This window comes from Triticum urartu, chromosome 7A (genome assembly GCF_056163025.1).
Source record: "Triticum urartu cultivar PI428250 chromosome 7A, HENAU_Tu73, whole genome shotgun sequence".
Taxonomy (NCBI): Eukaryota; Viridiplantae; Streptophyta; class Magnoliopsida; order Poales; family Poaceae; genus Triticum; species Triticum urartu.
In genome coordinates, this window is record NC_141879.1 from 226,999,028 (window position 1) to 227,071,116 (window position 72,089).

Below are 72,089 nucleotides of genomic sequence, written 5' to 3' on the forward strand. Positions count from 1 at the left end.
CGCTCATATATTGCGTGAAGATTGAAAAAGTTTGAGAACATCAAAAGTATGAAACAATTGCTTGGCTTGTCATCAGGGTTGTGCATGATTAAATACCTTGTGTGATGAAGATAGAGCATAGCCAGACTATATGATTTTGTAGGGATAACTTTCTTTGGCCATGTTATTTTGAAAGACATGATTGCTTTGTTAGTATGCTTGAAGTATTATTATTTTTATGTCAATAGTAAACTTTTGTCTTGAATCTTTCGGATCTGAACATTCATGCCACAATAAAGAAAATTGCATTGAGAATTATGCTAGGTAGCATTCCACATCAAAAATTCTACTTTTATCATTTACCTACTCGAGGATGAGCAGGAATTAAGCTTGGGGATGCTTGATACGTCTGCAACGTATCTATAATTTTTGATTGTTCCATGCTATTATATTATCTATTTTAGATGTTCAATGGGCTTTGTTATGCACTTTTATATTATTTTTGGAATTAACCTACTAACCAAAGGCCCAGTGCAAATTGCTGTTTTTTTGCCTATTTCAGTGTTTCCTGGAAAAGGAATACCAAATGGAATGAAACCTTCGGGAGAGTTATTTTGGAACAAACGCAATCCAGGAGACTTGGAGTGGACGTCAAGGAAGCAACAAGGCGGCCACGAGGTAGGAGGGCGCGCCCAGGGGGGTAGGCGCACCCCCACCCTCGTGGGCCCCTCGTGGCTCCACCGACCTACTTCTTTCACCTATATATACTCATATACCCCGAAAACATACGAGAGCACCACGAAACCCTATTTCCACCGCCACAACCTTTTGTACCCGTGAGATCCCATCTTGGGGCCTTTTCCAGTGCTCCGCCGGAGGGGGAATCAACCACGGAGGGCTTCTACATCAACACCATACCCTCTCCGATGATGTGTGAGTAGTTTACCACAGACCTTCAGGTCCATAGTTATTAGCTAGATGGCTTCTTCTCTCTCTTTGGATCTCAATACAAAGTTCTGCTCGATTCTCTTGGAGATCTATTCGATGTAATTCTTTTTGCAATGTGTTTGTCAAGATCCATGAATTGTGGGTTTATGATCAAGATTGTCTATGAACAATATTTGATTCTTCTCTGAATTCTTTTATGCATGATTTAATATCTTTGCAAGTCTCTTTGAATTATCAGTTTGGTTTGGCCTACTAGATTGATCTTTCTTGCAATGGGAGAAGTGCTTAGCTTTGGGTTCAATCTTGCTGTGTCCTTTCCCAGTGACAGCAGGGGCAGCAAGGCACGTATTGTATTGTTGCCATTGAGGATAAAAAGATGGGGTTTATATCATATTGCTTGAGTTTATCCCTCTACATCATGTCATCTTGTCTAATGTGTTACTCTGTTCTGATGAACTTCATACTCTAGATGCATGCTGGATAGCGGTTGATGTGTGGAGTAATAGTAGTAGATGCAGAATCATTTCGGTCTACTTGTCGCAGACGTGATGCCTATATACATGATCATGCCCAGATATTCTCATAACTATGCGCTTTTCTATCAATTGCTCGACAGTAATTTGTTCACCCACCGTAGAATTTGCTATCTTGAGAGAAGCCCCTAGTGAAACCTATGGCCCCCGGGTCTATCTTCCATCATATTATTCTCCTATCTACTTGCTATTTCTGCCGCCTTTTATTTTGCAATCTTTATTTTCCAATCTATAAAACAAAAATACCAAAAATATTTATCTTATTATCTTTATCAGATCTCACTTTTGCAAGTGGCCGTGAAGGGATTGACAACCCCTTTATCGCGTTGGTTGCAAGGTTCTTATTTGTTTGTGCAGGTACGAGGGACTTGCGTGTAGTCTCCTACTGGATTGATACCTTGGTTCTCAAAAACTTAGGGAAATACTTACGCTACTTTGTTGCATCACCCTTTCCTCTTCAAGGGAAAACCAATGCATGCTCAAGAGGTAGCACCAAACCAAACCGATAATTCGAAGAGAAATACAAAGATATCAAATCATGCATATAAGAATTCAGAGAAGATTCAAATAATATTCATAGATAAACTGATCATAAATCCAGAGTTCTTCATATCTCTACAAACACACCATAAAAGAATATTTCATCAGATATATCTCCAAGAACAACGAGGAGAACATGGTATTGAGGATCAAAGATAGAGAAGAAGCCATCTAGCTACTAGCCATGGACCCGTAGGTCTGTGGTAAACTACTCATGCTTCATCGGAAGGGCAATAGAGTTGATGTAGAAGCCCTCCGTGATCGAATACCCCTCCGGCAAGATGCCAAAAAAGGCCCCAAGATGGGATCTCACGGGAACAGTAGGTTCCGGCGGCGGAAAAGTATTTTGGTGGACACTTCTGGTGGTTTGGGAATATTTCTGAATTTATAGGCCAAAGATTAGGGTCGGAGGACTCCCGTGGGGCCCACGAGCCAGGCCCCCCCTAGGTCGCGCCTGAGGGCTTGTGGAGCCCTCAGGACTCTTTTGCCTTCCTCTCCAAGTCCTACATGTGTCTTCTGGTCCAAGAAAAATCATCGCAAAAGTTTTATTCTGTTTGGTATTCACTTTCTGTAAAACTCAAAAACAAGGAAAAAACAGAAACTGGCACTGGGCTCTAGGTTAATAAGTTAGTGCCAAAAATAATATAAAATAGCATATTAATGCATATAAAACATTCGAAATAGATAATATAATAGCATGGAACAATCAAAAATAATAGATACATTGGAGAAGTATTAGGCACCATGACGCGCCCAGGGTGTGGGCGCGCCCTGGTGGCTCGTGGGGCCCATAATCATCCGTTCGACCTAATTCCACCTTTAAAAATTCTCTAAAATCGGGAAACCAATAGAGTGTTGGGGAACGTAGTAATTTCAAAAAAAATCCTACGCACACGCAAGATCATGGTGATGCATAGCAACGAGAGGGGAGAGTGTCGTCCACGTACCCTCGTAGATCATAAGCGGAAGCGTTATGAGAACGCGGTTGATGTAGTCGTACGTCTTCACAATCTGACCGATCCAAGTACCGAACGTACGACACCTCCGAGTTCAGCACACGTTCAGCTCGGTGACATCCCACAAACTCCAATCCAGCAGAGCTTCGAGGGAGAGTTCCGTCAGCACGACGATGTGATGACGGTGATGCTGATGCTACCAACGCAGGGCTTCGCCTAAGCACCGCTACGATATGACCGAGGTGGATTACGGTGGAGGGGGCACCGCACACGGCTAACAAAGATCAATGATCAACTTGTGTGTTCTAGGGTGCCCCCTACCCCCGTATATAAAGGAGCAAGGGGGAAGGCTGGCCGGCCCTTGCAGGGCGCGCCAGGAGGAGGAGTCCTCTTCCTAGTAGGAGTAGGACTCCCCTTTCCTACTCCTACTAGGAGGGGGAAAGGAAGGAGGAGAGGGAGAAGGAAAGGCCCCCCTACCAAGTCCAATTCGGACCAGAGGGGGAGGGGCACGCGGCCTGCCCTGGCCGGCCCTCTCCCTCTCCACTAAGGCCCATGTGGCCCATTACTTCTCCCGGGGGGGTTCCGGTAACCCTCCGGCACTCCGATTTTCTCCGAAATCACCCGGAACACTTTCGGTATCTGAATATAGTCGTCCAATATATCAATCTTTATATCTCGACCATTTCGAGACCCCTCGTCATGTCCTTGATCATATCCGGGACTCCGAACTACTTTCGGTACATCAAATCACGTAAACTCATAATACCGATCGTCACAGAACTTTAAGCGTGCGGACCCTACGGGTTCGAGAACTATGTAGACATGACTGAGACATGTCTCCGGTCAATAACCAATAGCGGAACCTGGATGTTCATATTGGTTCCTACATATTCTAAGAAGATCTTTATCGGTCAAACCGCATAACAACATATGTTGTTCCCTTTGTCATCGTATGTTACTTGCCCGAGATTCGATCATCGGTATCTCAATACCTAGCTCAATCTCGTTACTGGCAAGTCTCTTTACTCGTTCCATAATGCATCATCCCGCAGCTAACTCATTAGTTGCATTGCTTGCAAGGCTTCTAGTGATGTGCATTACCGAGAGGGCCCAAAGATACCTCTCCGACAATCGGAGTGAAAAATCCTAATCTCGATCTATGCCAACTCAATGAGTACCATCGGAGACACCTGTAGAGCACATTTATAATCACCCAGTTACGTTGTGACGTTTGGTAGCACACAAAGTGTTCCTCCGGTAATCGGGAGTTGCATAATCTCATAGTCATAGGAACATGTATAAGTCATGAAGAAAGCAATAGCAATAAACTAAAACGATCAAGTGCTAAGCTAACGGAATGGGTCAAGTCAATCACATCATTCTCCTAATGATGTGATCCCGTTTATCAAATGACAACTCATGTCCATGGTTAGGAAACATAACCATCTTTGATCAACGAGCTAGTCAAGTAGAGGCATACTAGTGACACTCTGTTTGTCTATGTATTCACACATGTATTATGTTTCCGGTTAATACAATTCTAGCATGAATAATAAACATTTATCATGATGTAAGGAAATAAATAATAACTTTATTATTGCCTCTAGGGCATATTTCCTTCATAGAGAGCCACCCAAAATACTTTTTCCACCGCCACAAGTTCCTGTTCTCGAGAGATCCCATCTGGAGGCCTTTTCCGACACTCTGCCGGAGGCGGAATCAATGACAGAGGGGCTCTACATCAACCTTGCTGCCCTTCCGATGGTGTGTGAGCAGTTTACCACAGACCTACATGTCCATAGTTAGTAGCTAGATGGCTTCTTCTCTCTCTTTGATCTTCAATACAATGTTCTCCTTGATGTTCTTGGAGTTCTATTCGATGTAACCACTTTTTGCGGTGTGTTTGTTGGGATCCGATGAATTGTGAGTTTATGACCAGATTATCCATGAATATTGTTTGAGTCTTCTCTAAAACTAATATGCATGATTATTATAGTTTTGTATTTCTCTCCGATCTATTGATTTGGTTTGGCCAACTAGATTGATTTTTCTTGCAATGGGAGAGGTGCTTTGTGATAGGTTCGATCTTGCGGTGCTCAATCCCAGTGACAGAAAGGGACATGACACATATTTCTACCGTTGCCATTAAGGATAAATAGATGAGGTTTATTCATGTGTGAGTTTACTTTGTCTACATCATGTCATCTTGCTTAAGGCGTTACTCCGTTCTTTATGAACTTAATGCTCTAGATGCATGTTGGATAGCGGTCGATGTGTGGAGTAATAGTAGTAGATGCAGGCAGGAGTTAGTCTACTTGTCTCGGACATGATGCCTATATATGATCATTGCCTTGGATATCGTCTTGATTATTCGCTTTTCTATCAATTGCCGGCAGTAATTTGTTTACCCACCGTATCTGTTCTTTTAAGAGAGAAGCCTCTAGTGAAAACTATGGCCCCCCGGGTCTACTTTTATCCTATATTAAAATCCAAAAATACCTTCCTCCAATTTTTCTTTACTTTATTTATTTCGTGTTTTATCTATCTATCAATCACTACAAAATTTAATCTTTGCAAATAACCGCTAAGGGATTGACAACGCCTTGTTCGCGTTGGGTGCAAGTATTTCTTATTTTGTGTGCAAGTACTACTAATGAGGTGATGCGTGGTTCCCCTACTTAATTGATAACCTTGGTTCTTAACTGAGGGAAATAAATATCTCTACTATACTGCATTATCCCCTCCGGGAAATCCCAACGCAACTCACAAGTAGCAGGAAGAATTTCTGACGCCGTTGTCGGGAGACATCATCAACATCTATCAAGTACCTACCCATAAACTTTTATCTCCTTGCATTTACTTTATTTTCCATTTGCCTCTCGTTTTCATCTCCCCCACTTCTAAAACATTTTCACAAAAACACAAAAATATTTTTCCCTTTTTGCATGTTTGCTTGCTTTTTGCCTTCATGTCAACACTCAAAAACGAAAAAATAAATAAGAAAAATTAAGATGGATCCTCATCCTCTTGCTAATATTTTTAAAAGATCCAATTATGATTAACCAATTGCTAGTGAGATGTTTGCACTAGATTATCTCTATGAAGTTTTGCTTGAAATTCATGAATCTAAAAATTGTGATGTGATGTTTGCTTGAACTACGTCGGTATTTTCCCAAAGAGGAAGGGATGATGCAACACAATAATGGTAGGTATTTCCCTCAGTGATGAGACCAAGGTTATCGAACAAGTAGGAGAACCATGCAACACCACGTAAACAGCTCCTGCACACAAAGAACAAATACTTGCAACCCGATGTAAGAGAGGGGTTGTCAATCCCTCACGGGTAAAAGGATAGGTAAAATTGTAGTAGATTGGAGAAATAGATCTCGCGGGAACACGAGATAAAATAAATAAATAAAAGTTGCAGCAAGGTATTTTTGGATTTTTGGATTAATAGATCTGAAAATAAAAGCAAATAAAAATAGATCGCGAAGGAAAATATAATAAAGAAGAGACCCGGGGGCCGTAGATTTCATTAGTGGCTTCTCTCAAGAAAAATAGCAAACTGTGGGTAAACAAATTACTGTTGGGCAATTGATAGAACTTCAAATAATCATGACGATATCCAGGCAATGATCATTATATAGGCATCACATCCAAGATTAGTAGACCGGCTCCTGCCCGCATCTACTACTATTACTCCACACATAGACCGCTTTCCAACATGCATCTAATGTATTAAGTTCATGGAGAAACAGAGTAATGCAATAATAACGATGACATGATGTAGGCAAGATCTATTTATGTAGAAATACACCCCATCTTGTTATCCTTAATAGCAATGATACATACGTGTCGGTTCCCCTTCTGTCCCTGGGATCAAGCACCATAAGATTGAACCCATCACAAAGCACCTCTTCCCATTGCAAGATAAATAGATCAAGTTGGCCAAACAAAACCCAAATATCGGAGAATAAATATGAGGCTATAAGCAATAATGCATATAAGAGATCAAAGAAGACTCAAGTAACTTTCATGGATAAAAACATAGATCTGATCATAAACTCAAAGTTCATCGGATCCCAACAAACACACCACAAAAAGGGTTACATCATATGGATCTCCAAGAGACCATTGTATTGAGAATCAAAAGAGAGAGAGAGAGAGAGAGAGAGAGAGAGAGAGAGGAAGCCATCTAGCTACTAACTACGGACACGTAGGTCTACAAAAGACTACTCATGCATCATCAGAGAGGCACCAATGAGGATGACGAACCCCTCTGTGATTGTGTCTAGATTGGGTCTGTGGTTTCTGGGACTAGCGGCGACTAGAATTGATTTTTTTCGACTCTCCTATGGTATATGGAATATTGGGGGTATTTATAGAGCAAAGAGGCGGTGCGGGAGGCCACCGAGGTGGGCACAACCCACCTGGGCGTGCCTGGGGCCCCAGGCGCGCCCTAGTGGGTTGTGCCCCCCTCGGGGCACCCCCACCCCCCAGGTGCTTCTCCGGTCCATTGGGTGTCTTTTGGTCCATAAAAATTCCACGAAAAGTTTCGCTGCGTTTGGACTCCGTTTGGTATTGATTTCCTGCGATGTAAAAAAGCAAAAAAAAAATACAATTGGCACTGGGCACTATGTCAATAGGTTAGTATAAAAAATTATATAAAATGATTGTAACACATCCAAGAAAGATAATATAACCGCAGGGAACAATAAAAAATTATAGATAAGTTGGAGACGTATCATGATGAAGTGTTAAAAGAAGAAATTGTTAAGGTGATTGACGATAGCTCCTTGAATGAGAAGCATGATTACAGTGATATTATTATAAATTCTAGTAATGACAATTGTGCTAATGATATGCAAATCTTCAAGCTTGGGGATGATAATTTTGTTATGTCAACTACTTATTGCAATGATCATGATTGGGTGATAATTTTTTTATGATCTTGAAAATTTATTTAAGCCTCATGATGAATATGAAATTGATAATCATGTTTGCAATAATGTTGAAAGTGGGTTTGGAAGAATGTCAATTTTAGGTAAAAAGAATCCCACATGTTTGGAGAGTGTTCAATCTTATGAATTTTTTTATGAAACTGGGATTGGAGAGGTCATGACTTCAGTTGATGTTAATCCCACTATCTTGGAAGATTATAAACTTTTATGCATGTGGATAATGAAGAGAAAATTTTATATGATAGCTATATTGTTGAATTTGAGTATGATACTACATGTAATTATTATGAGAGGGGGAATATGCTTCCTTCTTCCTTGCATAAGCTAGATATTGCTTGTCTTGATAATTTTTTCCTATAAAATGTATATGCATAGGAAGTATGTCAGACTTAAATGTGTTGGTCACATGTTTTATGATGCTCTCTTTGTGCTTTAATTCTTGTCTTTTATGTGAGCATCATTAATATCCCAAGCATACCTTAAATGCTATAAAGAAAGAGCTTGTTGGGAGACAACCCAATAGTTATCTTTTCTGTTTTTTGTGTGCACACAATTATGCTATTTTTATGGTCGTGTTTTTGTGTTTTAATTAGTGTTTCTGCCAAGTAAAGCCTTTTGGGATGACTTGGATGGCAATTCCTTTGATTCTGTGCAAAAACATAAACCTTTTCTTCCAGTAGCAGAATTGTTAAAATTTTCTAGAGCTTGATAAATTGTTAAATGTTTTTAACATGATTGATATACAAATTGCCCACATTGTCCTAATGTTTCAGAATTTTTGGAGTTACACAAGTATGGTCATTGTTTGAATTACTACAGACTGTTCTGTTTTTGACAGATTATGTTTTTGTTTCGTTGTTCGCTTGTTTTCATGAATCTATGGATTGTATCGGGGGGTATAAGCCATGGTGAAGTTAGAATACAGTAGGCATAATGCAATAATAAAATATAAACGGATTTGCAACAGTACCTAAAGTAGTGATTTGCTTTATTATACTAACGGATCTCATGAAGGTTTTGTTGAGTTTTGCGTGCTGAAGTTTTCAAGTTTTGAGTGAGATCACGATGGATGAAGGAATAAGGAGTGGCAAGAGCCTAAGCTCAGGGATGCCCGAGGCACCCCAAGGTAATATTCAAGGACTCCCAAGCATCTAATGGGGCGCGCCCCTCAGGCTTGTGGGCCCTGGTCTTGGGGATGCCCCGGAAGGCATCCCCTCTTTCTTCTACCGACCATCGGTAATGTTACTTGGAGCTATATTTTTTATTCATCACATGATATGATTTTTTCTTGGAGCGTCGGGTATTATATGAGTCTTTGTTTTCTTTTTAGTTTGTCACAATCATCCTTGTTGGACACACCTTTTTGAGAGGGACACACATTTTTCATGATTTGTTAGAATACTCTATGTGCTTCACTTATATCTTTTGAGCTAGGTAGTTGCTCTAGTGCTTCACTTATATCTTTTAGAGCACGACGGTGATTAAATTTCGAAGAAATAGATGAACTATCATGCTTCACTTATATCATTTTGAGAGTTGATAATAGTAATGGTAATTTGCACAAGATATGAATTTGGTCTCAATGTGATGACTATTCAAGAAGGATATAATAAAACTTTCGTGTAGATCACTAGATATGATAAGTTTGATTCCTTACAACAGTTTTGCGATATGGGGATGATAATATGTGCGTTATGCTAGTGAGTAATTGTGATCTAGTAAGAATATTGGTGTTAAGGTTTGTGATTCCCTATGCATGCATGTAAAGTCAATAGTTATGCAACAAAGTTATATCCTACTTATGGTGCATGATTCAGTGTTAGTTATTCTCAATGCATGTGTATGACTGTTTTCGTTTTTTGGTTGGTTGCTTCTCAATCTATTTGCTAGCCTCCATTTGTACTAAGCGGGAATACTGCTTGTGCATCCAATTCCTTAAACCCAAAGTTATGCCAAATGAGTCCACTATACCTACCTATATGCGGTATTTACATGCCGTTCCAAGTAAATTTGCATGTGCTAACTCTAATCATTCAAAAAACTATCCGTTTAGTATGCCCGTACCTCTCATGAAGCGACAGAGGGTGGCCAATATCTTTCATGCTAAATGGGTTATTCTCACGATGAGTGTTTATTCACTTGTCATTGAACGAGAAAGTGACAGGTAATAGGGATGCCCAGTCTGAAAATGAAAGAAAAAAAATAAAAATAAAATAATAAAGTCCCCCTTGGAAAGTTGAAAGTTTGGAAGGCACCCATGGATACAGCTAGCCATGGATTATGAAAGAATGGTGGAGGGGGAGTAAACTTTATTTTCTGTTTGGGAAGCGCCTATAGTGTGTCTAGCATGGGAGATATTGGAAACTTTCGGTCGTGACGTTGACAGGAAAAGCATGCGTCTCTCAAAAATAATTTTATCTCTATTTTAAACTTTGAGCTCTGCCACCTCTGCAAATCTCTTCTCCCCTCTGCGAAGGGCCTATCTATTTTAATTTTATGCATTTTTATTTTTATGTTGAGTCTCCATCTTCTCTTATAAAGCACCAACTAGAGAGCATTATTGTCATGCTTGTGCATTGGGTGTAGTTAATGTTGAGTGTGTTTCATGAATGGATCAACGACTGAGCATAATGGGCTAGGGATACCTTTCTTTAGCGTTGATATTTTGAAAGACATGGTTGCTTGTTAGTATGGTTGAGTATTTATATCTTCATGTCAAGCTGTAGACTATTGCTTTGAATCACTCAAGTCAAAATATCGATGCCACAACAGAAAAGATTTATTTGATGAATATGATATGTAGCATTCCACATCAAAAATTCTATTTTTATCATTTACCTACTAGAGGGCGAGCAAGAATTAAGTTTGGGGACGCTGATACGTCTCCAACGTATCTATAATTTTTTATTGTTCCATGCTATTATAGTATCAATCTTGGATATTTTATATGCATTTACAAGCAATTATATATCATTTTTGGGACTAGCCTATTAACTTAGTGCCCAATGCAAGTTGCTGTTTTTTTCCTATTTTTGGTTTCTAGTATATCAGTACCAAACGAAGTCCAAATGCCACAAAACTTTTTGAAGATCTTTTTCTGGACAAAAGAGACCCTAGAAGCTTCAGGAGAGGGCCAGAAGATGAAGGAGGGGCCCACGAGCACCACGGCGCGCCCAGGGGGTGGGCGTGTCCTGGTGGCTCGTGGGGCCCACATTCACCCGTTTGACCTAATTCTGGCTCTATAAATTCTCTAAAATCGGGAAACCAACAGTGAGCCACCCAAAATACTTTTTCCGCCGCTGCAAGTTCCTGTTCTCGAGATATCTCATCTGGAGGCCTTTTCCGGCACTCTGCCGAAGGGGGAATCAATCGTGGAGGGGCTCTACATCAACCTTGCTGCCTTCCCGATGATGTGTGAGTAGTTTACCATAGACCTACGGGTCCATAGTTAGTAGCTAGATGGCTTCTTCTCTTTCTTTGATCTTCAGTACAATGTTCTACTTGATGTTTTTGGAGTTCTATTCGATGTAATCACTTTTTGCGAGTTCGGTGACCACTGCCAAGGGTTGCCATTTTTACGGGTTTGGTGACCGCCCTCAAGGGTCCCTTAGTGGAATCATGGCATCTTGCATTGTGCAAGGGCGTGAGGAGATTACGGTGGCCCTAGTGGCTTCTTGGGGAGCATTGTGCCTCCACACCGCTCCAAACCAAGATTAGCATCTGCATGGGTGTGAACTTCGGGATACATCATCGTCTTTGTGTGCCTCGGTTATCTCTTACCTGAGCCCTTTACTTATTCACTTTACTTTGTGATAGCCATAGACATGATATATATCTTGCTATCACTTAGTTGTTTATTTTGCTTAGCATAAGTTGTTGGTGCACATAGGTGAGCCTAGTCGATTTAGGTTTTGTGCTTGACAAATTAAACGCTAGTTTTATTTCCATTTGTTCAAGGATAAACCATAATTATGTTAAAGCGCCTATTCACCCCCCCCATTCTAGGCGACATCCACGATCTTTTAAACTTCAAGTTCACTAGGCTGACATGATCATTCTTAATGATAATCGATGTGCCGTCGGCGTATTGCAAATGAGTAATAACCCCCTCACTCAGCTCTGGGAAAACTCCCTGAATGTGACCAGCCTTCTTAGCTCCCTCTAGGTCTAGGATGACCGCCAAGGCTTCAACCATTATGTTGAAAAGCAATGGGGATATGGGGTCACCTTGCCTGACCCCTTTTGAATTACGAAAATATGGTCTCATCTCTCCGTTAATGTTGATGGCCGTCTGGCCACCCCTGACCATTTGCATGATCCAACTCACCCACAGTGGTAAAAAAAACCTTTCAGCCCCATGATTTTTTTAGGAATTCCCAGTTAAAGCGGTCATATGCCTTCTCAAAATCCAATTTCAGTACAAGGAAGCTCTCCTTTTGTTGATTTACTTAATGAAGGACCTCATGGAGTATCGAGATCCCCTCGAGGATGTTGCGGCCTTGGATAAAGGCTAGTTAGCTTTGGCTGATAATCTGATCGCAATCGGCGTCAGCCGAGTGGCAAACCCCTTAACTAACAAGCAGAAACCAATATTGATCAGTGCAATGGGTCTGAACTGCTTAATAAGCTCCGCCCCTGGAGTCTTAGGAAGCAGGGTAATGATGGCATAGTTTAGGCCCTTGATATCGACTCTTCCCCTTGTGGAAGTATCTGAAAGTTTTAACATCTGCTGTCCTATCAAAGGCCAGAATTTCTTGTAGAATTTAACCGGAAAACAATCTGGGCCCGGCGCGGTATTAGTGTGAGTGTCCTTAAGTGCCGATTCCAGCTCCATCATGGAGAATGGTCTATCTTGTATTAATAGAATGGATGTAGCGTCTGCCCACGTTCGATGTCTTCCGGGCCAGCAAGAGCATGCAGTTTTTTTTTTCAAGAACAAGGACTATTTCAGTGGCAATCAAGTTGATCCAAGGACGAGAACAAGACAGGTCGATTTATGCTTCCTTAGTTAAGGAGATTAGATATCTCATGTCACTTCATGAATGATGTATTACTCATGTTAGCCGTCATGTTAATAAGGTTAGTGATAGCTTAGCAAATTTTGCCCGCATAGAGGGAAGAGCAATGACTTGGCTAGGATCTGGTCCCCTTGTTGCGGTAGAACTATCAGCGGCTGATTGTAATTTTCTTGGTGGTTGAGTAATACAAATTTCACTCGCAAAAAAGAAAAGGACGATTTCAGTGGCCATCTCGGAGATGAATGAATCCTAGATCCCTGTCCGGCTGTCCCTGTGGTCACCGGCAGCAACCAGCGATGTCCACCACAGAGCACAGAACTAGATCGGTCCAAACGAAACGACGGAGATCGCTCTAAATCCCCAGTACGTACAGTACTATTTTGCGTTGTCAAAATCTTGATGGAGCTGGAGCCCGCGGAAAGTGGCGCTACGACTCTACTGCCTTTTCTACGTTTGCCACAAGCCACGCCGCTGCTCTGCAAAGCTTTGAGCACTCGCAGCAGTGCCGCAGAAGCAGCAGTGAATAGCTTTGGGCTCGCATCCCTGGTCCTGCGAGCTCCCCTGCACTGTGCCCCCCCACAAGGCCCAAGGGCCCCCCGCCCTTTGCTTTTGCTGCACGCCTTGTTGGCGACGCAGGAGGGTCGGGTCTCATGGCCACCCATCCATGAATGAATAAATGGCCACCTAACCTAACTTTGGGAACTTCCATCGGCTCCATCTTTGCCGGACGACCGGCCCTCGGGAGCTTTAAAAAGAAACCGGAAAATGGTCTCAGCAGCAGGCACCCAGCCACTCACTCACTGTCGCTGATATCACCAGTTGTAACTTGTATCTGGTGAAGCAATTGCTCGCTTGAAAGGGCTGTGGAGTGGAAGGAACAAGACAACCACATGCTATCTAGTATTAGGGCATCTCCAGCCGCGTCTTCAGGAAGGCCTTCTCAAATGATTTTTTTATGCCGGCGTCAAACAAACAGCCCAATCACGTCCCAGGAGCCTGATTTTCACCGTCCTAGGCCGAAAACAGCGCCGGTGGACCCAGGCCGAACCCGGCGCGCTGGGGGCGCCCGGGGGCGCCGGGGCGAACTGTTTTGGCGCGAAACAGCCGCGGGCCCGCCGCGTCAGCGACACGGCGCCTCGTTTTTCCCCAACGGCCTCGGTTCCCGCGGGGAATCAATGCCAAGGCTGCCGCCGGTCAGCCTTGCCATTGATTCCTCATGGGCGGCACGTCACGGGACAGCGCGCCGACGCCTCCCCTCCCTCGCACGCGTACACACGGGTGCGGCGCGGCTATATAGCCGGTGGCCTGCACTTGCCTGTGACCACACCAGCCCCGCCCCTCGTCGCCGCCCAGCTCCTCCTTTTCCCTACCTCTCCCGAGCGCCGCCGCCCAGCCCCTCCCCCTATCTCTCTACCTCTCCCGAGCCCGTCGCCATGGCGGAACGCTACCCCGGAGACGAGGCGGCGGCCAACGGCTTCGGCCGTCGTTCGCTCCGCGAACAGGAGTCCTGACTCCTGTTCCAGGCGAACATCCCGGCACCGCCGGACATGCGCGTCGGGCCGACGGGGTGGAGGCTCAGCGCCGGGGGAGTGCCCATTCCCCCGTTGCTTGACGCCGTGGCGAAGCCGAAGTACTTCGCTGAGGAAGTCGAGGTCGTGCGCGCCTCCCTCACCGACGCCCAACTCTCCCTTCCCCAGTACGCAGCCGACAACCACGCGGCTTGGGCGGCGTATTTCGAGCGCCGCCAGCAGCAGCGCTTGGCGTCCGTCAATGGCGCACCGGTGGTTGGCGGCCGGCAGAACAACGAGGGGCGCCACCTGTGGTGGGGCGTCCCCGGCCGCACACTCGAGGGCGTGCTGACGTACCTCGAGGGCGGCAATGACCCGCCGTTGGCGTACCCGGCGAGGGCGGCCGCCCCGACGCAGCACCGACGCGCCGGGCCATGGGCGCCAAGGAGGTTTGGATCCTCCTCCTCTTCTTCCTCCTCCCGATCTTCATCGCACTCCTCCGACACTCCGGCCCTGCTCGACGTCAAGGCCGAGCCCGCGGCGGAGACGCCGCTCGGCCGGCGCACTCGCAGCGTCGGCATCGTCATCAACGAGGGCGGCCGGCGTGCCTACTCGCCGGCTCCTCCTCCGCGCTTCGTCAAGCCAAAGACGGAGTCGGGGCTCGCGCCAGTGAAGACGGAGCCGGGGCTCGCACCGGTGAAGAAGGAGCCGGCCGCGCCGGTGACGACGAAGCTCGACGACGACGACGCGGCCCTGGAATGGGCGAGCAGGGACTCCATAGCGATGGAGAAGGAGCGCCTGGAGAAGGCGAAGGAGCGCCCGCGCGCCGCCCTGCTTCGCTTCGCGGAATGTCGACACGGCCGCGACGAAGGCGGAGTCGTCGTCATCTGCGACAGCGACGACGAGGACGATGCGCCGCCACCAGTCCGCCATGGCGACGCCGGGCAGGGGTCCAGCAGGGACGCCCGCGTTAAGGAGGAGAAGGCCGACGACGACGATGGCGGCGACGGCGGCGACTTCAGCCACTTTTTTCTTTAGATTAGTTTATGTATATGTGCTATGTAATAAAAATCCGCGAACTTCGCCGAAATGTGCCAAAATTTATTGTGTTTGGCCGAAATTTATCGTGTTTAAGCCGAACTTCGCCGAATTTTTTTTTATTTTAAAACGTGCCTGGGCGGCTCTGGGGCCGGTGGCTGGGGACCAACTTGCCCTAGGTCTAATTTTTAGACCAACTCACTCCCAAACGGCGATTTTAAGCGCCTCCTGAAGAGCCAACGGCTGGAGATGCCCTTACTACCACCATCCTCGGTTCCCCGCTCCGGTTCCGGCGCGACCGCGACTAGAACTAGATAGATACACACAAGCGGACAAGCCGCGGAAGCATGGCTTGGAGTTTCCACTTTGTTCCCTTGCTCCTCCTCCTCCTCCTGCTCTCCTCCACTTCCGCAGTGGCCACCTCCGGGCACAGCACCGGCAACGCCACCGCAAGCCTGAGGCCAGGGCGGGAGCCGCTCAAGCACCGGAGGAGGGTTAGGGCTCTCCTCGGCAGGCTCAACAAGCCCCCCCTCAAGACCATCAAGGTCACCATCTGTATACCTCAAAGTGAAACTAGTTCTGCACTGCGCATTCTTCTCTCCATCTGTTTGTTTGTGGTTACAATGGAAATGCTTGCTTTATGTTTTGCAGAGCCCGGATGGTGATTTAATCGACTGCGTCCCCTCTCACCTCCAGCCCGCGTTCGACCACCCGATGCTCAAGGGACAAAAGCCTCTGGTAATTAAAAGCATCTTCTTTGTGAGAAGCGTTGTGCCTCTCTCTCGTGTGAGAAGTGTTGCTAAGCTAGTTCGATGCTTAACTTGACTAGGACCCGCCGGAGAGGCCCAAGAACTACAACTCCACCATTGCTGGAGCGGCGGTGGTGCAGGCGTGGCATGCCACCGGCGAGGCGTGCCCGGAAGGGACGGTGGCGCTGCGGCGGACCACGGAGAAGGATCTGCTCAGGGCCAGCTCCCTCAGGAGGTACGGCAGGAAGCCGCCACGCCGGACCACTCGCCGTGATTCCACCAGCAGTGGCCATGAGGTTGGTCGCTTTGCACACTCTACTGTCTCCTCTCCCCTACATTCTCATGGATAAAAATACACTGAAAGAAATAACTCTTGCACCTACAATAATGTTAATATGTCATAGTAAAGTAACAAAAGAATGGTTTGGTAGTGGCATAGATATAATTTTTCATTTCCGTAAAATACTTTTTTTCCAGTGGTAGGTCTAAAATTGTCTGTAAATAGTAGAATGCGCCTATGATGACAGCAACTCTGCACTGTTACGCCAAGGAGAAGGGAAAGAGAAAGAAAAAAATGTGAGCAAACCAAATTAGCTCTGTAGTTTGCTCTGTAAAAAGAATATGGGAATGAACTTCCAGTGTTGGGGCTTGTGGCACCTGGAAAAGCTACAAAAGAGAAGCCCGTACTACTCAGGAAAAGGATAATCACAGCAATTAGACAGTCACTGCTTGCATATGAGTCCATAGAAGCTTCACTAGGGAAAAATCCAGATTGCTAATTTTTACTTTGCTACTAGGATCACTGGTTGCCTTTGTTCATATCTGTAGGCCAACATTTGTTTAGATCCATTGGCAACTAGTGCGGCCAGTTCAGATACCCTCTGCTTGACTACACGACTCGGGCATAGAAATATTTCAGTCAGGACGGTGGTCAGACTCCTGTCTGGCAGTGCAGTTTCAGCTGGCAGCATGTGCATCTCATCTGGGTTTTGGAGTAGTTTATTTGCCAAGACATGTCCTGCACATTGGTAATTTAACTAAGATCTCTGCACGTTATGCTTGCTGTGAAGCCAATGACAAAGTTCTCAAAAATCTGAATTTGGTTCAAAGGTAGGGTTATAATTAAACAGAGAAGCCAAATGATTCCAAGGGCCAATACGATAGCTCAGTTCCCTGTTCTGCGCATCTAGTTGTGCTTCGGTTGGGCATCTTGAGCTAGAATTAGGTATTCAAAGGAGCATTTTGTTGCCCTCTGTGATTAAAATCAAAATAGCAGTACCTTCATAAACATTGTCTGATGTCGGCACCACTCGGCGACATTGCGTGAAGAACCAATACCGCCCTTATTTTGTACTACCTCCGTCCGGAAATAAGGGACGTGGTTCTAGTATTTCGAAACGGAGTATTTGTAAACCAGATAATTTGTGGTATAGGAGAGGACCAGAGGCAATATATTGGGCTTTTGAAGCGTAGTGTTAACCTTCCATCCAAGTTACTGACTATTTTTTTCTCCTCTAGAACAGTGGTCTGAATTTATTAATTAATCAAGCCACTAGTGGTAAACATGAAGACTAGTGTTTTGTTAGAAAGCTGTGGACATACATAAATGCCACGCATAAGACATAAGATTCTTATCATGAATATCAAGTTGAATGTACCTTCATCGAGTTTACCAATGAGCTTAATCTCCGGAGGAGAGATGCTCAGCAGACACACAAGAAGAGAACCCATGTGGTTTGGAACAACTAAATAAACAATTTGTACATGTGCAGAAGCTTCATTAACCTAATCAAAATGCATGAGCAAATAACTCGTCTTGAATGACGGGCTCTTTGACTCAACCATTAGAGTAACTTGGTTGCTTTGTCTTATATCCACTGCATTCGAGCAGCGTAGTTACTGTGCCACTCCCCTTCCCCTAAGCGAAAGATTGGACTTACCATACCTAGCTAGTTACTATCCAAATTGAAAAACATAGTAGTATCTAGTAGCTGAATAATGCTTGGAGTCTACTGCTCTTAACATAGCTCTGTTTTTTGGAGGCAGCATGCAGTTGGGTATGTGAATTCAGAGAAATACTATGGGGCCAGAGCGAGTGTAAACGTGTGGTCACCCAGGATAGATGACCCATCCGAGTTCAGCCTGTCGCAGATCTGGGTCATCTCCGGCTCCTTCGGCCACGATCTCAACACCATTGAGGCTGGATGGCAGGTACATGAACAGAATGATACTATAAAAGATTCTTGAAACAATATCATTGTACTACTTATCTGCAGAAAGAACATGAAAGATGAAACCCTTGTCATCTCATTTTCAGGTCAGCCCGGAGCTGTATGGAGATAGCAATGCCAGGTTCTTCACTTACTGGACAGTAAGTAGTATTGTTTGCACAAACAAAAACTTCACCTCTTGCCTGGTCAGTGGCTGAGTTGAACTAAACGTGCACTCTTTTCGCAGACCGATGCGTACCAAGAGACGGGGTGCTACAACCACAACTGCCGCGGGTTCGTCCAGACCACCAACAAGATCGCCGTCGGCGCGGCCATCACGCCGCAGTCGGTGTACAACGGGAGGCAGTTTGATATCAATCTGATGATATGGAAGGTAAATGCCATTTCAGAATCACTGCAGTAATTTTCATTTTTCAAGAAGGATTGGTTGATATCTGCATGGCAAATGCCTGATGATGCATGGCTGGTCCTAACTCCTCAGGATCCCAAGCACGGGCACTGGTGGCTGGAGCTGGGCCCGGGCGTGGTGGTGGGCTACTGGCCGTCCGGCCTGTTCACCCACCTGGCGCACCACGCGAGGATGGTGCAGTTCGGCGGCGAGGTCGTCAACACCCGGCCGCCGGGGTCCCACACGGCGACGCAGATGGGCAGCGGCCACTTCCCCGGCGAGGGGTTCGACCGCGCCGCCTACTTCCGGAACCTGCAGGTGGTGGACTGGGACAACAGCATCATCCGGGCGTCCGGCCTCAAGCTCCTCGCTGACCACCCCGGCTGCTACGACATCCAGGGAGGCTCCAACGGCCGGTGGGGCACATACTTCTACTACGGAGGGCCAGGGAGGAACGTGAAATGCCCCTGACCCCTGACATTGTTAGGCTCTTGCTGTGTTGTTTCTTGGCGTTGTTTGCTTGCTTTTTTGTCACCAAATCTTTTGCGATAGTAGTCCGTACCCCCATTATTTCGACTAGGATATCATTGTTAGGCTTAGGTCTTTTAGCTCCTGGATCCATATGAGCGCTCGAGGGTTGAGAGGAATCTGTAAATTTTGACAAGTACATGCAGGCGTGTGCATTCTGTTTACCGAGGAAGTAGCACCAGTTTTTACTGTAAAATGCTTCAGTGTTTCTACAGATACATCGCATTTCATCTACTATCTACTATCTATATATCTACCTACTACCACTATAAAAAAAAAGAGGCAGATCCAAACAATTATACCCGTCCATCTACAAAATTTAATGGTCCATAATCCTTTTGTGTTTAACCCAACAAGCCACGCAATTAAGCCACCTACAGTCCATCGATCGCTAAAAAAAACGTTTGCACGACCTCTCGCCCCACCCGCACGACCTCACGCCCCTGTGCCGTTCCTCCCACTCCCACACGCCCCCGCGCCGTTCCTCCTCCCGCAGCCGGGCGCGGCCCGCAGGTCGCCGAGCCGCCGTCCCGGAGCCGCCCTTCGCCGCAGGTCTCCTCCCTGCTGGCCGCCCCCTGCCCTCCACCGCTCTTACCTCCCGTCTGAACACCTACGCGACCCAATTACAACAGAAGCATAAATCCCTATATATATGCATATGAAATTTCAGAGTCCCCAAAGATGATTAGAGAGAGAGAGAGATTAACGACTGGTGTGTATTGGTCATGGATTGGTTTATATTGATTTTTCCTTCTTGTCCTTGGCAGCCTCGCTGCACGCTGAGTCCTCCGAGGAGATGGAAGCTGCTGTTCAACGAGGAGGGTTGCCTAGACGCAGCTGGAATGATTATGAGAGTACAGCGTGGGGTGAGTTATATCTATCTATCTTTCATCACCACCAGCAGCGTAATTGGCTCGGTGACATATTGTATCGATCTCACACCCCGGGTAGGGTAAATGTCATGTATCATGTGTGACAACTGACAACACCTGCAGTCAAACTGCTGCAAATAACATTCAGGACAGTTGACAGTTTTCTTTTTTTGAAAAAGGGTCTGGGCAGTAGACACTGTTACATATACAGTCGATAGATAATTATTCATGAGAAATAAAACTTGTAGGAATTTGCACAGAGAATATTTTGACATTCTGACTCCATCAGTTTGTTTGTCCATCTGATACAAGATTCAGTGGAAAGACTCTGAATCATGCTTGCTTGATTGGTGGTAAATACACTGCTGCATAGCTTACTCCATGTATTCTCATCAGTGACACTTCTTTACTCTCTGTAGGTGCATCCCTTCACACTATTTTCTACCCTTTCAACCTTGCATTTCTTCTTCTTAACAACTATCCATTTTCTTGGCTTTTGTTAGTATCCCTTGGGGCATATATATTGCCTCTATGCACATGTTCTGACTACTCAGATTAATTGAACCAGGACGTTGTCTTCATTTTGGTTATGCGAACAGGGTGTCCACCCAAATATCAAAGGGGAAGTGTGGGAGTTTTTGTTGGGTTGTTACGATCCTAAAAGCACTACTGAACAGAGGAACCAGTTGTGGCAACAGAGAAGGTTCTGTTCTATTTCACTCTTCATTTGCATCTTACTTTCGTCCTCTCATCTAAGTCCATTTTTATCTCATTACAGTTTCACTTTCCATTGCGATGCATAATTTTTACAGTCTAGCAAAACACTCCCCAATCACCTTTTTTTGTCCTTATTTTTGCAAGAGTGGCTACTTTAAGCATATACTAGGATATGGACTGGACGACTGGCTGCAGGGAGTAGTGTATGATGTGTATGGTCCAACAGCCATATTCATGCATTTCTTCACTGATCTTATTTTTGCCAAAGATTGTCTATACTTTTTTTGTGTGATTCCTTGCTTCAGAAATATAAGATTTAATATGCCAGATATTAAATTTGTAATCTATATAACCTTGTTTGCTCAGCATGCCTTGCTCCTCAAAATCCTACATGTACTCGCTCCTTGTCCAGGCCTCCGATGTTAGGAAAGAGAGGAGATGGTCTTCGTCAGTTGCACTGAAGCATGGGAAGGATGCAGGTGAAGCGGTGGAGAAGGACACCGACGTTGCCGAGGTTGTTATAGCAGCGACACTATTGAACGCTCAAGGGAAGAGTAGACGCGCCTGGGTGGCTGGGTGACTCTGACCACTGGTGAGTTTTTGCTCCTACCGTTCTGACACACCATGTGTATAGTTTGTGCTTGCTTAGAAATTTTGCCCTAATAAACAACAAAATTATCTTCAATCATGTGTTGTATCTTCTACCATCTTCCATATTTTTGCATGACTAGCCACTTAGCATTACTATTTATATTTTATTTGTAAATGTACGCAAAGCTCTGGATTAGAAGCTTGAGGCTATCTTCTGAACCAAAATGACCACATTGACTACCTATGTTAAATCTTATACTAAGCTAATGTCAATAGTGATAAGCTTATGCAATTGTTCATCCTACTTGCATTGGATAATATTCTCCTCTAAATTTTTCCTCTTTTTTTTGAACCAAAAATGATTATCTTCATATTTCGCCTCTTTTCTAAACCAAAATGCTTATCTTCTTCAGATTTCCTCCATGAGCCACTGTAGCACCTTTATGTTGTGACACTCCTACATATTCATGGTAGTTGCCAACCTGCATCCTACATTTTCATTGGATTTTATATTGGCATTTGTAATAGTATAGTGTGCTATTTATTATGTCGATTATCATCAAATAACTAACAATTTCGTTTCTGTGGTATGGACTGAACTCGGAAAGGAAGCAGTTAATCACATGATTGTAAAGGAATATGCAAAGCTGATGAGACTAGAGCTAAAGTTCTTTCTCTTGGATTCGTCAGTTAGGTACATCATTCCTTCAACTGTCCACATTTTAAACTGTATACTATTGTCGTAAATCAAGTGGAATATGTGTATGCAAACTGTCAAACTAAAACTTGGAAACAAACATCATTAATTACTAATCGATGATGTAACTTTTGAAGGAAGTAACAAATGGAATGATTTGTTGCCCATGTACATTTGGTAAATTTCTTTGATAGTTTTTGTTGTTTATGTATAGAAAAAAAATCATTGGTAGAGAGGAATCTTTCTGAAAATGTTTTCTCGGTAATGAAATGGGGAGAAAATGTTTCTCAAAATGTTCATTTCAATTTTTTGTTTTGCTTGGTTGATTTTCAGTTATAGAGAAGAGTTAGAGTTGGATGGAGTATCAAACAATGGAATCAAATCATGCATGGAATTGTAAGTCAACCATATAAGCATAGACATGTTTTCAGTTTTCCAATGTATAGTGGAAGTTATTTAAGTCGTTTGAAACATTAATACAGAGTTTTTTCTATTGATGTTTGCTGTGAACGATGCCAATATATTCCCTTAAAAAATTCGTGTGAATATATTTGGATGGTTTCATCTTCAAATAAGATCTCTATAGTAGCAATAATTTTGAATAAAAGATACTTCCTCTATAAACAAATATAAGACGTTTTAGATCACTAAAATTATATGTTCACACTTATACCAGTGTGAAAACTGAATAAGGATCAATTTTATTTTAGATAAACGTGCATTTGCACGTGTATGATTACTAGTCCTGTGATAGATCTCAGTAGCTGTGCATATGGAAAGTTAGCTGATACTACATGCGGTTGTTACATAGGGGTCACTCAGCATGTTCCTTATCTAGCTTGGTTACTAGACTTGTTAGATAGGAGACAGGAGCCACATGCATGGATGATGCTGAACTGAGCACACCGGAAAAACCAGTCAATCACTCACAATTACAACAAGACTGGAAAAAATAAATGTGTGGGCCACATGTGAAAAAACTTGAGGTAAAAGGCTCTCCGGTCCACAAGCTTTTGAAAAATGGCAATCAAGCATTTGAAATATGTGGAATGTGTACAGAAAAATATAGACCATGCTTGAAAAAAATGATGAAATCTTTTGATTATGTATATGAAAATGTTAATCAAGCATTTAAAAAAATGTTGAACAAATATTTCAAAAATGTTAGTCAAGCATTTGGAAAATGTTAAATGTGTATAGGAAAAATGTTGAGCATGCATTCAAAACATGTTGATAAAGCATTTATAAAAAGTTATATGTTTATAGAAAAAGTGTTGATCATGTATTACGAAAATGTTAATCTTGTATTTAAAAAATGTTAATCAAGCATTTCAAAAACGTGTAACGTGTATATAGGAAACATGTTGACCATGTATTCAAAAAATGTTAATCTTGTATTCAAAAAATTGTTAATCAAGCATTTGAAAAATGTTTAAAATATGTATAGAAAAAATGTTGACTGTATGTTAAAAAACATTAGATTTGTATTGAACAAATGTTAAACGTGTATTAGAAAAATGTTGTTGACATATAAAATAAATTTATAATGAAAACTAAAATAAACAAAGAAAACCTAAAAATAAACCCCCAAAAAGAAAGAAAATAAACCAAAAGGAAAAAAAATCGAAGAAACAAATGAAAAAGAATGAAAAAACAAAAAAGGAGAAAAAGAAAGAATAGAAACATCCAAGAAGAAAAAAGAAAAAAAACAATGAATAAGTAGGATGGCGACGTTGAGTGCGCTGGGCCGACGTGCCACTAATTCCTGAACAACAACAGTGGAGAGATCTCCCTACAGTCCCATATACAACACTACATTGGTATATACAAATTGCTGGTATTTCTTGACCAAATTACCTTGTTCTTTCATATGCTAGACGGATTTGGATCTTACGTAGCATCCAGGAGAATGGATCAAACTGGTTTCCCTTTTCTTATTTTTAGTTAGGATTAAGATTTTCCATTCCCTGTGTATACACAGATTATACCCTCTCACATCGCACTGCATTTGTTTACAAGATAGATCTGCATTACCTTAGACCATTGTTGTTTTGTGGTACTCCATGTTTCCATCCATCCATCAACGCGTTGTAATTGTGCATTGCTTCAACCGAAGAGTTATGTCCCATGTATAGGTGAAATGAAACGGAATTTTCGCAACAGCCGGATCAACAGAAAATGCAGAGCATTTCATTTGGCAGAGAAACAAACCAACAAGCTGGGGATTTTTCTTATTCAAAAATAAAAGATACACAAGTTGGAGAGAAAGGGTCGAGAGGAAAGACAAGGAACCCTCTCGGCGAGTAAGTCCGATGCGGGATCCTCCACCTCAACGGTGTTCTCCGAGATGGTGTCGATAGGATGGCGGAGTGTGGTTCCCACCGACCGCTCGACCGATGGGATTAGGTTTTCCATGGGTGAGTGTCATATGGGAGACATCCACGCATTCAAACTTCTCTCGTTTGACTACGCTGCATGTTTTGGTCCGCGAAAGTATAATCTTAGAGTATAATTTTTCTTTTACTGAATGCACATGGTTGCAATTGTTGTTTCTTTGGCGTCCATTATTTGGGTTTCATGCATGAACCTACTAAATATAGTACGTCGAAACTACAATAGTAGGTGTTAGTTTAATCCACTCTATAGTAATGTAAACATGAAAATTTTCATGTTCCCGTTGCAACGCACCGGCACGCGCCTAGTTTCAAAAAAGAAGTGTATCATTGCTGCCTTTTTATTCACCATCATGTTATTAGATTGAATCGTATAACTAGTAAGAATTTCAGCAGACGCAACAAATCGAAGACAAGAAAGAAAGTACTAATAACACACGAGCCAGCTGAAGACAAGAAAGAAAGTGTTGATGGATCGATCATGAATGATCATGACCTGGGCGGCTTCTCGAGGAGAGCGGAGAGATAGACCTCGTCCTTGGACTTGAAGGAGACGACCCAGCGGTGCTTCTTGTACCTGAACTGCAGGAACATGTACATGTAGTCGTCGAGGTCCCTGCGCGCGCAGGCGAACCTGTCGACCCAGAGCAGGCCGCCGGGGCGGAGCACGCGGTCCCAGTCGAAGAGCACGAAGTCCAGCAGCTGCAGGTCCACCCACCCCTCGAAGAAGCCCGCCGTGTGCACCATGTCCATGGTGTTGTCGAAGAAGGGCAGCCGCTGGCTCATGGTGGCGTAGAGCGGCACCAGCCCCCGCAGCGCCACCGTCTCCGCGAACGGCGCGCCCAGGTTGAGCGCCGCCGACACGATGGTCACGCCGCGCTCCCGCATGCGCGCCGCGAAGCTGCCCGTGCCCACGCTCACGTCCACCCCGATCCGCACCTCGCCGGGCTTCACCGCCAGCACCTCGTCGATGCGGAAGTCGGCCAGGGACGCGTTGCGGCTGGTGTCGTTGACCCACCGCCGCTTCTCCCGGTCCATGTCGAAGCACCCCACGCACCGGCTGTACCCTGGCCGCGGGTTCCTGGCGGACAGGCACCGGTAGCCGCGGCAGTGGTAGCGGCTCCACCGCACGTTGCCGTCGTCGGGGAGCCTCCACAGCGACTCGTTGATGGGCAGCGGGCGCTGGAACAGCTTGGAGGCCCGGGCGAGGCAGCGGCGGCGCGGCAGCGGGTCGCAGCCGCCGAGCATGAGGCGCTGGCCCAGGTCCCAGTCGTCCGGGCAGTAGGAGCCGACGTCGTAGCTCATGTACTCGTCCAGCTCCCGCCGCATCAGCACGCACGCGTGCCCGATGCTTCCGTACGTCCGGTTGGTGCCGTACACGTTGGGCCGGCCCTCGCGGTTGCCCTTGGTGGTCACGTACTTGCGCGTTTCCTCCGCCATGAAGAAGTTGACGAGCGGGTCGACGACCGGGGCGTCGTCGCCGCCGCCGCCGCCGTCGGGGTCGGGGCGGGGGATGCGGATCAGGCGCAGGGAGATGTGCGCGCCGTAGAGCGGGTGGATGACCTCGTCCTCGAGGAACCGCCTGAACTCCAGCAAGGTCATGTTCTCCTGCTTGCCGTGCGCCTTGCCCTTCTTCTTGGTCTTCTTGCCGATCTTGAGCGCCGTGGCCTCCAGCTTGTCCTGGAGCTCGGCGAGCTGGACGAGCACGTCGTCGACGCGGTCGGCCAGCGCGCGGATGTCGAAGCCGGCGTACCCGTCGGCGGCGGCGACGGTGTGGAGCCTGGCGCAGTTGGCGGAGTCGTCGAGGCCCGGGAGGAAGGAGTCGGTGGTGTAGAAGCGGTGGAGGCTGGCCATGCTGATGCAGATGACGAACACGCCCATCACCAGCTGCATCACCACCATAAGCCGACTGAACCGGCACCGCGCCAGGCAGAAGAACGCCTCCATCGGCGGATCAATGGACGTCCACCGGCGCGGCAAGCAAAGAACGAAGCGGAGCACACGGTGCCAATGGTGTGGAAATTATCTCGAGCCCTCCTATTTCTTGGAATTCACTCCATTGGCTTAAGCTTTTGGCCATGGATTGGCATGGCACTGCTTGATGGGTCGCGAGCGAGTGCTTATCTTAGCGCGCACTCCACTCGCGAGGCTCGGATCTCCATGTCTATGCATTTCTTTATCGGCTAACATGTCTGTGCATGCAATTCTGTAGAGAAAGCTAGTGCTGGAACGCGAAGCAGAGTGTAATTTCAGGTGTTGACGAATGAAAAGAGACCTTGTTTGGCCCGGCTGTACTCAATTGCACGGCGTAAGCAAGCGCACGGGCAATTTGCAATTTTCCATTTTTAGGGGCTGGCTCAGTCCGAGGGATCCGGCTTGCTTGGGCGCACGCCGGGGAGCAGGCAAGTCTTGTCCCAGTCCGAGAGGAGCTTTACTACATCAACAGACTAATACGGGGCTTTACAGGGCTTGGCACCCACCCCCACCAGTTAGAATAGGAGGGGCCCGATTAATTAGAAGGAAAGTTTAATTAGCCCAATTAGAGAAAGACAAATCAGCCTATCTGTAAAAGCCTGTTGATTTATCCCGTATGTGTAGCATTTTTGGTCCGAGAGTCTCAGGACATGTACTCCCTCCTTTTTTATTTACTTTGATATTAGATTTGGCTAAAGTCAAACTTCATAAAGTTTGACTAAGTTTATAGAAAAATATATAAATATTTTGGGCGCTGGTAGGCGCCGGTCCGCTGGCTCAACTTTGGGCCTGTCAAACACCAACCGTCAGATTGGCCCGCGTGTGATCGTTAGATGAAGTCAAAGCATCCCTTTGCAACCCCGATCTTCTTCCCTCGTTCGTCTCTACTGCATCGCACACCGTTCGCCTCGCCGTGCGCGGCCGTTCGCCCATCTTGCAGCGCTCGAGTCCCCGCCCCTACTGCAGCTCCGTCGCGAGCCATGGCAGCACAACCAGCTTGCTGCCGCTCGCCACACAGCCTCCGGGATTACGGCATGACCTCCTCTGGGTCCCAAACTCCCTTCCATTGACGATTTGCAACTCTCTCACCGGCTCGTTCGAGCACACGACCGCCATGGTTGCAACAGCCGCCCCCCGCTCATCGCCATAGGCATGCACCACCATTTCCAACACAAAAGAAAGAACCCAGCAGAAAAATCTGGTCGTCCTAGGTGGCAACAAAAAATACGGTCAGTGGCAGCAAAACAAAACACCGGTTCCAGCAAAAAACACACAGATGCTTCCCGTCGCCGTCGCCATAGCAACAAAATTTTAGCTAGTTCTAACAAAAACTAAAGCCAATTCCAGCAAAAAATCTTTGAAACAAAAACTACCATGGTCAGGTTGAAGCAAAAGAAAAAGGCAGTTCCAGCAGAAATTAACGCGGGTCCAGCAAAATCCCGCAAAACAAACTACAATAGTCAGCTTGAAGCAAAAAGAACAACCGGTTCTAGCAAAAAAATATGCCGGTTCCAACACCTCCGATTGAAGTGGTCGTAGCTTTTTCCCTGGCTGGTTCCAACACCTCCGAGTGTGGATGCAACTTTTTCCCTGGCCGGTTGTAGCTTCTTCAACAATTGCGGAAAAGAGAGATTAGGAGTGGGTGACAAAGGGGGTGGAGTTCATCCATGGCTGCTGGAAAGAGGAGGGGTTGAGGGTTGATACGTCTCCGTCGTATCTACTTTTCCAAACACTGTTGCCCTTGTTTTGGACTCTAACTTGCATGATTTTAATGGAACTAACCCGGACTGATGCTGTTTTTAGCAGAATTGCCATGGTGTTATTTATGTGCAGAAACAAAAGTTCTCGGAATGACCTGAAACTCCACGGAGATTATTTTTGAAAATAATAAAAAAATACTGGCAAAGAATCAAGGCCAGGGGGCCCACACCCTAGCCACGAGGGTGGGGGCGCGCCTGCCCCCCTGGGCGCACCCCCTGCCTCATGGGCCCCCTGGAGCTCCACCGACCTCAACTCCAACTCCATATATTCGTGTTCGGGAGAAAATAATCAGAGAGAAAGATTCATCACGTTTTACGATACGAAACCGTCGCCAAGGCCTAAACTCTCTCGGGATGGCTGATCTGGAGTCCGTTTGGGGCTCCGAAGAGGGGAATCCATCGCCGTCGTCATCATCAACCATCCCCCATCACCAATTTCATGATGCTCACCGCCGTGCGTGAGTAATTCCATCGTAGGCTTGTTGGACGGTGATGGGTTGGATGAGATTTATCATGTAATCGAGTTAGTTTTTGTTAGGGTTTGATCCATAGTATCCACTATGTTCAGAGATTGATGTTGTTATGACTTTGCTATGCTTAATGCTTGTCACTGGGGCCCGAGTGCCATGATTTCAGATCTGAACCTATTATGTTTTCATGAATATATGTGAGTTCTTGATCCTATGTTGCAAGTCTATAGTCACCTACTATGTGTTATGATCCGGCAACCCCGAAGTGACAATAATTGGGACCACTCCCGGCGATGACCGTAGTTTGAGGAGTTCATGTATTCACTATGTGTTAATGCTTTGGTCCGGTACTCTATTAAAAGGAGGCCTTAATATTCCTTAGTTTCCATTAGGACCCCGCTGCCACGGGAGGGTAGGACAAAAGATGTCATGCAAGTTATTTTCCATAAGCACATATGACAATATTCGGAATACATGCCTACATTACATTAATGAATTGGAGTTAGTTCTGTGTCACCCTATGTTATGATTGTTACATGATGAACCACATCCGGCATAATTCTCCATCACCGATCCATTGCCTACGAGCTTTCCACATATTGTTCTTCGCTTATTTACTTTTCCGTTGCTATTGTTATCATCACTACAAAATACCAAAAACATTACTTTTGCTACCATTACTTTTGCTATCGTTACCACTACTATCATATTACTTTGCTACTAAACACTTTGCTGCAGATATTAAGTTTCCAGGTGTGGTTGAATTGACAACTCAGCTGCTAATACTTGAGAATATTCTTTGGCTCCCCTTGTGTCGAATCAATAAATTTGGGTTGAATACTCTACCCTCGAAAACTGTTGCGATCCCCTATACTTGTGGGTTATCAAGACTATTTTCTGGCGTCGTTGCCGGGGAGCATAACTCTATTCTTTGAGTCACTTGGGATTTATATCTGTTGGTCATTATGAAGAACTTGAAAGACGTGAAAACAAAAATTTATCCCTCAACTACGAGGGGAGGTAAGGAACTGCCATCTAGCTCTGCACTTGATTCACCTTCTGTTTTGAGTAAGCTTGCGACACCTAAACCTGCTTCTGCTATTAATTCTGATATGTCCCATATTATCGATGATGCCACTTCTGCTATGCATGATACTTATGATGAAACTACTTCTATGCTTGATGCTACTGTGCCACTTGGTGAATTTCTTGATGAAAAACTTGCTAGGGCTAGAGCGAATGAAATTATTGAAACTGATAATATTGATGAAAGTGATGATGAAGGCTTTCCTAATAAATATGAATTGCCTGTTGTGCGTGAGGGCTATGTTATGGATGAAGAAACTAAAAGAGACTTTCTTGCATGCAATGATAGAAGTGATCTTAAGAAATTATTAGCTAAGCTTAAACAAAAACTCTGAATGCTAGAATGAAATATGATCCTGCTTATGCTACTTCACTTATCTTTGTTACTGATAAGGATTATGAATTCTCTATTGATCCTGATATAATTACTTTGATTGAATCTGATCCTTTTTATGGCTATGAATCTGAAACTGTTGTGGCACATCTTACTAAATTAAATGATATAGCCACCATGTTCACTAATGATGAGAGAACTCGCTACTTTTATATCCTTAAAATATTTCCGTTCTCATTAAAGGGTGATGCTAAGATATGGTTTAATTCTCTTGATCCTGGTTGTGTGCGTAGTCCCCAAGATATGATTGATTACTTCTCTGCTAAATATTTCCCTGCTCATAAGAAACAAGCTGCCTTAAGGGATATATATATAATTTTGTGTAAATTAAAGAAGAGAGTCTCCCACAAGCTTGGGGGAGGCTTCTCCAATTACTTAATGCTTTGCCTGATCATCCTCTTAAGAAAAATGTTTGATATCTTTTATAATGGACTAACCGATGCTTCCAGAGACCACCTGGATAGTTGTGTTGGTTCTGTTTTCAGGGAAAGAACACTGGATGAAGCTGAAATTCTATTAAATAAGGGAAAACTTTGTTTTTGCCACTCTATCTTTTGCCAATTTTGCTTATGCCACTCTTGAGTTTGACATCTCACTTTTGTCACTCTTAACTTTTGACAATACATCACAAATGCCATTCCATGGCAAAAACGATAATTTTTCATTTCACTTTTGCCACTGTTAGCTTTTGATAACGTATCACAATTGCCACTATGAAAATTTTGCTTTTGCCACGGAATGACAAAAGTGATACATTGTTAAAAGCTAAGAGTGGCAAAAGTGATATGTCAAATCCTAGAGTGACATAAGCAAAATTGGCAAAAGCTAGAGTGGCAAAAAAAAAGTTTTCCCATTAAATAATATGTTGACAAATGAAAATAATTGGACACTTCCTGAGCCAGCTCCTGAGTCTATTCCTAAATCAACTCCGAAGAAAAGGGGTGTTCTATTTCTCAGTCCCGAAGATATGCAAGAGGCAAAGAAATCCATGAAAGAAAAGGGTATTAAAGCTGAAGATGTTAAGAATTTGCCTCCTATTGAAGAAATACATGGTCTTAATTTACCGCTTGTTGAAGAAATATATGGTTTTAATCCATCACCTATTGAAGAAATACATGGTCTTGATAACCCGACACAGGTAGTAAAGGTAAATTCTTTCTATAGATATGATAAAGCTGAAATCCCTTCTACTAAGTTTTCTAGCCAATGTTTGGATGAGTTTGAAACTTTATGGTTAAGCAAGAAGACTTCAATGCTTATTTTGGTAGACAATTGAAACAAAATGCTTATATGATTGACCACTTGGGTGATTATATGTCTAGAGTTAAAGGTGAACTTAAACTCATTAGTAAACATGCTTCTATGGTTACCACTCAAGTAGAACAAGTACTTAAAGCTCAGAATGATTTTCTCAATGAATTAAATGGTAAGAAAAATGATAATGCTGTTAGAGTTATGACTAGAGGTGGTAAAATGACTCAGGAACCTTTGTATTCTGAGGGCCATCCTAAGAGAATTGATCAAGATTCTCAGAGAAATAATATTGATGCACCTAGTCCTTCTAAAAGGAAGAAAAAGAAAAATGATAGGACTTTGCATGCTTCTAGTGAACCTATTGCTGAACCACCTGAGAATTCCAATGATATTTCTATCTCTGACGCTGAAACACAATCTGGTAATGAACATGAACCTAATGAAAATGTTAATGATGATGTTCATGTTGATGCTCAACCCAGTAATGATAATGATGTAGAAATTGAACCTGCTATTGATCTTGATAACCCACAATCAAAGAATCAACGTTATGATAAAAGAGACTTTGTTGCTAGGAAACACGGTAAGGAAAGAGAGCCTTGGGTTCAGAAACCCATGCCTTTTCCTCCTAGGCCATCCAAGAAAAAGGATGATGAGGATTTTGAGCGCTTTGCTGAAATGATTAGACCTATCTTTTTGCGTATGTGTTCGACTGATATGCTTAAAATGAATCCTTATGCTAAGTACATGAAAGATATTGTTACTAATAAAAGAAAGATACCGGAAGCTGAAATTTTCACCATGCTTGCTAATTACACTTTTAAGGATGGAATACCAAAGAAACTTGGAGATCCAGGAGTACCCACTATACCATGCTCCATTAAAAGAAATTATGTTAGAACTGCTTTATGTGATCTTGGAACCGGTGTTAGTGTTATGCCTCTCTCTTTATATCATAGACTTGATTTGAATAAGTTGACACCTACTGAAATATCTTTGCAAATGGCTGATAAATCAACTGCTATACCTGTCGGTATTTGTGAGGATGTGCCTGTTGTAGTTGCAAACGTTACTATTTTAACGGACTTTGTTATTCTTGATATTCCCGAGGACGATAGTATGTCTATTATTCTTGGAAGACCCTTTTTGAATACTGCAGTGGTTGTTATTGATTGCACCAAAGGCAATGTCACTTTTCATGTTTATGGTAATGAGGATACGGTACACTTTCCGAGGAAACAACCTCAAGTCCACAGTATCAATTCTATTGGAAAAATTCCATCGATTATTTTTGGAGGTTTTGAATTTCCTCTTCCTACGGTCAAGAAGAAATATGATATTCTTATTGTTGGGGATGTGCATATCCCCGTTGAGGTAACCCAGTGTTATTTGAAAATTCTCCGGTTCCATGTTACTTGGAATGAGTTTATTAACAAGACCTGATCAACCTTGTTAGTGGATTCCTTTTGATGAGCATGAGATGGATGAATTTAGAAAACATAGCTCTCTGTACCCTCTTTTTACTTTCTGTTATTTAGTTTAAATAAATCAAAAATAGTAATTTCTGTCTATTTTTTTGAATTATCCATGCAATAAAAAATACCCTGAAAATAAAAGTTCTCCAAATGCCCTGAAATTTAAATATGATTTTTTCTGAAATATTTGAGAATATTTGGCACTGAGAATACAACAGGGGGAGCTGGCACGTGGCCACGAGGGTCCAGGGCGCGCCCCCTGCCTCGTGGGCCCACGGTGGCTCCCCTCCACTTATTCCTGCACCCATACACTTCTTCTTCCTCCCAAAAAAATCACCAGCCAGCTCAAGCACGAGTTCTTGCTCATTTTGCTGCGATTTTCAATCTCCTTGCTTAAAGCATCTCTCACAAAACTGCTTTGGGGGATTGTTCCTTGGTATGTGACTCTTCCATTGGTCCAATTAGTTTTTGTTCCAGTGCTTTATTCATTGCAAATTTGTGCTGCCTAGGCGACCATGTTCTTGAGCTTGCATGTCAAATTTATATGGTTCCAAGTAGTTCTAATGCATGATATAGGCTCTAGGCACTTGTAGGAGTAGTTGCTATCAATTTTGTTGAGCTTGGTTCACTTTTATTTGAAGTTACTAAAAATTTCAGAAATTTTTCAGAGGAAGAAATATGTTTAGGAAAATGTACCAAGGTGGTCCTTCAAGGAAGCAAGGACCCAGGCTTGCAATGCGTGATGTTGATGATGAACCACCAAGGGACGCCCCAGTGCGGCCTTGTGAATGGCCTTCAGAGGACTTCATGGATCGAGCAGGAATTAAGAAAGAATTTAACGCATATTTGCGTAACGCTGATCTTGTGAGCTTCGAGGCAGAAAAGTGTCGTCAGTACCACTATCTCACTAGTTCCTTTTTGAGGAGGTTTGAATTTTCATCTTCACGCAATTCTCAAACTGTCCTGTTTGATCTCTATGAAAATTCTTATACTATGGACTTAGAGGATTTACCACTGCTTGCAAACTTCCACAATGGGGTAGTACTAGTGAACCTCGCAAATCTGAGTTTAGAGACTTTCTTGCTAGTATAACTGTGGGGAATCTAGAGATATAGCACAAGCTACCATAGGGAGCATTCGTTTTCCTGCTATACATTATTTTGCTCTCTTCATAGGTAGGTGCATAAATGGTAAAGATGAAGCATGTCATATGTGTGTACCCGACCTCAGTATTCTTAGGAGTGTTGTGATGACCCACAAGTATAGGGGATCTATCGTAGTCCTTTCGATAAGTAAGAGTGTCGAACCCAACGAGGAGCAGAAGGAAATGATAAGCGGTTTCCAGCAAGGTATTCTCTGCAAGTACTGAAACAAGTGGTAATAGATAATTTTGTGATAGGATAATTTGTAACGAGCAACAACTAATAAAAGTAAATAAAGTGCACAAGGTGGCCCAATCATTTTTGTAGCAAAGGACAAGCCTGGACAAACTCTTATATAGAGAAAAGCGCTCCCGAGGACACATGGGAATATCATCAAGCTAGTTTTCATCACACTCATATGATTCGTGTTCGGTACTTTGATTATTTGGTATGTGGGTGGACCGGTGCTTGGGTACTGTCCTTACTTGGACAAGCATCCCACTTATGATTAACCTCTATTGCAAGCATCCGCAACTACAAAAAAAGTATTAAGGTAAACCTAACCATAGCATGAAACATATGGATCCAAATCAGCCCCTTACGAAGCAACGCATAAACTAGGGTTTAAGCTTCTGTCACTCTAGCAACCCATCATCTATTTATTACTTCCCAATGCCTTCCTCTAGGCCCAAATAATGGTGAAGTGTCATGTAGTCGACGTTCACATAACACCACTAGAGGAGAGACAACATACATCTCATCAAAATATCGAACGAATACCAAATTCACATGACTACTAATAGCAAGACTTCTCCCATGTCCTCAGGAACAAACGTAACTACTCACAAAGCATAAACATGTTAATAATCAGAGGGGTATTAATATGCATATAGGATCTGAACATATGATCTTCCACCAAATAAACCATCTAGCATCAACTATAAGGAGTAATTAACACTACTAGGAACCTACTAGCACCAATCCCGGACTTGGAGACAAGAATTGGATACAAGAGATGAACTAGGGTTTTGAGAGGAGATGGTGCTAATGAAGATGTCGACGGAGATTGCCCTCTCCCGATGAGAGGAGCGTTGGTGATGACGATGGCGATGATTTCCCCCTTCGGGAGGGAAGTTTCCCCGGCAGAACAGCTCTGCCGGAGCCCTAGATTGGTTCCGCCAAGGTTCCGCCTCGTGGCGGCGGAGTTTCGTCCGAGAAGATGGCTTCTTATTTTTTTCCATCGAAAGACTTCATATAGCAGAAGATGGCCACCGGAGGGCCACCAGGGAGCCCACGAGGTAGGGGGGCGCGCCCAGGGGGGTAGGGCGCGCCCCCACCCTCATGGGCAGGGTGTGGCCCCCTGGTGAATCTCTTCCACTGAGTATTTTTTATATATTATGAAAACATCTTCTGTGAAGTTTCAGGACTTTTGGAGTTGTGCAGAATATGTCTCTAATATTTGCTCCTTTTCCAGCCCAGAATCCTAGCTGCCGGCATTCTCCCTCTTCATGTAAACCTTGTAAAATAAGAGAGAATAGTGTTGGGGAACGTTGCAGAAAACAAAAAAAATTCCTACGTTTCACCAAGATCAATCTATGGAGTCAACTAGCAACGAGAGGAGAGTGCATCTACATACCCTTGTAGATCACGAGCGGAAGCGTTCAAGAGAACGGGGATGATGGAGTCGTACTCGCCGTGATCCAAATCACCGATGACCAAGTGCCGAACGGACGGCACCTCCGCGTTCAACACACGTACGGAGCGGATGACGTCTCCTCCTTCTTGATCCAGCAAGGGGGAAGGAGAGGTTGATGAAGATCCAGCAGCACGACGACGTGGTGGTGGATGCAGCAATGATCGCAGCAGGGCTTCGTCGAGCTTCTGCGAGAGGGAGAGGTGTAGCAGGGGAGAGGGAGGCGCCAAGGCTTGAGGTGCGGCTGCCCTCCCTCCCCCCTTTATATAGGCCCCCTAGGGGGGTGCGCCGACCCTAGGAGATGGGATCTCCTAGGGGGGCGGCGGCCAAGGGGGTGGAGTACCCCCCAAGGCAAGTGGAGGCGCCCCCTACCCTAGGGTTCTCAACCCTAGGCGCATGGGGGGCCCAAGGGGGGGGCGCACCAGCCCACTATGGGCTGGTTCCCCTCCCCACTTCAGCCCATGGGGCCCTCCGGGATGGGTGGCCCCACCCGGTGGACCCCCGGGACCCATCCGGTGGTCCCGGTACAATACCGGTGACCCCGAAACTTTCCCGATGGCCGAAACTACACTTCCTATATATAATTCTTCACCTCCGGACAATTCCGGAACTCCTCGTGACGTCCAGGATCTCATCCGGGACTCCGAACAACTTTCGGATTACTGCATACTCATATCTATACAACCCTAGCGTCACCGAACCTCAAGTGTGTAGACCCTACGGGTTCGGGAGACAAGCAGACATGACCGAGACGACTCTCTAGTCAATAACCAACAGCGGGATCTGGATACCCATGTTGGCTCCCACATGCTCCTCGATGATCTCATCGGATGAACCACGATGTCGAGGACCTAATCAATCCCGTACTCAATTCCCTTTGTCAATCGGTACGTTACTTGCCCGAGACTCGATCGTCGGTATCCCAATACCTTGTTGAGTCTCGTTACCGGCATGTCACTTTACTCGTACCGTAATGCATGATCCCGTGATCAACCACTTGATCACATTGAGCTAATTATGATGATGCATTACCGAGTGGGCCTAGAGATACCTCTCCGTCATACGGAGTGACAAATCCCAGTCTCGATTCGTGCCAACCCAACAGACACTTTCGGAGATACCTGTAATGTACCATTATAGTCACCCAGTTACGTTGTGATGTTTGGCACACCCAAGGCACTCCTACGGTATCCGGGAGTTGCATAATCTCATGGTCTAAGGAAATGATACTTGACATCCAGAAAAGCTACAGCAAACGAACTACACGATCTTTATGCTATGCTTAGGTTTGGGTCTTGTCCATCACATCATTCTCCTAATGATGTGATCCCGTTATCAATGACATCCCCATGTCCATAGCCAGGAAACCATGACTATCTGTTGATCAACGAGCTAGTCAACTAGAGGCTCACTAGGGACACATTGTGGTCTATGTATTCACACATGTATTACGATTTCCGAATAATACAATTATAGCATGAATAATAGACAATTATCATGAACAAGGAAATATAATAATCATTTTATTATTGCCTCTAGGTCATATTTCCAACAGTCTCCCACTTGCACTAGAGTCAATCATCTAGTTACATTGTGATGAATCGAACACCCATGGAATTCTGGTGTTGATCATGTTTTGCTCTAGGGAGAGGTTTAGTCAACGGATCTGCTACATTCAGGTCTGTATGTACTTTACAAATCTCTATGTCTCCATTTTGAACACTTTCACAAATGGAGTTGAAGCGACGCTTGATATGCCTGGTCTTCCTGTGAAACCTGGGCTCCTTGGCAAGGGCAATAGCTCCAGTGTTGTCACAGAAGAGAGTCATCCGGCCCGACGCATTGGGTATGACTCCTAGGTCGGTAATGAACTCCTTCACCCAGACTGCTTCATGTGCTGCCTCCGAGGCTGCCATGTACTCCGCTTCACATGTAGATCCCGCCACAACGCTTTGCTTGCAACTGCACCAGCTTACTGCCCCACCATTCAAAATATACACGTATCCGGTTTGTGACTTAGAGTCATCCAGATCTGTGTCGAAGCTAGCACCGACGTAACCCTTTAAGACGAGCTCTTCGTCACCTCCATAAACAAGAAACATTTCCTTAGTCCTTTTCAGGTACTTCAGGATATTTTTGACCGCTGTCCAGTGTTCCATGCCGGGATTACTTTGGTACCTTCCTACCAAACTTACGGCAAGGTTTACATCAGGTCTGGTACACAGCATAGCATACATGATAGACCCTATGGCCGAGGCATAGGGGACGACACTCATCTTTTCTCTATCTTCTGCCGTGGTCGGGCATTGAGCCAAGCTCAATCTCGTACCTTGCAATACAGGCAAGAACCCCTTCTTTGACTGATCCATTTTGAACTTCTTCAAAATCTTTTGAAGGTACGTACTCTGTGAAAGACCAATGAGGCGTCTCGATCTATCTCTATAGATCTTGATGCCTAATATATAAGCAGCTTCTCCAAGGTCCTTCATTGAAAAACACTTGTTCAAATAGGCCTTTATGCTTTCCAAGAATTCTATATCATTTCCCATCAACAGTATGTCATCCACATACAATATGAGAAATGCTACAGAGCTCCCACTCACTTTCTTGTAAATGCAGGCTTCTCCATAAGTCTGCATAAACCCAAACGCTTTGATCATCTCATCAAAGCGAATGTTCCAACTCCGAGATGCTTGCACCAGCCCATAAATCGAGCGTTGGAGCTTGCACACCTTGTCAGCATTCTTAGGATCGACAAAACCTTCCGGCTGCATCATATACAATTCTTCCTTAAGGAAACCATTAAGGAATGCCGTTTTGATGTCCATTTGCCATATCTCATAATGATAGAATGCGACAATTGCTAACATGATTCGGACGGACTTCAGCTTCGCTACGGGTGAGAAAGTCTCATCGTAGTCAACCCCTTGAACTTGTCGATAACCCTTAGCGACAAGCCGAGCTTTATAGATGGTCACATTACCATCCACGTCTGTCTTCTTCTTAAAGATCCATTTATTTTCTATGGCGCGCCGATCAATGGGCAAGTCAGTCAAAGTCCATACTTTGTTTTCATACATGGATCCTATCTCGGATTTCATGGCTTCCAGCCATTTGTCGAAATCCGGGCCCGCCATCGCTTCTTCATAGTTCGAAGGTTCACCGTTGTCTAACAACATGATTTCCAAGACAGGGTTGCCGTACCACTCTGGTGCGGAACGTGTCCTTGTGGACCTACGAAGTTCAGTAGGAACTTGATCTGAAGTTTCATGATCACCATCATCAACTTCCTCTCTAGTCGGTGTAGGCACCTCAGGAACATTTTCTTGAGCTGCGCCACTTACCGGTTCAAGAGGTAATACTTCATCAAGTTCTACCTTCCTCCCACTTATTTCTTTCGAGAGAAACTCCTTCTCTAGAAAGGACCCATTCTTGGCAACAAAGATCTTGCCTTCGGATCTGAGGTAGAAGGTATACCCAATAGTTTCTTTAGGGTATCCTATGAAGACGCATTTTTCCGACTTGGGTTCGAGCTTTTCAGGTTGAAGTTTCTTGACATAAGCATCGCATCCCCAAACTTTTAGAAACGACAGCTTAGGTTTCTTCCCAAACCATAATTCATACGGTGTCGTCTCAACGGATTTCGACGGAGCCCTATTTAAAGTGAATGCGGCAGTCTCTAAAGCATAGCCCCAAAATGATAGCGGTAAATCGGTAAGAGACATCATAGATCGCACCATACCTAATAGAGTGCGATTACGACGTTCGGACACACCATTACGCTGAGGTGTTCCAGGCGGCGTGAGTTGTGAAACTATTCCACATTTTCTTAAGTGTGTGCCAAATTCGTGACTCAAGTATTCTCCCCCACGATCTGATCGCAAGAACTTGATTTTCCTGTCACGTTGATTCTCAACCTCACTCTGAAATTCCTTGAACTTTTCAAAGGTCTCAGACTTGTGTTTCATTAAGTAGACATACCCATATCTACTCAAGTCATCAGTGAGGGTGAGAACATAACGATAGCCACCGCAAGCCTCAACACTCATTGGACCGCACACATCAGTATGTATGATTTCCAATAAGTTGGTTTCTCGCTCCATTGTTCCTGAGAACGGAGTCTTGGTCATTTTACCCATGAGGCATGGTTCGCACGTGTCAAATGATTCATAATCAAGAGACTCTAAAAGTCCATCTGCATGGAGCTTCTTCATGCGTTTGACACCTATGTGACCAAGGCGGCAGTGCCACAAGTATGTGGGACTATCATTATCAACCTTACATCTTTTGGTATTCACACTATGAATATGTGTCGCATTACGCTCGAGATTCATTAAGAATAAACCATTCACCATCGGAGCATGACCATAAAACATATCTCTCATATAAATAGAACAACCATTATTCTCGGATTTAAATGAGTAGCCATCTCGTATTAAATGAGATCCTGATACAATGTTCATGCTCAAAGCTGGCACTAAATAACAATTATTGAGGTTTAAAACTAATCCCATAGGTAAATGTAGAGGTAGCGTGCCGACGGCGATCACATCGACCTTGGAACCATTCCCGACGCGCATCGTCACCTCGTCCTTCGCCAGTCTCCGCTTATTCCGTAGCTCCTGCTTTGAGTTACAAATGTGAGCAACCGCACCGGTATCAAATACCCAGGAGCTACTACGAGTACTGGTAAGGTACACATCAATTACATGTATATCACATATACCTTTTGTGATGCCGGCCTTCTTGTCCGCTAAGTATTTGGGGCAGTTCTGCTTCCAGTGACCACTTCCCTTGCAATAAAAGCACTCAGTCTCGGGCTTGGGTCCATTATTTGGCTTCTTCCCAGCAGCTTGCTTACCGGGCGCAGCAACTCCCTTGCCGTCCTTCTTGAAGTTCTTCTTACCCTTTCCTTTCTTGAACTTAGTGGTTTTATTCACCATCAACACTTGATGTTCCTTTTTGACTTCTACCTCTGCTGATTTCAGCATTGCAAATACTTCAGGAATGGTCTTTTCCATCCCCTGCATATTGAAGTTCATCACAAAGCTCTTGTAGCTTGGTGGAAGCGACTGAAGGATTCTGTCAATGACCGCGTCATCCGGGAGATTAACTCCCAGCTGAGTCAAGCGGTTATGCAACCCAGACATTTTGAGTATGTGCTCACTGACAGAACTATTTTCCTCCATCTTACAGCTGAAGAACTTGTCAGAGACTTCATATCTCTCGACCCGGGCATGAGCTTGGAAAACCATTTTCAGCTCTTCGAACATCTCATATGCTCCGTGTCGCTCAAAACGCTTTTGGAGCCCCAGTTCTAAGCTGTAAAGCATGCCGCACTGAACGAGGGAGTAATCATCAGCACGTGTCTGTCAAGCGTTCATAACGTCTTGGTTCTGTGGGACGGGTGCGTCACCTAGCGGTGCTTCTAGGACATAATCTTTCTTGGCAGCTATGAGGATGATCCTCAGGTTCCGGACCCAGTCCGTATAGTTGCTGCCATCGTCTTTTAGCTTGGTTTTCTCTAGGAACACGTTGAAGTTGAGGACAACGTTGGCCATTTGATCTACAAGACATATTGTAAAGATTTTAGACTAAGTTCATGATAATTAAGTTCATCTAATCAAATTATTCAATAAACTCCCACTTAGATAGACATCCCTCTAGTCATCTAAGTATAACATGATCCGAGTTGACTAGGCCGTGTCCGATCATCACATGAGACGGACTAGTCAACATCGGTGAACATCTTCATGTTGATCATATCTTCTATACGACTCATGCTCGACCTTTCGGTCTTCTGTGTTCCGAGGCCATGTCTGTACATGCTAGGCTCGTCAAGTCAACCTAAGTGTATTGCGTGTGTAAATCTGTCTTACACCCGTTGTATGTGAACGTTGGAATCTATCACACCCGATCATCACGTGGTGCTTCGAAACAACGAACTGTCGCAACGGCGCACAGTTAGGGGGAACACTTTCTTGAAATTGTTATGAGGGATCATCTTATTTACTACCGTCGTTCTAAGTAAACAAGATGCAAAAACATGATAAACATCACATGCAATCAAATAATAGTGACATGATATGGCCAATATCATATAGCTCCTTTGATCTCCATCTTGGGGCTCCATGATCATCTTGTCACCGGCATGACACCATGATCTCCATCATCGTGTCTCCATGAAGTTGCTCGCCAACTATTACTTCTACTACTATGGCTAACGCTTTAGCAATAAAGTAAAGTAATTACATGACGTTTATGTTGACACGCAGGTCATAAATAAATAAAGACAACTCCTATGGCTCCTGCCGGTTGTCATACTCATCGACATGCAAGTCGTGATTCCTATTACAAGAACATGATCAATCTCATACATCACATATATCATTCATCATTCATCACAACCTTTGGCCATATCACATCACAAAACACTTGCTGCAAAAACAAGTTAGACGTCCTCTAATTGTTGTTGCAAGTTTTTACGTGGCTTCTATAGGTTTCTAGCAAGAACGTTTCTTACCTACGCCAAAACCACAACGTGAATTGCCAATTTCTATTTACCCTTCATAAGGACCTTGTTCATCGAATCCGATCCGACTAAAGTGGGAGAGACAGACACCCGCCAGCCACCTTATGCAACTAGTGCATGTCAGTCGGTGGAACCGGTCTCACGTAAGCGTACGTGTAAGGTTGGTCCGGGCCGCTTCATCCCATGATGCCGCCGAATCAAAATAATACTAGTAACGGCAAGCAAATTGACAATATCGACGCCCACAACTACTTTGTGTTCTACTCGTGCATAGTAACTACGCATAGACCTAGCTCATGATGCCACTGTTGGGGAACGTTGCAGAAAACAAAAAAAATTCCTACGTTTCACCAAGATCAATCTATGGAGTCAACTAGCAATGAGAGGAGAGTGCATCTACATACCCTTGTAGATCGCGAGCGGAAGCGTTCAAGAGAACGGGGATGATGGAGTCGTACTCGCCGTGATCCAAATCACCGATGACCAAGTGCCGAACGGACGACACCTCCGCGTTCAACACACGTACGGAGCGGATGACGTCTCCTCCTTCTTGATCCAGCAAGGGGGAAGGAGAGGTTGATGAAGATCCAGCAGCACGACGGCGTGGTGGTGGATGCAGCAGTGATCGCATCAGGGCTTTGTCGAGCTTCTGCGAGAGGGAGAGGTGTAGCAGGGGAGAGGGAGGCGCCAAGGCTTGAGGTGCGGCTGCCCTCCCTCCCCCCTTTATATAGGCCCCCTAGGGGGTGCGCCGGCCCTAGGAGATGGGATCTCCTAGGGGGGCGGCGGCCAAGGGGGTGGAGTACCCCCCAAGGCAAGTGGAGGCGCCCCTTCCCCTAGGGTTCTCAACCCTAGGCGCATGGGGGCCCAAGGGGGGCGCACCAGCCCACTATAGGCTGGTTCCCCTCCCCACTTCAGCCCATGGGGCCCTCCGGGATGGGTGGCCCCACCCGGTGGACCCCCGGGACCCATCCGGTGGTCCCGGTACAATACCGGTGACCCCGAAACTTTCCCGATGGCTGAAACTACACTTCCTATATATAATTCTTCACCTCCGGACAATTACGGAACTCCTCGTGACATCCAGGATCTCATCCGGGACTCCGAACAACTTTCGGATTACTGCATACTCATATCTATACAACCCTAGCGTCACCGAACCTTAAGTGTGTAGACCCTACGGGTTCGGGAGACAAGCAGACATGACCGAGACGACTCTCTGGTCAATAACCAACAGCAGGATCTGGATACCCATGTTGGCTCCCACATGCTCCTCGATGATCTCATCGGATGAACCACGATGTCGAGGACCTAATCAATCCTGTACTCAATTCCCTTTGTCAATCGGTACGTTACTTCCCCGAGACTCGATCGTCGGTATCCCAATACCTTGTTGAGTCTCGTTACCGGCAAGTCACTTTACTCGTACCGTAATGCATGATCCCGTGATCAACCACTTGATCACATTGAGCCCATTATGATGATGCATTACCGAGTGGGCCCAGAGATACCTCTCCGTCATACGGAGTGACAAATCCCAGTCTCGATTTGTGCCAACCCAACAGACACTTTCGGAGATACCTGTAATGTACCTTTATAGTCACCCAGTTACGTTGTGACGTTTGGCACACCCAAGGCACTCCTACGGTATCCGGGAGTTGCACAATCTCATGGTCTAAGGAAATGATACTTGACATCCAGAAAAGCTACAGCAAACGAACTACACGATCTTTGTGCTATGCTTAGGTTTGGGTCTTGTCCATCACATCATTCTCCTAATGATGTGATCCCGTTATCAATGACATCCCCATGTCCATAGCCAGGAAACCATGACTATCTGTTGATCAACGAGCTAGTCAACTAGAGGCTCACTAGGGACACACTGTGGTCTATGTATTCACACATGTATTACGATTTCCGGATAATACAATTATAGCATGAATAATAGACAATTATCATGAATAAGGAAATATAATAATCATTTTATTATTGCCTCTAGGGCATATTTCCAACAACATAAGTATTGTGACATAATGTGTAATAACATCCCATAATGCAATAAATATCGATATAAAAGCATGATGTAGAATGGACGTATCAACTCCCCCAAGCTTAGACCTCGCTTGTCCTCAAGCGAAAAGCCGAAATCGAAAAATATGTCCACATGTTTAGAGATAGAGGTGTCGATAAAAATAAAATACGGACATGAGGGCATCATGATCATTCTTAGAACAGCAACTTATATAATTCTTGTCATATGATTTCTTATGCTAGAGTAATAATTCAATCACAATTTCAAGTATGAATCGTAAACTTCATTGAAAACTAACAAACTATAATCTCAGTCATTGGAGCAATTGCAATTTATCATAACATAGGAAAGAGTCAATATATAAGAGTTTTTCAGCAAGTCCACATACTCAACTATCATATAGTCTTTCACAATTGCTGACACTCACGCAATACTTATGGGTATGGAGTTTTAATCGGACACAGAGAAAGATAGGGGCTTATATTTTTGCCTCCCAACATTTTACCTCAAGGGTAATGTCAACAATAATAGTTCATGAAAACTCACATCCAATTAGCCATATATACCAGGATCTTTCCAATATGTTGTGCTTGCCAAAGGATAAAATGTAAAAAGGAAGGGTGAAGATCACCATGACTCTTATGCAAGGTAGGAGATAAAAGTAAAAGATAGGCCCTTCGCAGAGGGAAGCAGAGGTTGTCATGCGCATTTATAGTTGGATGCACAAAATCTTAATGTGAAAGAACGTCACTTTATATTGCCACTTGTGATATGGACCTTTATTATGCAGTTTGTCGCTTTTATTTCTTCCATATCACACGATCATATAAAGTTTATTTTCTCCCACACTAATAAGTCATACATATTTAGAGAGCAATTTTTATTGCTTTGCACCGATGACAACTTACTTGGAGGATCTTACTCAATCCATAGGTAGGTATGGTGGACTGTCATGGCAAAACTGGTTTAAGGGTATTTGGAAGCACAAGTAGTATCTCTACTTGGTGCGATGAATTTGGCTAGCATGAGAGGGAAAGGCAAGCTCAACCATGTTGGATGATCCATGACAATATAATTTATCTCAGATGTAAGAAAACATAACCCATTACGTTGTCTTCCTTGTCCAACATTAACTCTTTAGCATGTCATATTTTAATGAGTGCTCACAATCATAAAAGATGTCCAAGATAGTATATCTATATGTGAAGACCTCTCTTTCTTTATTACTTCCTATTAATTGCAATGATGACCAAAACTATGTTTGTCAACCCTCAACGACTTTTATTCATCATACTTTTTCTATGTGAGCTCATTACTCTCCATGAGATCCATATGATCTCTTTGTTCCTTTTTATTTCTTTCTCTTTTCTTTTATTCCCTTAGGATCATGGCAAAATAATCAAGCCCTTGACTCAACACTAATATTTATTATATAGCTCACGGACTCGATTACATAGAAGGATTATAAAGCAAAACTCACAACTAGATCATACTAAGAACTTTTATTCTACTAGATCAAGATATTACCAAAAGGATCGAACTAAGAAAAACGGTAAAGATAAAAGTGATGGTGACACGATACCGGGGCACTCCCCCAAGCTTGGCAGTTGCCAAGGGAGTGCCCATACCAGAAACTCAATTCTTCTTTGTTGGTGGAGACGGTGGTGATTTTGTTGATGGTGTAGGCTCCTTCCTTAATTTGCGCTTGAGGACAGAATTTTGGTCCCTTAGGTCCTCGATCTCTTGTTCCAGGCTCAGTATCTTTTTGCATAGTTCCTGCTTATTTTCCTGCAAGAGGCGAAAAGGGATAAACTCGATCTTAGGTTTCTTTACTCTATCCGGGAGGCTTGACTTTTTGAACTCCACATGCATGTCCCCAGGTTGAGGTAGTGGTACTTCATCTTCATCTGAGCTCGTCTCCTCCCTTCCCTTGGGTTCGTAGTCCTCTTCTTCTTCCGTAGTCCAACCGCAATGCTCCACATCCCCATAGACCTTAGGATCTGCAAGGTAATCAGCCACATAGCTTTCTCCTTCTAAATCCTGGGACGACATGTTGCTCTGTCTGCAGCAGGACAGCTCAAAACAAAGACAAGAGATATTTGCGTGATACGGGAGTCAAAACCCCTGGGAGATTATATAATGAATTTTTACCGACCAAAATACGTGCCGTGTATGAAAACGGAGTCCGGAGAGCACACGAGGTGCCCACGAGGTAGGGGGCGCGCCCAGGGGGGTAGGGCGCGCCCTCCACCCTCATGGAGCCCTCGTGTCCTTCCCGGATTGCTACTTATTTTTCTATTTTTCTAAATATTCCAAAACGGAGAAATATTGCCTTAAAAACTGTTTTGGAGTCGGTTTACTTACCGTACCACATACCTATTCCTTTTCGGAGTCTGAAACGTTCCGGAAAGTGTTCCTTATGTATTCCTCCAGGGTTACGGTTTCAACAACACTGGTTTCAACATTTATGGGATTACCTGAGATATAATGTTTGATTCTTTGACCGTTCACCACCTTCGGATTTGTGCCTTCGAAGTTGTTGATTTTTATGGCACCAGAACGATATACCTCCTCGATAACGTAAGGACCTTCCCATTTAGAGAGAAGTTTTCCTGCAAAAAATCTTAAACGAGAGTTGTATATCAATACATAATTACCTACATTAAACTCACGCTTTTGTATCCTTTTATCATGCCATCTTTTAACTTTTTCTTTAAACAACTTGGCATTTTCATAGGCTTGGGTTCTCCATTCATCAAGTGAGCTAATATCAAATAGCCTCTTCTCATCGGCAAGTTTAAAATCATAATTGAGTTCTTTAATAGCCCAATATGCTTTGTGTTCTAGTTCGAGAGGTAAGTGACATGCTTTTCCATAAACCATTTTATACGGAGACATACCAATAGGATTTTTATATGCAGTTCTATAGGCCCATAATGCATCATCAAGTTTCTTGGACCAATTCTTTCTAGATCTATTAACAGTCTTTTGCAAAATTAATTTGAGCTCTCTATTACTCAATTCTACTTGACCACTAGACTGAGGGTGATAAGGAGATGCAATTCTATGATTAACATCATATTTAGCAAGCATTTTACGGAAAGCACCATGAATAAAATGTGAACCACCATCAGTCATTAAATATCTAGGGACTCCAAATCTTGGAAAAATAACTTCTTTAAGCATTTTAATAGAAGTGTTATGATCAGCACTACTAGTTGGAATAGCTTCTACCCACTTAGTAACATAATCAACAGCAACTAAAATATGTGTATATCCATTAGAGGAAGGAAAAGGTCCCACATAGTCAAAGCCCCAAACATCAAATGGTTCAATAACGAGTGAATAATTCATAGGCATTTCTTGACGTCTACTAATATTACCAATTCTTTGACATCCATCACAAGATAAGACAAACTTACGGGCATCCTTGAAGAGAGTAAGCCAATAAAAACCAGATTGCAATACCTTATGTGCAGTTCTATCTCCAGCATGGTGTCCTCCATAAGCTTCGGAGTGACACTTGCATAGGATCTATTCCTGTTCATGCTCAGGTACACAACGTCTAATAACACCATCTACTCCTTATTTATATAGATGTGCGTCATCCCAAAAGTAATGCCTCAAATCATAGAAGAACTTTTTCTTTTGCTGGTATGTGAAACTAGGTGGTATAAACTTAGCAACAATGTAATTAGCATAATCAGCATACCATGGAGCAGTATTAGAAGCATTTATGACATTTAATTTCTCATCAGGAAAGCTATCATCAATAGGAAGTGGGTCATCAAGCACATTTTCTAACCTAGACAAGTTGTCTGCAACGAGGTTCTCAGCTCCCTTTCTATCAACAATATGTAAGCCAAATTCTTGTAGCAGGAGAACCCATCTAATAAGTCTAGGTTTAGCATCTTTCTTTTCCATAAGATATTTAATAGCAGCATGATCAGTGTGAATAGTTATTTTAGAATCAACAATATAAGGTCGGAACTTATCACAAGCAAATACAACCGCTAAGAATTTTTTTCAGTAGTAGCATAATTTCTTTGAGCATTGTCTAGGGTTTTACTAGCATATTGAATAACATTTAATTTCTTATCAACTCTTTGCCCTAGAACAACACCTACATCATAATCACTAGCATCACACATAATTTCAAAGGGTAAATTCCAATCAGGTGGCTGAACAATAGGTGCAGAGATCAATGCTTTCTTAAGTATTTCAAATGCTTCTACACAATCATCATCAAAAAACAAATGGTATATATTTTTGTAATAAATTAGTCAGAGGCCAAGAAATTTTGGAGAAGTCCTTAATGAACCTCCTATAAAACCCGGCATGACCAAGGAAACTTCTTATACCTTTGATGTACTTGGGACATGGCATCTTTTCAATAGCATCAACCTTGGCTTTATCAACCTCAATACCTCTTTTAGAAACTTTATGCCCCAAGACAATACCTTCATTAACCATAAAGTGGCACTTCTCCCAATTCAAGACAAGATTAGTTTCTTCACATCTCTGCAAAACTCGATCAAGGTTGCTCAAGCAATCATCAAAAGAAGATCCATAAACGGAGAAATCGTCCATGAAAACCTCACAAATCTTTTCACAAAAGTCAGAGAATATAGCCATCATGCATCTTTGAAAGGTAGCAGGTGCATTACATAGACCAAAAGGCATACTTCTATAAGCAAAAGTACCAAAAGGGCATGTAAAAGCAGTCTTTGATTGATCTTTGGCTGACATAGGTATTTGAGAGAAACCAGAATAACCATCTAGAAAGCAAAAAATGTGTATGTTTGGATAATCTTTCTAGCATTTGATTGATAAAAGGTAAGGGGTAATGATCCTTTTTAGTGGCCTTATTTAGTTTATGGAAATCAATTACCATCCTATAACCTGTAATAATTCTTTGAGGAATCAATTCATCTTTATCATTAGGAACGACAGTAATACCTCCCTTCTTAGGGACACAATGGACAGGACTTACCCACTGACTATCAGCAACGGGATAGATTATACCTGCCTCAAGGAGCTTTAGTATTTCCTTTCTTACCACTTCTTTCATTTTAGGATTCAACCGTCGTTGATGATCATGAACTGGTTGAGCATCTTCTTCCAAATTAATTTTATGTTGACATAGAGTGGGACTAATGCTCTTAAGATCATCAAGAGTATACCCAATAGCAGCACGGTGCTTCTTCAGAGTTTTCAATAATCTCTCCTCCTCATGCTCTGAAAGGTTAGCACTAATAATAATAGGATAAATCTTTTTCTCATCAAGATAAGCATATTTAAGGGTATCAGGTAACAGTTTAAGCTCAAACACGGGATCACCCTTGGGTGGAGGAGGATCCCCTAGGATTTCAACAGGCAAATTGTTTTTCAGAATAGGTTCCTGTTTAAAGAATACTTCATCTATTTCCTTTCTTTCATTCATAAACATATCAATTTCATGGTCTAGCAAATATTGTTCTAAAGGATCACTAGGAGGTACGGCAATAGAAGCAAGACCAATAATTTCATCCTTACTAGGTAATTCTTCTTCACGGTGTTGTCTACTAAATTTAGAGAAATTAAATTCATGAGTCATATCGTCTAAACCGATAGTAACAACATCCCTTTTGCAATCTATGGTAGCATTAACAGTGTTCACACTACAAAAAAACACTTCTGTGATGATACGTGTTTGTCACAGTAGGTCGCGTTTTCTGTCATGCATGTACATCCATGACGATTTTATGATAGAATCAAGATAGTCATATCTGTGCTGTAGTAGAAGTGTTCCATGACATTACCAAAATTATCATCACAGAAGTGTCCACTTCCATGACGATAAATCGCATGTCACAGAAGTGCTTTTGTCAAGGGTGACCGACACGTGGCATCCACTGTAACGGAACGCCGTTAAGCTATCGGGTCGGGTTTTGGATCCGATAACCCATTAACAGCCCCGACCAATGGGGATTTTCCACGTGTAAAATCATCATTGGCTGGAGGAAACACGTGTCGGCTCATCACTGGGACAGATGTCATCCACTCATTGGACAGAAGGCGCCTATGATACATCGACACGTGGCATGGCCCAACAGAGGCCCATTCCTGTGAAAAGGCCAGCCCGTTTGACTTGGTCAAAAGGTGGCGGGCCGGCCCATGGAAAGCCTGTTAACGGCCTATTCGCATATAGCCCATTTACAGCCCGCTAACCCAAGGCCCGTTACGCCCTATTTGAATTAGGCCCAGTAGCGTCATCTGGGCCATCCAATATGATTCCAGCCCGTTTTCACTTCTGGCCCATGTATGGCCCATGATGTCTTTCGGCCCATATGAGGCCCTGTGTAACTCTTGGCCTATTAACGGCCCGTGGTGAAACTGGCCCGTAATGAACAGTGTATCACTTTACACCCATTAATGGCCCGTGGTGAAACTGGCCCATAAAGAACAGTGTATCACTTTATACCCATTAACGGCCCGTTATTCCGTTGGGCCGTTTCCATCTCATGTTATCTTTCGGCCTTCTCAGAGCCCATTTATTCTTGGGCTATTTTCTAGCATTCTTTTACTTACGACCCGTTACTGTCATTTTCTGCTTGTGGGCCAAATTCAGCCCGTGGTTACAGTCGACCCGTTTGTGGTCTGTTAATACGTTGGGCCGTTTTCATAGCGTCATCAAATACGGCCTATTAACGATGGCCCGTTATGGTCGGCCCATGAACGGACGATTCCAACTCTAGCCCGTTTACGGCCAGAATGCGGTCTGTTTGGCCCATGTTTGGCCAATCGATCATACGGCCCGCATAAGGCCCATTGATGATACGGCCCGTAGAAGGCCCATTGTTTCTACGGCCCGTAGAAGGCGCATTGTTTCTACGGTCCGTAGAAGGCCCACTGTTTATACGGCCCGTAGAAGGCCCACTGTTTCTACGGCCCGTAGGAGGCCCAGTGTCACTACAGTAAATATTAGCCCATGGTTATTGTGGCCTAGTTTTAAAAAATAGGTTATTGCAGCCACTAGCAAACCACAGAAAAAGAACTGCACTGACTACAAGCAAACAAATAAACAAGACAACAAGGAAATAAATAAGCAAGCAACTTATGCTAGGCTATCACGGCTATTACACATATTACATCCACTAGGCATCAAAGTTCGCCACCAGTGCAAATATAGGGAACACAGCAGCATATAAACGCCGGAGAAAAACAAGTCCAGAACTAAAACCACTTCAGAAGAGCTCAAGAAACAATATCCTGGGTACCCATAATGCTGGCAAGATGCTTAGCAAGCTTATTAACTTTCTCTTGTTTGGCGCTTAAGTCCTCCAGCGCTTGCTGTTACTCCAAAAAGTATGCATCTGAATTCTGCAGGGACTTCCTCAGTCCTTCGGCTTCCTGTCGCATAACATCTAATCGATGTCTTTCAACTTGAAGTTGAGACTCAAGAAGTCGAATTGATTCAGGCAACGAGTTCGAAGAGCTGGTGCCAGCAGTGGTAGCCAGTAACTCGAACACTACATCAAGACAGGACTTTGGGGTTGTCTCAGTGTCTTCAATATAGTTTTTATCAGCTTTCTTGGAGATCAACAGGGATGTCTCACTATCTTGAACCTTATATGCATTACTTCCTTTACCATTGCATAACAGGGTACTCTTCTCCAATATTTTATCCGCATTCTAAAAGAGAAACAAACAAACACATCTCAGGTTTACAATGTAGTATATGAAACTCATTTTGGTAAACCAGTTCAGTAGTAAGGTGGACAGGATAACAACATGAAACAAACATATATCTATGTAGTATGGTCACTATATGGTCTATATCATTCTAGTTTATGTTGCCAAATCAAGATAGATACAGTTTGAATCATATCTATTTAAGACAAAGCAGCATAGACAGAATATAAGTGTGGGAAACTACACAGCAATAACAACACTTGTAATGTGCATGGCATGAGAACATAACTGTTTATTCAATTGAAACTGAAATCAACATAGAGCAAGTTACAACAGCAAACAGCCAAACACGTTGAAGAAACAGGTTTAAAACATACCTGTTGCGCCATTGGAGTTTCAATTGCATCCTTCAAATTTGAAATTAGCTGGTATCAGTAAATACAGTGATGCAAGAGCAAAGTAGTATGAACCATAGCTACAGAACCTGACCTGAGAATAATTCTTCTTCTGCTATAAGCGTTGACTTCGGGTTCGGAGTGGTGGTCCTCGTGATTTGGGCACTGCAGTTGCCTTACTAACTGCTCGTGTTTGGGTGCTCTATGGTGGAGACGGTGTTGTGTCAACGGGAACTGGGTGTCTATCTGCTGGGGTTAGGGTTAGAAGGGGTGTAGCTGGTTCTTTGTCCAACTGGGTAGGGGTACAATCTGCATGAGTGTGGGTTATGTGTGGTGGGGCTGGTTCTTGGGCAAGTACAACCGTGGTTCTATCTGCATCGATAGGTAGCACGATCTTTTCTGAAGACCGTCTTTTTACTCCCACAGATACTGCCATCACTCCCTCCAATTGAAATGGTTGATAAACAAGAAAAGTAATTGAATGTACAGACATTGTAAGATAGACAGGTGCAATGGATAGTAGGGAATAAAACAGGGCATGAAATAATTCACATTTATGTTGTCTAAGCAAACAGAATAGCAGGACATAATTTCACATATATTATGGCTAATTAAACAGGATAGCATGACACAATTTCACATGTATGATGGCTAACTAAATAGGATAGAATGACATACTTCAAAATATGATGACTATGTAAACAGGATGACATGATATAACTATATGATGTGTCTATTAAAGTGGTTGGCATGCCATAAATCACAAACATGACGTCGATGGAAACATGATGGCATGATATAATTCACGGATAGAATGACATAACTTAAAATATGATGACTATGTAAACAGGATGAGATGATATAACTATATTATGTCTTTAGAAAATGGGTTGGCATGCCATAATTCAGATACATGATGTCTATGTAAACATCATGGCATGACATAATTCAAATATATGATTTATATACTAAGGAAGTGAGCAGAGGGCAATCACATATATGATGTGTCAACTAAGGAGATGGCATTCAATATTGTGTATATGATGTAAAAACTAAGCATTGCAATACAACATATGCATTATATGAGTAATATAACCCTGCCAAGTTTGAGCATACACCTCAGGGGGATAATAGGACTAGCCATCTGCCTCTGAATCCTCCTCTGAAGAGCTATCTGTAACCAGCAAGATATCTGCTTCGGCAGGTAGCATTGTCTGCTCTGAAGACCTTGTTTTCACTCCAGATTTCTCCATCACCAATTCAAATGGCTGATGCACAGGAAGAGCAGTTGAATATACAAACATTGTCGACAAAAGCAATGAGAAATACAAAAAAGGACGGCATGATATAATTCACATATATGACGCTTGCCTAAACAGCATGGCATTGCATAATTCACATACATAATGCCTTGCAACAAGATAACATTGCATAATTCACATATATAATGTCTTGCAACAAGATGGCATTGCATAATTCACATATATGGTAATTAGGCACTAAACAGGTGGCATTCACACAAAGCATGTCTAAACTAAGCAAATGACATAGCAATGCAAGATACCATACACATGATATGAGCAACATAACCCTGCCAAGTTAGGGCATGCACCTCGGGGGGGAAATATGACTGGTCATCTGTCTCTGAATCCTCCTCTGAGGAGCTATCAGTAACCAGCAAGACATGCGCTTCGTCAGATACCATTGTCTGCTCTGAAGACCTTATTTCCACTCTAGATTTTTCCATGGCCGTGCCGAATGGCTGATGCATAGGAAGAGTAATTGAATGTACTAAAATTGTTGACAAATTTAACACGTAATAAAAAAATGATGGCATGATATAATTCACATATAAGATGACTATCTAACCAGGGTGGCATTGCAAAATTCACATATATGATGCCTGGCTAGACAAGATGGCATTGCATGATTCACATATACGATAAAGAAACTAAACAGATGGCATTGACACAAAGCATGTCTAAACTAAGCAGATGACATCTTTAATGTATATAGTAAGCAATGCAAGGCACCATATGCATGATATTAGCAACATCAGCATGCCAAGTTAGAGCGAAGACCTCACGGGGTAAATAGGAGTGGTCTTCTCCTTCTGAATCCCCCTCGGAACAGTTATCTTCCTCTTGATTACGATCCGAAATGGGTGGAGGGGGCTGCCTTTGCGCCCACCATGGAACGACGTCTGCATGAAATTTTATTGCCACGCAAGGCTCGTCTCCTTTGCTCTACATGATCAGTTCCATTGTGTATAATAACTGGCATGCATAGGAATAAAACATAGTGAGATTATGTAAGGAGTGCATGCACAAATCCAGAGTGATGGTAGCAAACTATGGATAGACCCAAAACCAATGATAGCAGGCAGATAATAGCTTTAGTTAAAAAATACAGATATTGGCTCCTTTAATGTTTGTTTGCACCCAACATGAAACTCATAGTAGACACCGGAGGTTAACCAGATAGTAGACAGATAGTACTAATTGCTGCCCCAATATGTACCCCACAACCATTTAAAAACTCAAGTTTCAGCATTAATTTGGACCTGACTCGGAGTCTAATAGGTGAACACGACGATAATGTAGCATGTCATCATATTAAGCGACGCATAACATAAGCAAACACGGAAGAGTGCGACCTCTCTTGCGGACCCATGTAGTCCTCAAGGTCATCTGCTCAGTTGATGATGGTAATGCAGTTGCCGTGGCTGCCGGCGGCGGGGAAGAAGATCTGAGGCGGCGAAAGACAGTCTGGAGAGCGGATCCCTGCTGTGGTGAACCCTTCCGTCGTTGGAGCAGCTGAGCTTGGGTGGAACACAGCGCCGCAGGAGCAGGACAGACCACACAAGGTTTTCTTTGACACATATCTGTAACAGAAGTAATTGAGTAAGGGCTTGTTTGAATTTGAGGATTCTAACAATGCAGGGATAGGAAATAGACAGGAATAGGATAGGAATGCACGTGCAAAACAGAGAATTTAAAAACACATGATTTCTGCCAATCTGGGTGTTTGACTCACAACAATTGGAAGATCACAGGATGCAAAAAAGCATGGTGAGATTAAGTCAAACCACAAGAAAATGTACGGTTATAATGCTATTATGCTACTATCTCTTAGTCTTGTGCTTGATGAATAGGAATATGAAAAGGAGGAGAAGTGGAAATTAGAATTCCTACGGTTTTTCTTTCAAGGAGACACTAAAGGAACAAATCCTACAGTTTTCCTTTGCTCCATTCCTTTGCACCAAATTCATGAAAAGTAGTACCATAGGAAACTTTCCAATTCTGATGTTTTTCATTCACTTTTCCTTTCAAGCACTGGCAATTCTAGTAGGCAAGCTTGAGCAAGGAAAATCCTACACTAAAAAATGTTTTTGTGCTACTTCTATTACGTTGGACCCAGGCCACTGCCATACTGGCTCAACTCCCAGGCCCATCGACAAATGCACAGCTCAAACGCGCAGAGATAAATAATGATGGCATTCAAGAGGGTCCATCACAGATAGCTAAGTTGCCTGGTACCTCACTGCTTGTCATATAGTAGGATAAAATAATCGTATTTCTCGTTACTACGAGTGCTCAGTGGACAATATATATAACATGTAGAGTAAAAAAAGAGATGCAACAAGTGTACAACCTCTTTGGCGAAGCCATGTCGATCTCAGCGTGATTGGGTTGGCCGGTGAGGATGCTTCGGCTGACTTGGTTGTCGGAGGAGGGGAAGAAGATCTTAGGCGTCTGGAGATGGAGCCCGAGGTACTGCTCTGTTGTGATGGAGGGTTTCGTCGTTGGAGCTGCTCCGGTGAGTTGTACGACGTCGAGGCTGAAGTAGGACAAGAGAGACAACGAACAACGTTAACCTGAGTGGAATTCTAATAGCATCTCCAATACATGACGTAAAATACATAACCACAAAGTGCTAGATGTAAAATACATCAGCCGCTCATCTCTGAACTTAACTGTCAAAACTGAATTTCACTGTCGAAACTGAATTTCACTGTCGAAACTGAACTTAACTTCGAAACTGAACTTAACTGTCGAAACTGAATTTTGCTGTCGAAACTGAATTTTGATGTCGAAACTGAACGCACTAGCAAGGTGAGGCTACACGTCGGTCAACTGACTTTTTCATCTCTGGTCAGTCGATTTTGCAGTCGTTGGATACGAAATCAAGGGCCTGCGGTTCATCTTCAACCTCCACCCCCCTAAGCCGCTAGCCACCACCGGCCAAACAGCAGCACCCCGCCGCCCGTGGCCGGCGGTGCGCCGCCCCGCCCGCCCCGAAAACACTCCCCACCGCTGGTCCGCCGCCGCCTCGACCATCCCTCTAGCCCCCCCACCCCGTGCCGAGCTTTTTCTCCGGTGATCCCCACGCCACCGCCGGCGACCACCGCCCCCATCCTGAACCCTAAGATAGATAGTGGGGTACCTCTTCGGCGAGCCCCCCTCCCCGCTGCGGCTGGTTCTTCCTTCACCCCGGTGAGCCCCCCACCCCCTGAAAATCAACTGACCCAAAAGTCGATTCAGTCGACTGAAGTGTAGCTAAATCGGAGCAGCATCGCAAGCAAGAGCAAGAGCGAGAGCAGCAGCGCAAGCAAGAGCAATAGCAAGAGCAGACCAGGTAGGGGACCGAGAGCAAGAGCAGAGCAGCAGCGCAAGCGAGAGCTAAAGCAGTAGAAGCTCCTACTGATGTGGACGTCACCGCCGAGGGAGCGATGCCATGCAGGAAGTGGCCGGCGACGCCGCCGTGGATGGAGCCGCGTCGTGTCGGCTTGGGACCGAGCGCCGGCAGCACCGTGAGATCGAATCAAGAAGAAAATGCGGCGATTAGTGTACAACCTCTTTGGTGGCGCCGATTAGGCCGCAACTTCATCCGAGGAAACAGTGATGATGATGCTCTTCCGATGGTGTAGGTGAAGACGGCGGTGTGGGAATGGAGGTGGCGCGAAAGACGAGGGAACGGCGGGGCAGCTCCTTGGAGGTGGAGGACGGGGTGGCTGAACCGGCGGGACGATGAGATCGACGACGGATCCTCATCCGGCACGGTGGATGAGGGACGTCGAGGTGTTGCTGTGGACGACGTCGTCGGGGAAGAGGCTCCGGCTGGGTGGCGGACGGAGCAGGGTGTGGGGTTTCGTCGCGGGTTTTCACGGCCTCGGTGTACGAATGGGTGGGCGGATGGGATGGCAGTGGGGAACCATGGCTTAGAGACGCGCTTGTCCGAAATGTGGGATAAGTTATGAAAGTACCCCCACCGATTTGAGGCGGTTCTTTCGGTTCAGGGGTACCACGGGCATTTCGTGTGTCGGGATTTCACAGGAGGTGGGACTTTTCGCGCATGTTGTAATTTCGGAATAGCAAGGCGCGGGTTGAGATGTAGGGAGTTGTCGGAGCACAACAAGACAAAGATATATCTTAAATATTTCGGGCTAACAAGGCGCGAGTTGAAGAGGCGGGAGTTTCGCAGCACGATAGACAAAGACGTTAGCTTGAATTTTTGGCATAACAAGGCGCGGCTTGAAATTTCAGAAGAACAAGCTTAACATGTACCCAAAAAAGACAATTTGCACCTCAACACGCACAACACACACACACAAACACCATTTAGACTAGAGTAATGTACACGTGCATTGCACGCATGAGATTTGGCAACCAAATTATGAATAAATACCACATTATAGCATGCAAGCTTTGAGTCATATATGCATGATGTAGATGTTCGTTTAATTCTTATAGTTCATCTCATTCAAAATCATCTAGTTTTTATAAGAAAGCTAATCTATTTTAAGATTCATGGAATTGTGCGTCGTAAGACATAAAGTAAAAAACAAATGATGGCAAATCATGTAGAAAAACATTTGGGCAATTCTGATACGGAAGATTCTAGAACAAATAAGAAGTGCTTGTGTTTTGATGTTTGTGCATTATGCTTAAGTTCAACCATGGAGTCTTCTAGATTATACATGTGGCGAAATCTGGTGGAATCTAGATGATATCCAATGGCCAGTAGTGCTCAAATTTGCCATCTTTGGACCATCGGATTCGCCTCATCCAACGACCATCTTTCAAAGTTAAAGTTACCCGCACACAATATAAAAAATATAAAATATAATATATATATATAGGGGTATAGATATAGATATGTGATGCGAAAGCCACCCATCATCTCCAATTAGAATAGTGTGTCCATGCACGGATGCGACGTGGCCAAATGATGTCTGCCATCGGTATCTCAAATTCAAATCAGTCTGACCTTGTTCAATGTGTATACATTACAACATGCTCGTTTCCAAACCACACTGCGCAGATCTCCGTTATATTCATGCATGCATGGGTTTCAAACATCAGGATCTCTTATTCAAATATTTGAATTCAACTTTACATTGATTATGACCTCACCTATTCTTTTACACCCACACAGTAGTCTCTTTATAATTGTACCACTAACTTTCTTTCGTACATGCATGCACACACACTACCAGTCGGCATTATCCATCGCACGGATGCAATCTTTTTCTTCAGGTCGGTCTCCCATGAAGGCACACACCCACACACATCCCCCTCTCCATCATATCGGGCATTCTTTTATCTCTCACGCGTGCATGCGCAACGATCGGTGTTCCTCTATGTATGTGTGTATAGAGCTAGGTATTTCATAGTTTTCCACACAAACCGATCAATCGATATATCCAGTGAGGTGTCACCCTCTTTCCCACGTCCACATCGATCAATCTATACCTCTCTATATAGGATTAACATATATATCTAATACACCCACATTAATTATATATCCAACGTCCCCCTCTCATCATCCATGCCTTCCGCTTCATCTCTCAGACGCGTGCACAATGGCGAAGACAGGGGCGGTAAGGGCCCTGCCCCCCTCCCCCCTAACATCACTATATATCGAGGCTAATATGAATGTGATCATTAGACAATTGCTGCTAAAAATGGTTTAAGTTCATGAATTGACACTCCTCATAAAGGATTAGCAATGCTTGGCCCCCTAGCTCATTTATTTTTCATGGCTCCGCCACTGCGCGCAACGGCGCACGTGTTCGCCCCCTCTCTCTAAATATCGATCTCACACTTGTGCATTCCTTCATAGTCTCCCTCCACTCGGCCCCTTGCACCATCTTCTAGCCCCCACCAGATTTTGCCACATGTGCAATCTAGCAGACTCCATGGTTGAACTTAAGCATAATGCACAAACCTCAAAACAACAGTGGTTCTCTTTCGTTCTAGAATCTTCCGTATCATAACTGCCCAAACTTTTTTTCTAGTTGAATTTCCATTATTTGTTTTTACTTTATGCTTCACAACGCACAATTCCATGAATCATAAAATAGATTAAGGGCTTCTTTGATTCAAAGGATTCTCAAAGGAATTTTGGAGGATTCTAATCATTAGGAATTTTTCCTATCTTGGTTGTTTGATTCGTAAGATTGTAAACCATAGGAATTTTTCCATATGATTCATTTGCACTAGATTTCATAGGAAACATCCCATCCACTCAAACCTCTTTGAAAGAATTCTGCGTTTTTTCTATGCACAATCAAACACTCGTACAATCTTGTAGGATTCAAGATGACATTCCACTATAATCCCATGTTTTTCCTATTCCGACGTTCTTAGCTTTTTTATAAAAACTAATTGATTTTGAATGAGATGAACTATAAGAATTAAACGAAGGGCTACATCAGGCATATATGACTCAGAGCTTACATGCTATAGTGTGGTATTTATTCATAATTTGGTTGCAAAATCTGATGCGTGCAATGCACGTGTACCTTACTAGTACTTCGAGTATGTGCAAAACACGTAAATTAGAATACCAATGGCACGCTACACAGTGTCTCTCTTACAGTTCATGAAGCCACGTGGCACATGTGGAGGCGTTGTCGCGACCTCCTTGCGTGGATTGATCACAGTGACGTGCTGCTGGTTCCAGAAGAATGTACTCGTCCTCCCTGAGCCATACTGGCGGTACATGCACGAAGCAAAGATGTGCACGCACGCCACGCACGCACTCATTCCCTCGCACGCACGCGCGGGTACACGGGGGGACGCAATTTTGTACCAAGATCCACCCCATGTGATAATTTGACGCGTGTAAAGTCGTTCACTTCATTGATGGTCAATTAATACAGCACATGCAAATTGAGTGGACGTGAGGGCAGAAGAAAGACATTATTACTCCACTGCGCGCATGCGAGTAGTTAAATCGTGGTTGCTAGTAGTACTTCCATTGGTCCCCTTCGTATTTTGTGCCAATTTTTGTCAGTAACATAATATTTACGCATTTGAGAAGTGTAGTACTTGAAATTTATGTTCCGCTAAACTCATTGGGAGCCATTTTGAGCCTCGAAACCAAAAACCCATCAATTAATCTTTGCCTTGTTCCCATCACATTCGAAAGCTTGCTCACACCTACTAGTATTTACCAAACCTGAACGTGTTCCCACTATGCAAGTATTAGTACTAGTGCTAGTACTTAGGTTACAAAAAGGGGAACTACCTAACCGAAAATTACTCTACCTTTCCTCCTCATAAGTGCTTCTTCTTCGTCCGTCATTGCCATGGTGAAAGGATCGAGAAGAGGTGTCTAGAGGGGGTGATTGGACACTGAGTACCAAAAGTTGCAGTTTTTAATTTCTTTAAGTTGAAGTGGAGTTTTGGCACAAGTTTAACAAACACAAGACATATCAAGCAAGCATGCAAAGAGTATACGAGCAGCGGAAAGTAAAGCATGCAACTTGCAAGAATGTAAGGGGAAGGGTTTGGAGAATTCAAACGCAATTGGAGACACAGATGTTTTTGTCGTGGTTCTGATAGGTGGTGCTATCGTACATCCACGTTGATGGAGATTTCAACCCACGAAGGGTAACGGTTGCGCGATTCCACGGAGGGCTCCACCCACGAAGGGTCCACGAAGAAGCAACCTTGTCTATCCCATCATGGCCATCCCCCACGAAGGACTTGCCTCACTAACGGTAGATCTTCACGAAGTAGGTGATCTCCTTGCCCTTACAAACTCCTTGGTTCAACTCCACAATCTTGTCGAAGGCTCCCAAGTGACACCTAGCCAATCTAGGAGACACCACTCTCCAAGAAGTAACAAATGGTGTGTTGATGATGAACTCCTTGCTCTTGTGCTTCAAATGATAGTCTTCCCAACACTCAACTCTCTCTCTCACAGGATTTGGATTTGGTGGAAAGAAGATTTGAGTGGAAAGCAACTTGGGGAAGGCTAGAGATCAAGATTCATATGGTGGGAATGGAATATCTTGGCCTCAACACATGAGTAGGTGGTTCTCTCTCAGAAAATGTGTATTGGAAGTGTAGGTATGTTCTGATGGCTCTCTCCATGAATGAAGGGTGGGTGGAGGGGTATATATAGCCTCCAAACAAAAACTAACCGTTACACACAATTTACCAATCTCGGTGAGACCGAATTGAGAAACTCGGTCGGACCGATTTAGCAAACCTAGTGACCGTTAGGATTTCGGTAGGACCGATATGGTTAGGGTTAGGGCATAACGTAATCTCGGTGAGACCGATTACACAAACTCGGTGGGACCGATTTTGGTAATAAGCTAACCAAAGAGTTGGTCAGGCAAACTTGGTGAGACCGATTACACAAACTCGGTGGGACCGATTTTGGTAATAAGCTAACCAGAAAGTTTGCATTGTATTCTCGGTAGTACCGATTGCTCAATCTCGGTGGGACCGATTTTGGTAATGGACATACACAAAGAGATTACAATCCCATCTCGGTGAGACCGAGATCCCTATCGGTGAAACCGATTTGCCTAGGGTTTGTGGCAGTGGCTGTGACATCTGATCTCGGTGGCGCCGGATAGAAGAATCGGTGGGGCTGAGTTTGACTTTTGGTTTAGGTCATATGTGGATGTGGGTAAGGTAGTTGAGGGTTTTGGAGCATATCACTAAGCACTTTGACCAAGCAAGCCATTACACAACACCTCATCCCCTCTTGATAGTATTGGCTTTTCCTATAGACTCAATGTGATCTTGGATCACTAAAATAGAAAATGTAGAGTCTTGATATTGAAGCTTGAGCTAATCATTTGTCCTTAGCATCTTGAAGGGGTTCCACATCCTTTAGTCCATGCCACTTAATTTGTTGAACTTTTCTAAAACATACTAGGTAAAAGTATTAGTCCAACAAGAGATATGTTGTCATTAATTATCAAAATGACCTAGGGAGCACTTGTGCTTTCAATCTCCCCCTTTTTTGGTAATTGATGGCAACATACATCAAAGCTTTAGATAAAGATATAGAGAATATCAAGTAAAGCTTTGGAAAGACATGTAACAAGCATAGGCTCCCCCTACATGTATGCAATCATGTGAATATGGAATATAGAAGCATGTGAGAGCATAACCATGACAGAGTAGCAATGTGTTACATGTATCTTGGCTATATGCATCAGGGCAAAAGATATGAATATGGGAAATGTACCTTCATGCCCATGAGTCCTTCTTGCAAACAATATGTACATCAGCAAGAATTTCTCATATACATGACTATCATGCGTAAACAAGGTTAGATAACACAGATGCACCCACTAGCTAGAGCAAACAAAAGAAACCACAAGAGTACCAAGACTGGGATGACATGTAGAGTGAGTATAGAGTACCACGATAGATATTGACATGTCCCCAAAGAGAAAGATATGCAATGAATTTAATAAATTTCTTTCCCTTCGATGTCTTGCTCCCCCTGAATCTAGCATGGGATACTGGGAGAAGATAGGGAACAGAAAAACAGAGCTCAAAGAAACAAATGAACAGAGCTAATGCAAATAAGCACATATGAACATGTCTTTCTCCCAAGAAGACATGTGGCATCTCTCCTCTTGAACATCAAGCATCTGGGATCCTTGAAGATTACTCTTTCCTGGAGTATTCCCTCCCCCTAGAGATATGATTAAGCTTTGATGTGATCTCTCTCTCCACCTTTGACATCAATTTCCAAGAAAGGTCTTCTAGAATTTGTTGTGAATGGGTTCGGTCCTTGAATCATAGTACAAAGCATTAAGGTAAATGTGATGCTTGCAGAGGACAAGATTCATTGAGTGGATTTGGATCAAGAATAAAGCAGGAATAAATGGCAAAATGTTTTTCCTGTAGTGAAATCGGTGTCACCGAGTTGTATGCTTCGGTTGCTCCGAAAATCTTCGGCTAGACCGGAGACATGAAACCGATGGAACCGAGTTCATCACAGAGAAAAACACTTGTCACCTCAGCTCACTGGACAAATAAGATCTCACAAAGATTTGCAATGAATTGGATGCAGAAAATGCAGAACAAAAAGCAAAGAAAAGAAGCTAAAAGATCTAGATGAAGTTTTTTTTGAAAGGGGAAACACATATGCATGAGACAAATGCAAGAACACAGAAAAGAACACAAGAGAACTTCATCTAGAGTTGGGCGGTGACAAAGTCACCTATGTTAGAGTATATTGACTTAGGAGTCAAGTGAGATCACTTGATCATAGGTCGTACTCATCGTTTAAGCTCAAAATGGGGTTACCATTTTTCGTTTAAGTATCTTGATGTATTCACATCTTGTCGAGTTGCTTTGACTCATGACTTGGAGTAAAGCTACTCTAAGATGGAATAACATACCTTGGGTGGCGGTGTTGATCTTGATCATGTAGTTGAACTTGTGTGGGTTGCTCAAGGTTGATGTAGCCCATCAAGAGTTGGGAGCACCCTTTGGATTTTGAGTTCATCTACCTACATGGGTTAGTTTTCGCAAGGAAGAGCACTTGTGTATCCAACATGACAATCATGAAACTCAACATAGAATTTGTCAAAGGATATGTTTGAAAGGTTTCGTGCTTCCTTGTCATCAACCACCATTGTGTAGAGACTTGGTGATGTAGAGATTGCTCAAGATGTGAGTGAGTTGCAATCTCATAGAATTAGATTCATTCAAGTACCCACAAGGGTTAGATAACATGCAAGATGCAAATTTTCAAGACATAAGATAATCATCATAGGAGAAATATCAAGTGATTAGTCGTAAGCTCAAGTCTTGCATGTATCCAATGGAGTTCCTACTCCAAGTTTGAAGCATCAATGATGTTCAATTCACCTCTTAACCTGCAAAACACTTTCTCATCAAGTGGTTTAGTGAATATATCCGCTAATTGCTTATTGGTGTGAACATGCTTAAGGTTTATGTCACCCTTAGCAACGTGATCTCGAATGAAATGATGACGAACTTCAATATGCTTAGTTCGAGAGTGTTGCACGGGATTGTGAGCAATCTTGATAGCACTTTCATTGTCACAAAGTAATGGAACATGTTTCACATATATCCCATAATCTTTAAGAGTCTGGGTCATCCAAAGTAATTGAGCACAACATGAACCAGCGGCAATGTATTCCGCTTCGGCGGTGGATAAGGATACCGAGTTTTGTTTCTTGGAAGACCAAGACACAAGAGATCTACCAAGGAATTGACAAGTACCCGAGGTGGACTTTCTATCAACCTTGTCACCGGCATAGTCCGAGTCGGAGTAGCCAACAAGATCAAAGGAAGCCCTCTTTGGATACCAAATGCCAAAATTTGGTGTATGTATTAAGCGTCTCACTATCCTCTTCACGGCCTTAAGATGACATTCCTTAGGAGCAGCTTGATATCGTGCACACATGCACACACTTAGCATGATATCGGGACGTGAAGCACATAGATATAACAATGAACCGATCATAGAGCGGTAAACTTTTTGATCAACCGGTTCACCATCTTTGGTCAAATCAAGATGTCCACTAGTAGGCATGGGTGTAGTCATACCTTTGCATTCTTGCATATTGAACTTCTTGAATAAGTCCTTGGTGTACTTCGTTTGAGAGACAAAGGTGCCTTCCTTAGTTTGCTTGATTTGCAAACCAAGAAAGAATTTGAGTTCACTCATCATAGACATCTCAAACTTCTCCGACATTAGCTTCCCAAACTTTTCACTAAAATGAGGGTTAGTTGATCCAAATATAATATCATCGACATAAATTTGGCATACAAATAGTTCTCCATTAACCCTTTTAGTAAAAAGAGTAGAATCTATTTTTCCAATTTCAAAGCCTTTTTCAATAAGGAACTTGGTCAAGCATTTATACCATGCTCTAGGAGCTTGTTTAAGACCATAAAGGGCTTTGTGAAGTTTGTAGACATGATTAGGTTTCTTAGGATTGACAAAGCTGGGAGGTTGCTTAACATAAACTTCCTCCTCAATTTCACCATTTAGAAAAGCACTTTTAATGTCCATTTGGTACAAAGTGATATCATGGTGATTAGCATAAGCAAGTAAGATGCGAATGGACTCAAGTCTAGCAACAGGAGCATATGTCTGACCATAGTCCATACCTTCGACTTGTGTGTAGCCTTGGGCGACGAGACGTGCTTTGTTGCGAACCACTTGTCCATCTTCATCTTGCTTGTTGCGAAACACCCATTTGGTACCGATGATGTTGTGGTTGTTGTCGGGCTTCTTGACCAATGTCCACACTTGATTTCTCTCAAAGTTGTGTAGCTCTTCATGCATAGCGTTTATCCATTCCGGATCATCCGATGCTTCTTCAACCTTCATAGGTTCAATGCTAGAGATGAATGAGTAATGTTCACAAAAGTTAGCCAAACGAGTTTTAGAGCGAGTGATTCTCCCGGTTTGGATATCATTGTAGATTTGCTCCACGGGATGATCTTTAGCAATTCTTGCTCGAACTCGTGAAAGCTTTTGCTTGGGTCTTGGTTGAACATCTTCTTCATCTTGTTCTTCTTCTTGGCCTTCTTCATTGTTAGGTTGTCTTTCTCTTGTCGTGGTGGAGAAGGAGGTTGTTGACGTTCGTCTTGGTGCACTTCCTCGTTTTCTTCATCTTGGTGTGTCCCACTCGTGGATGCTTCCTTATCAACTCTTGGTTCACCTTGTCGTGAGGTAGAAGCTTCCACTTGGACGGACGAGGTACTCTCCTTCATCTCCGTTGGACGAATCTTGCCAATAGACAAGTCTTGGATTGCTTCCGAGGGATCTTTGTCTCCTACATCAATTGGCAATTGCTCTACTTGCGAGCCGTTAGATTCATCAAACTTCACATCTACCGTTTCTTCAACCTTTCGGGTGAAATTGTTGTAGACACGCTATGTGTGAGAGTTTGAGCCATAACCAAGTAGGAAACCTTCATGAGACTTAGGAGAAAATTTAGAACGATGATGCTTATCAAGAATGTAGCACTTTGAGCCGAATACTCGAAAGTATCCAACTTGGGGTTTGTTACCGGTGAGGAGCTCGTATGTCGTCTTGCCGAGTAGCTTGTGAAGATACAAGCGATTTGTTGCATGACAAGCTGTCTCAACCGCTTCCGCCCAAAAGTGTTTTGGCGTCTTGTACTCATCAAGCATCATTCTTGCCATCTCGATAAGAGTCTGGTTCTTCCTCTCAACGACTCCATTTTGTTGAGGTGTGTACGTAGCCAAGAACTCATGTGCAATCCCTTCTTCATCAAGAAAGGTGTCTACATTTGCGTTCTTGAACTCCGTTCCGTTGTCGCTCCGAACCTGCTTGATCTTCATGTCAAATTGATTTTGGGCCTTCCTAGCAAAGTTTTTGAAGATCTTTTGGACCTGCGATTTGTCATCAAGAAAGAACACCCATGTAAATCTTGAAAAATCATCAACTATGACTAGACCAAATGAGTTACCACCGAGACTCTTGTAGGCATTTGGACCAAAGAGATCCATGTGAAGTAGCTCGAGTGGTCTTCTTGTGGTCATGATGTTCTTAGCACGATGACTTCCTCCAACTTGTTTCCCTGCTTGACAAGCACTACAAAGTCTATCCTTGTCAAATATGACATCATTAACGCCAAGTGTATGATTTCCTTTAATGAGTTTGTCAAGGTTTCGCATGCTCACATGGCCTAGCCTTCTATGCCACAACCAGCCTTTAGAAGATTTAGCAATTAAGAAAGTTCTAGGTTGAGCCTTTTTAGTGAAATCAACAATGTAAAGATCTCCTCTGCGTATATCGGTAAAGACCATTTTATGATTATCTCTACGAAACACTTGGCAGTCTACTTCAGTAAATAGGACATTGAAACCGAAATCAGCAAGTCTAGATACTGAAAGTAAGTTGTAGCCAAGAGATTCAATGAGCATGACATTTTTTATGGAGCTATCATGTGAGATGGCCACCTTACCAAGGCTAACCACCTTACCCTTTGAATTATCACCAAAAGTGACATACTTTCAAGGGCTGTCGTTTCCAGCAAGATCACGGAACATGTCTTTATCTCTGGTCATATGATCAGTACCCACTATCAAGGACCCATTCCTTTCCTCCATCCATGTAGCCGTGAAGATTTGCCATAAGACCAAAGTGTCTCATCGCATCATCGAGATCATAGTCACTATCATCATCCTCATCATAGTATCCATGTTCAACATAATTTTGTGATTGATCAATTCCTAGAGAGGGTAATTCATTAGACAAATGATCATCACAATGGTCACCTTTATGAATTCTAATAGCTTCGGATATGATATCGCTAATGATCCCAACATTTCCTATGGCACGCATGAGATTGGTAAGCTCAAATAGACAATCACCAAAGCTAGGATCACTAGAATTCATCTTACTCAAAGCAGTAGACTTATGGAGAATTTCTTCTAAATTTTTCAAGGAATAATCTGGAAATCGTTCCTCAAGAAATTTCCATATAGTATAGGCACAATCAAGAGTAGGCAAACTAGCAATCAAATTTTTGGGCAATCCTCTTATGATAAGATTGATGGTTCTAAGATTGCGAATCATGTCAAGATCCTCTTCGGGTGTGGGATGCAAGGGATCAATATGAGGTGCACAAGGGCTAGCAATGTACTTGTTCAAGTGATATTCATTGAAAATCTCAAGCATTTCATTTTTCCACTCATGAAAATATTCTCCATCAAGAATGGGCACTCTATGTCTAAGACTCCCCAAAGTAGACACATCCATCTTCCTCCAGAGGTGTTTAAACCAAGGCAATGGAGACCAAGGCTCTGATACCAATTGAAAGGATCGAGAAGAGGTGTCTAGACGGGGGTGATTAGACACTAAGTACCAAAAGTTGCAGTTTTTAATTTCTTTAAGTTGAAGTGGAGTTTTGGCACAAGTTTAACAAACACAATACATATCAAGCAAGCATGCAAAGAGTATATGAGCAGCGGAAAGTAAAGCATGCAACTTGCAAGAATGTAAGGGGAAGGGTTTGGAGAATTCAAACGCAATTGGAGACACGGATGTTTTTGTCGTGGTTCCGATAGGTGGTGCTATCGTACATCCACGTTGATGGAGACTTCAACCCACGAAGGGTAACGGTTGCGTGAGTCCACGGAGGGCTCCACCCATGAAGGGTCCACGAAGAAGCAACCTTGTCTATCCCATCATGGCCATCGCCCATGAAGGACTTGCCTCACTAGCGGTAGATCTTCACGAAGTAGGCGATCTCCTTGCCCTTACAAACTCCTTGGTTCAACTCCACAATCTTGTCGGAGGCTCCCAAGTGACACCTAGCCAATCTAGGAGACACCACTCTCCAAGAAGTAACAAATGGTGTGTTGATGATGAACTCCTTGCTCTTGTGCTTCAAATGATAGTCTCCCCAACACTCAACTCTCTCTCACGGGATTTGGATTTGGTGGAAAGAAGATTTGAGTGGAAAGCAACTTGGGGAAGGCTAGAGATCAAGATTCATATGATGGGAATGGAATATCTTGGCCTCAACACATGAGTAGGTGGTTCTCTCTCAGAAAATGTGTATTGGAAGTGTAGGTATGTTCTGATGGCTCTCTCCACGAATGAAGAGTGGGTGGAGGGGTATATATAGCCTCCACACAAAACTAACCGTTACACACAATTTACCAATCTCGGTGAGACCGAATTGAGAAACTCGGTCGGACCGATTTAGCAAACCTAGTAACCGTTAGGATTTTCGGTGGGACTAAGATGTAACTTGGTAGGACCGATATGGTTAGGGTTAGGGCATAATGTAATCTCGGTGAGACCGATTACACAAACTCGGTGGGACCTATTTTGGTAATAAGCTAACCAAAGAGTTGGTCAGGCAAACTTGGTGAGACCGATTACACAAACTCGATGGGACAGATTTTGGTAATAAGCTAACCAGAGAGTTTGCATTGTAATCTCGGTAGTACCGATTGCTCAATCTCGGTGGGACTGATTTTGGTAATGGACATACACAAAGAGATTACAATCCCATCTCGGTGAGACCGAGATCCCTATCGGTGAAACCGATTTGCCTAGGGTTTGTGGCAGTGGCTATGACATCTGAACTCGGTGGCGCCGGATAAAAGAATCGATGGGGCCGAGTTTGACTTTTGGTTTAGGTCATATGTGGATGTGGGTAAGGTAGTTGAGGGTTTTGGAGCATATCACTAAGCACTTTGAGCAAGCAAGCCATTACGCAAGACCTCATCCCCTCTTTATAGTATTGGCTTTTCCTATAGACTCAATGTGATCTTGGATCACTAAAATAGAAAATGTAGAGTCTTGATCTTGAAGCTTGAGCTAATCCTTTGTCCTTAGCATCTTGAAGGGGTTCCACATCCTTTAGTCCATGCCACTTAATTTGTTGAACTTGTCTGAAACATACTAGGTAAAAGTATTAGTCCAACAAGAGATATGTTGTCATTAATTATCAAAATCACCCAGGGAGCACTTGTGCTTTCACATGGCCGGTGAGCAGAGCTCTAGGTCGAGAACTGTCGTAACAAGGGAGCAGCAACCAAGGCCGCGGGAAAAAAAGAGAGGGCTCGCCGCCACGCAGAGACCTCGAAAGATCTCTCACGGGCAGGCGATGGCTCCCAGGAGCGCCCTAGCCGCGGAGGCGAACATGCCGAGCCGGCGGAGCTGGAGTCGTTATCCCTCGACGGCATGCCCGATCAGCTCAATAAGCACCTCAATAAGCAAAAGGAGTTCATCCAAGGCTTGATGGAGTTGCTGAAGGAGAGCCTCGACGACATGCCTGCTGAGCTCAATCAGCAGGGGGAGTTGACCGCCGGCTTGGTGATGCTGCTGAAGAAGAGCATTGCCTCGGAGAAGAAGGTGACCGGCGAAATCCTGCGACTTCAGGAGGACAAGGCAAAGCTCTACCACGAGGTCGACCTGTTGAAGGAGAATAACGCCGGCTAGAAGAAGTTGCATGAGAATAGTAGTTCCTCGATGAAGATGCTGCAGGCCCTCGTCATGAAACAGAAGGAGGAGTTGGCGAAGCTCCGCATCGAGCACCCGGCTGCTGTCAAGGTACGTAATGCGGCCGTGGAACAGATGATGAAGGCTCGCGTCGAGAAATCCCGCGTCATGGACAGAATGAAGAAGATGGCGGAGGAGACGCGCAAGGAGATGGAGGTCGTGGAGGCGATGAAGAAGCAGTTACGACTCCGCGACGAATTAGATCATTTGGGGTGATAATCTTCCTTCTTCTTTTGTTCCTGTGTTTCATCTTTTGCTTCGGGTGTTTCGCCACACGTGTCACGTTCTCTGCGAGGCATGAATAGAACAATGGTTTTTTAGGGAATGAATAGAACAATGCTAACAATGAGATGACTAGCAAATTAGATCATTTTTTATCGCCATATGGCACTGGGCTGCCGTGTTTCGTGCTCCTCCGTCGCAGTACTACTCCAGTGGAAAACTTGAGTATACCGCACGGTTCTTTGCTCCTCCTCGATCAGGTCATCGGCGCATTTATACGAGCAGTCAAATCACAAGGCCTCGCCTTCCAGCAGTAATGAGCCGTCAAATCACAAAGGCCCTCGCCTCTCGTGAAACTGACCAAGCTAGACTGCCCCGCCCTCTAGCCTTTTAAAAATGTATACTTTTGTACAACAGTAGTATCGATGGATTGCACCATGGAGCAAAACTTGAAATTAAAAAAAAAGGTGGTACATATAGAGAGCGCTCATCGCCAAATTATGCATATAGTACTATTAAAAAGGCTAGTCATAATAATGGTGTCCAGCACAACCCACCCCTCAAAAAACTAATAGGGTGCTTGGATACGTTTTAGTCCCATGACTAAAAGTAGTGGGACTAAAACATGCTAGCCTCACCCATGCTTGGATCCAAATACTAAAAAGGCTAAAATCAAGTTAATGAGCATTTATTATCCTCCAAACCCTCCTATCCAGAACTTGCCTGTGTTAAAGGAGAGGAGTTAAATGAGTAGAGAGAGGACTAAACCACATTTTAGTAGGGGTACCCCTGACTAAAAATTTTTAGTCTCAAGACTAGTTTTAGCCCCCCTTTAGTCAGGGGTGCTTGGAACTTTAGCCTCTTAAAGAGACTATTTTTAGTCAGACTAAAATAAGTACCTTGGATCCAAGCACCCTCTAAGCATCCTGGAATTCTTTGACAAAACTAAGCACCCCGAAATTCTTTGACAACTAAACTACTAGCTATATGATGTTGGCCATATATATTGTACGTATATAATGTGAAGAAATGAGTGGTAGTACTATAC

General features: G+C 43.7%; 2 protein-coding genes and 1 long non-coding RNA gene across 8 annotated transcripts; 2 read left to right on the forward strand and 1 right to left on the reverse strand.

Annotated features, from left to right (window-relative positions):
* The first annotated feature begins 15,714 nt into the window (after positions 1-15,714).
* Positions 15,715-19,627, forward strand: LOC125520694 (protein neprosin). Its single transcript, XM_048685659.2, has 7 exons — positions 15,715-16,026; positions 16,133-16,219; positions 16,311-16,526; positions 18,277-18,441; positions 18,548-18,601; positions 18,688-18,834; positions 18,943-19,627. Exons 1-7 carry the CDS (start codon positions 15,829-15,831, stop codon positions 19,318-19,320), a joined length of 1,245 nt encoding a protein of 414 aa, XP_048541616.1. The 5' UTR covers positions 15,715-15,828; the 3' UTR covers positions 19,321-19,627.
* A 148-nt stretch (positions 19,628-19,775) lies between these two features.
* LOC147959121 (uncharacterized) lies at positions 19,776-24,923 on the forward strand. Of its 6 annotated transcripts, none has more exons than XR_015610373.1 (7): positions 19,776-19,929; positions 20,145-20,243; positions 20,818-20,952; positions 21,379-21,558; positions 21,971-22,027; positions 22,166-22,251; positions 22,588-24,923. It is a non-coding gene; the product is annotated as an uncharacterized LOC147959121 (long non-coding RNA). The 6 variants fall into 6 exon arrangements; XR_015610375.1 differs by having other exon boundaries at positions 22,173-22,251; XR_015610372.1 differs by lacking the exon at positions 21,971-22,027 and having other exon boundaries at positions 22,588-22,650; positions 24,390-24,923.
* Positions 24,924-24,970: 47 nt separating this feature from the next.
* On the reverse strand, positions 24,971-29,013 carry LOC125520693 (S-adenosyl-L-methionine-dependent methyltransferase). Its single transcript, XM_087534727.1, has one exon. It carries the CDS (start codon positions 26,592-26,594, stop codon positions 25,137-25,139), a length of 1,458 nt encoding a protein of 485 aa, XP_087390853.1. The 5' UTR covers positions 26,595-29,013; the 3' UTR covers positions 24,971-25,136.
* Between the last annotated feature and the right edge of the window lie 43,076 nt (positions 29,014-72,089).

Excerpts from the sequence above, each read along its gene's own strand:
- LOC125520694 (XM_048685659.2), top strand. The coding sequence starts at position 15,829 with ATGGCTTGGAGTTTCCACTTTGTTCCCTTGCTCCTCCTCCTCCTCCTG. Across the intron at positions 16,027-16,132 it reads CCCCCCTCAAGACCATCAAG|AGCCCGGATGGTGATTTAAT; the intron begins GTCACCATCTGT and ends TATGTTTTGCAG. Across the intron at positions 18,602-18,687 it reads GGTTCTTCACTTACTGGACA|ACCGATGCGTACCAAGAGAC; the intron begins GTAAGTAGTATT and ends CTCTTTTCGCAG.
- LOC125520693 (XM_087534727.1), bottom strand. The coding sequence starts at position 26,594 with ATGGAGGCGTTCTTCTGCCTGGCGCGGTGCCGGTTCAGTCGGCTTATG.